The sequence below is a fragment of the Somniosus microcephalus genome, chromosome 8 (assembly GCF_052327205.1).
Source record: "Somniosus microcephalus isolate GS21.2 chromosome 8, FLI_Smic_1.0, whole genome shotgun sequence".
In the NCBI taxonomy this organism is placed as follows: Eukaryota; Metazoa; Chordata; class Chondrichthyes; order Squaliformes; family Somniosidae; genus Somniosus; species Somniosus microcephalus.
The window spans coordinates 173,201,052-173,273,140 of record NC_140994.1 but is presented as its reverse complement, the minus strand read 5'-3'; the positions used below and the strand labels follow the sequence as shown (position 1 = coordinate 173,273,140).

The following is a 72,089-nucleotide window of genomic DNA, read 5'->3' as shown; positions in this document are numbered from 1 at the left end:
TTCCCAAGGTGATCTGCCCTTCCTGGAAATGTTGAATTTTTAAGTAAACTTTTGATGCCTTTTTCAGTATTTTGCAATGCATTGTGCTGTAGCATTCTAGCCAAACAAAACATTTTTTTCCTGGTTTTATATATTTAAAAATAAAAATAAAAGTAGGTGCTATGAGTCACAATTGATTCTTGAACCATTCGAATGTAATACTCAGTGACCATAACACAGCAGGTGTGCATGTATGCAGTTCCATAGCTGACTGAGATAATAACATAAATAATAATTGTCTGAAGGCTTACTTAACATTTTTTTAAAAGACATAATACAATTTTAACAGAAAAAGTAGTGATGTAAACAACATCACTTGTATTTCTATAGCTCTCCTCAAGTGTACGATGACATCAAGTTGCATTTTAAATTAAGCAGGAAGAAACATTATAATTAGTTAATAAATGATGGTATTACAGCACCAAGTAAACATTTACATTTTTCAACTCCCCATCACCCAGAGTTCAGGCTGGCACCTACCCTCCCCATTCAATTAGTGTTGGCACTCTCCTTCCTCCCTCACACCAAAGCACCACTGAGGGAGAGCTGTACTGTCAGAGGCTCCTGCCCCTTTCCTTCTATCCTTTGTATCATCAATTTCCTACAGCCCTCTATTGTCATCCATTTACCCCCATCCTTCATTATCATATATTTCCCCTATTCCTCCCTCTCTTTCACTGCCATCCACCCCTGCCCTTCTCTCTTCCCATTCTGATCCGACCCTGACCCCCATACTGAAACATATTGGCCTGGAAATTCACTGGCGCCCTGTTTGGGGCGCGAGTCTCGCCAGAGCGCCGGAAGTACCGCCCCGGAAGGAGTCACGAACACCCGCCGGAAATTCAGTTTCAGCACCCCAGACAGAAGCGCAGCGCTACTCGAGATGCCCCGTGTCCCTCTTGGGGCGCTGCAACTGAAAATCGCAGCGCAACGTGCCGCAGCACCACACGCTGCGGCACGGCGCGCTGCGGTACTGCAGGCCTTTCTCCCCTTCTTAAAGGGGAGGGGCCTGCTGCAGCGCGATCGGCGATCATGAGTGCCGGCAAAAGAGCCCGGCACCAAGGAGAAGTGCCGGGCTCGTGGGACACAGCCGGCACAACACGGCGGGGGGGGCTCAGGAGGCTGAGGACGGCGGCGCGAAGAGGTGCTGGCAGGCGGCCAGCAAAAAAAATGGCCGCCCCGCACCTCCGCATCTCTACCACCGCAGGTAGGCCCCCCTGAACCGGTCGCAAATTGCGACTGGCGTTAAAGCAGGGGGCGCTACCAAATTTTGCGATCGGGGCAGCAGCAGGGTGCTGCGCACACCGATGGCGTCATCGGTAGCAGCGCAGCGCTAATGGCTAGCACCGCCATTAGCGTCCAGCTAAATTTAGCGGGAGGCATGGCCAGTGGCGTAAAACCCACTAAGTGCCCTCTTTGGGTGCTAACGGGTGGCGCAGCCCACTGAATTTCTAGGCCATTGTGTTAAGAGTTCCAAAGCTATGCGTCACTTAAATGTGTTTTCTTCACTTGAGTGAGTTAGAACACTAACTGTATCCAAAGATTAAGATTAGATAATAGTTCTCCTACTGACTTGGAAATACAAAAATACAAATACAGTAATTTAAGAAGCCATTCTAAAAAAAAATGTACAACATAAATAATTTAAGAAAATACAATCCACACAAAAATAATGCAAATTTCATGACAGAAATTACAATGCCCATGTAAATGTTAGTTTCCAATTAGATAATAATCTCACTCAGACATTATAAATACAACACCATACTGTTCTCAGCTAATTATAGTGTACTGCTCTTCACTGAAGAGTACAAATAATTTAGTTTTAAAAATGTCAAGATGGAGGAGAACGTATTCTAGAGATGGCCTAAGTTACGATGCTAACCAGTGGGTCAACTTTTCCAGCCACTCTCCTGGCTTATTTGCATAACGTGTTGCAAGGTGTTATCCAATAAGGTGATTTGCAGTCTGGATAGCAACCATAAATTTCTAAAAGCTACAGTGAAAGTTGACAGCATCTGCCGCCTACATCCTCAAGAACTCTGTTGGTAATACATAAAGAAAGGAAGGACAGAAATAACCATAGAATCAAGCCCATCCCATCCAGACATGGCGCAGTCTATATGCACTATCTACCCATCTCCCAGCCATTCAGTCTCTTGAGAAAGTAAAAAACAAACAAAAAAATATAGGAAAAATGCTAAGAAATTTCCCGATTCCCAAAGGCAAACAAAGAAGGTCCAGGATACTACAGTAACTCATATCAATAATCCCAGGCAGCCGACACCTACTTTCTATAACTGGAGATGCCCTCCATTCTTAGCAACTCATCCAGCTCCCTCTTGAAGGACAGCAGTGAACCCATACGTCATGTCGTAGTAATCTTTGACTACAGTGCCTTTTTCTTATTCAGTTTGCTTCATAATTAGGTACCTGAACTTGCGTGCTTTTACCTCTGTGTTTGGCTCTAGTGCTGATTCTAACACTAACTGGTTGCAAAATCTAGCTCAAGTGTAGGTTTCTTGTTACAGAACATGATGCAATCAGATGGTGGAATATGCCACTTCTCAGCCTCGTGCACAACTACATTCTGGCTTCATCTGTATGGATTACAAATGCTGAATCCAGGGCATGTAATTTCCCATCACCATCAACAATCACTAGCTTTATTTTCAACTGGCAGTATTCTTTTTAACCAGTCTGGCCTAGTTTCTGATTTCTATTTGCGTAGCTCAAGCGGAGGTTCAGAAAGTAATTGGGCTGGTTGATAAAGAGTTAGGTAATACTGCCAAAATAGGATTGTGTGCATGCATTCCAACTGTTTCCAGCTCCCGTATGCGGTGGCCAGTAAAATAGCTGATTTTGGGCTGGATAAATTCACCTTATAATCCAGCACAGGTCATTTCTTCTGCACATGTGTGATATTTCAGTGATAAGGTGACTTCAATGCAAGGAAGAGTAATTCTAAACTCCAGTCCCCACCAGCTAAAGAGGGTGCAACAAAATTTGATAAAAGCAATCCCCAAATACGCTGTTTTCCTAGGCCCTGTGCAAACAGGGGCTGGAAAAGTTGGCTGTCCGTGCAAAATCAGATAGTTGGCAACTATGCAAAAGTGTTTCTCACTAATCTATTGCATACAGAGTTAATGTGAATTTTTTTTTGCCGAGGACCCATTTTGAGCACAAATTATGATTGTATGTTTTATGCAAAGCCCTCATTAAGGCACCAAAAGAATATTAAAATAGATGCAAAGCATCAGGCGTTAATATTTCCTGTTTTTTTAACCAGGAATATGCTGAAATCATTGAGCTGCTATTTAAAATGAGTGCTGGGGAAAAGTGCGGGTCAGCTAATTTGTTGACTTCACTCTTAGAGATGAGTGCCATTCGTACCTTCAGAAGTTAGTTTTCCAGTAGTACTCAGTTTCTAATCATTTTTTTTTCATATTTTAAAATACTGGTTTGGCTTCAGGTCTATTTTTTGCATTTATTCAATTTCTTGGGCTCTTGCATTTTGTATTTGTGGCTTGATGGGAGCTACAATTAAGAAGGATCTGAGGAGTGATAAAAGGGAGGTGCATTTACACCTGAGGTGGGCTGTCTTAACCCAATCAATCACCTGTACAGACCAAGGCACAGCTATCTCGATCTCGCTGAGAAAATCTACCTTTGCCACTTATAGAAAAGAAAGAAAGAATTGCATTTATTTAGCTCCTTTCATGACCACCGGACATCTCAAAGTGCTTTACAGCCAATTAAGTACTTTTGGAGTGTAGTCATTGTTGTAATGTGGGAAATGCAGCAGCCAATTTGCACACAGCAAGCTTCCACAAAGAGCAATGTGATAATGACCAGATAATCTGTTTTTTGATTGATGGATAAATATTTGTCAGGACACTGGGGATAACTCCATTGCTCTTCTTCGAACTAGTGCCTTGGGATCTTTTACGTTCACCTGAGAGAGCAGACAGGGCCTTGGATTAATGTCTCATCCGAAAGACGGCACCTGCGACAGTGCAGCACTCCCTCAGCATTGCACTGGAGTGTCAGCCTAGCTTTATGTGCTCAAGCCCTTGGAGGGGAACTTGAACCCACAACCTTCTGCCTCAGAGGCAAGTGTGCTACCCACTGAGGCACAGCTGGCACAGCTTATGCAGACTTATATATGTTCAATATTATTATTGAGGTTGTACTTGTAGATAAGCATGGTTAATCATATATATGCAATATAGCTATAGTCTACAGTATTAACATCTCAGCATTAGAGGATGAATTATTCCTAACAATATTTTCAGACTGTCTCTCATGCTTTTATTTGACTCTACTTGTAACAGATGAACAAATAACAAATCTAAATAAATGTAAAAGAATGATTCATATTTTAAATGACAGATTCCTATGGTAAAGGGGATAAATATCCAAATCTTTATGTTTGAGATGAAAACCTTTATATAATATTAATTTCTCTGTCACTATTTGAACTGTCTGTCATAGCTGAAGACATATCCTAGAGCTAATATAGGATGTGACCCCAGTGTACTATGTCATAATGTGGTGAAATCAAATCTTCATTGAAGTAGAATAGATGAGTAATTACAGCCTGGAATGAAGCATTCACAACTCAACTGTTTGTATGTGTTTTTGCCCCCAGCAATTAACTTACCCTTACACTGAATATATGTGTGCGTGTGTGTGTGTGTTTGTGTAAAATTTATGTCACATTTAAGAAATTTGTTAGAGAAATAAATCTCAGTTGAAAAGCTGCCCGAGGACAAATTCCATCCATAGTTTCCTTACTCAGGATGATTTAATCTTGAGTTAGTTAAGCCAGTACAGTTTTTATCATCAACTGATATGCAGTTGTTCCTATTTTAAAAACATTCTCTTTCCAGTGACTGCACTTCAATAATAGTAACAGTTCCCTGAGGCACAAACATATTATGGGTTTAAAATGTCCTTATCTGCTGAAACAAAGGACTGGATGATGCTTCTCCCTAACAGTTCGTACTAACAAGAGAAGTATTGCTGATGGATGGTGAGTTTCCCTACATACGAACAATCAGGGAACTGGGGGTTGACAAGATATGTAACAAAAAGGTTTTTTGAATTGTTTGTCATTCTTGATAAAAGTAGTCAAAGAGATGGCATGGCAAAATTGGACAAGAATCATGGTCAGAAAAATAATAAAGTCATTTTAGAGGAATATTACAGTGCAACACCACAGAAGAAAAAGATAGTGAATGAAAACTACCTCCATTGTTTTCACCATCCATGGAGAGGAGGTTATGATGGACTCTGTCTTTTATATTTGTTATTCGTAAATAACAGCATGAATCCAGACCCAGTTGCTAATATTTACTGTCATTTCTTTCTTTTCAACTGTAGTTTTATGAAAAACTGGAATGCTTTCATCAAATTATTTTGCAACCTCTTTAGCTGGTAGGGTCTGGAGTTTAAAACTACTCTTCCTTGCAGTTAAGTTGTGCGGATTGTGAGATAGCTATTTTCGGAACTAAAGTAATGTATTCATAAATTGTTGACAAATTACTGATCATATTCTGGAATTGATCACATTTTCTAAATCTTGTGGTTATCCGCAACATAGTGCTTATGTGCCATAGTTGAAGACTCTATGGGAGAAAAATATTAACATGTTAACCTCGTACCTTTCACATATACGTTTTTGCAGATGTTGGTGTTAGAAAGAGATTTTAACTATTTTTCTGCCCGTGCTTTTCTGCTTCTGTATCAAGTTAACTTACAACCACGTTTGAGTAACAGAGAGCACAGTTTTGCCTTTGCAGTGTGTTGTGTTTACAGTCTTTTTACAGACCATTCAGGGGTCATTTTTCTCTGCTTCTGCTGAATATATCCTTTATGTCAGTCCAGTGTATCGGCTTCTCTAAATTGGGTTGTTGAAGAAATCTATCACGGAGAAACTACTGTCGGGAAATCGCACTGCCTTTGTTGGAGTTTCTGATCTACACAAGAGCATATGAAATAGAAGCAGGAGTGGGCCATTTGGCCCTTCGAGCCTGCTCTGCCATTCAGTAAGATCATGGCTGATCTTCTACCTCATCTCCACTTTCCTGCACTATCCCCATATCCCTTGATTCCCTTAATATCCAAAAATCTATTGATCTCTGTCTGTCTTGAATATGCTCAATGACTGAGCCTCCACAGCCCTCTGAGGTAGAGAATTCCAAAGATTCACCACCCACTGAGTGAAAAATTTTTTCCTCATCTCAGTCCTAAATGGCTGACCCCTCATTCTGAGACTGTGACCCCTGGTTCTAGACTCCCCAGCCAGGGGAAACATCCTCCCTGCAGCTACCCTGTCAAGCCCTGTAAGAATTTTATATCTTTCAATGAGATCATCTCTTATTCTTCTAAATTCTAGAGAATATAGGCCTAGTCTACTCAATATCTCCTCATAGGACAATCCCCCCATCAATACTCCAGGTGTGGTCTCACCAGGGCCCTATAAAATTGCCGTAAGACGTCTTTACTCTTATACTCAAATCCTCATGTAATAAAGGCCAAAATACCATTTGCTTTCCTAATTGCTTGCTGTACCTGCATGTTAACTTTCAGTGATTCGTGTACAAGGACACCGAGGTCCCTCTGAACACCAACATTTCCCAATCTCTCACCTTTTAAAAAATACTTTGCTTTTCTATTTTTCCTACCAAAGTGGATAACTTCACATTTCTCCACCTTATATTCCATTTGCCATGTTCTTGCCCAATCACTTAGCCTGTTTATATCCCCTTGAAGCCTCCTTGCATCCTCCTCACAACTTACATTCCCACCCAGCTTTGTATCATCAGCAAATTTGGATATATTACATTTGCTGCCCTCATCCAAATCATTGATGTAGATTGTGAATAGCTGAAGCCCAAGCACTGATCCTTGCAGTATCCCACTAGTTACAGCCTGCCAACCCAAAAATGACCCATTTATTCCTACTCTTTGTTTTCTGTCCATTAACCAATCGTCAATCCATGCTAGTATATTACCACCAATCTCATGAACCCTAATTTTGTTTAATAACCTCTTGTGTGGCACCTTATCGATTGCCTTCTGAAAATCCAAATACACCACATCCACTGGTTCCCCCTTATCTATTCTGCTATTACAACCTCAAAAAATTCCAACAGATTTGTCAAACATGATTTCCCTTTCATAAATCTGTGTTGACTCTGCCCAATTCTATTATTATTTTCTAAGTGCCCTGTTACCACATCCATAATAATAGATTCTAGCATTTTTCCTATTACTGATGTCAGGCTAACTAGTCTGTAGTTTCCCCATTTTCTCGCTCCCTCGTTTCTTAAATAGTGGGGTTACATTTGCTACCTACCAATCCGCAGGAACTGTTCTCGAATCTATGGAGTTTAGGAAAATGACACCCATGCATCCACTATTTCTATAGCTACCTCTTTCAAAACCCTAGGATGTAAGCCATCAAGTCATGGGGATTTATTGGCTTTCAGTCCCATTAATTTCTCCAGTACTATTTTTTCACTAATACTAATTTCTTTAAGTTCCTCATTCTCGCTAGACCCTTGGTTCTCCAATATTTCCGGGAAGTTTGTTGCATCTTCTTCCATGAAGACAGACACAGTATCTGTTTAATTTCACTGCCATTTCCTTATTTCCCATTATAATTTCTCCTGTCACAGCCTGTAAGGGACCCACATTTACTTTCAATAATCTTTTCCTTTTTACATACCTAAAGAAACATAGAAACTTAGAAACATAGAAGATAGGAGCAGGAGTAGGCCATTCGGCCCCTCGAGCCTGCTCCGCCATTCAATGAGATCATGGCTGATCATCCAAATTCAGTACCCTGTTCCTGCCTTCCCTCCATATCCCTTGATCCCTTTAGCCTTAAGAAATATATCCAACTCCTTCTTGAATATATTTAATGAATTGGCCTCTACTGCCTTCTTTGGCAGAGAATTCCACAGGTTCACCACTCTCTGGGTGAAGAAATTCCTCCTCATCTCTGTCCTAAATGGCTTACCCCTTATCCTTAGACTGTGACCCCTGGTTCTGGACTCCCTGACCATCGGGAACATCCTTCCAGCATCTAGTCTGTCTAGTCCTGTTAGAATTTTATAAGTATCGATGAGATCCCCTCTCATTCTTCTAAACTCCAGCGAGTACAAGCCCAATCGACCCAATCTCTCCTCATACATCATTCCTGCCATCCCAGGTATCAGCCTGGTGAATCTTCGCTGCACTCCTTCCATGACAAGTACATCCTTCCTCAGATAAGGCAACAAAAACTGCACACAATACTCAAGATGTGGCCTCACCAAGGCCCTGTACAACTGCAGCAAGACATCCTTGTTCCTGTACTCAAACCCTCTCGCTACGAAGGCCAACATACCATTTGCCTTCTTAACCGCCTGCTGCACCTGCATGCTTACTTTCAGCGACTGGTGCACAAGGACGCCCAGGTTTCGTTGCACTTCCCCTTCTCCCAATCTATTGCCATTTAGATAATAATCTACCTTCCTGTTTTTGACACCAAAGTGGACAACCTCGCATTTATCCACGTTATATTGCATCTGCCATGCTTCTGCCCAATCACCCAACCTGTCCAAATTATACTGGAGTTTCTCGGCATCCTCCTCACAGCGCACACGCCCACCCAGCTTTGTGTCATCCGCAAACTTGGAGATATTACATCTAGTTCCCTCGTCTAGATCATTAATATATATTGTGAATAGCTGCAGTCCAAGGACCGATCCCTGCGGTACCCCACTAGTCACTGCCTGCCACTCGGAAAAAGAACCGTTAATTCCTACTCTGCTTTCTGTCCGCCAACCAGTTCTCTATCCAAGTCAATACCTTGCCCCAATCCCATGTGCCTTAATTTTACATGCTAATCTCTTATGCAGGACGTTATCAAAAGCATTTTGAAAATCCAAATACACCACATCCACTGGTTCTCCCTTATCTATTTTAGCAGTTACATCCTCAAAAAATTCCAGTAGATTAGTCAAGCACGATTTACCTTTAGTGAATCCATGTTGACTTTGTCCGATCCGGTCACTGTTTTCCAAGTGCTCTGCTATTACATCCTTTATAATGGACCCTAGCATTTTCCCCACTACCGATGTCAGGCTTACCGGTCTGTAATTCCCCGTTTTCTCTCTACCACCCTTTTTGAACAGTGGGGTAACATTAGCTACCCTCCAATCCATGGGTATTGTTCCAGAGTCTATCGAATTTTGGAAGATGACCAGCAATGCATCTACTATTTCTAGGGCCACTTCCTTAAGTACCCTGGGATGTAGATTATGAGGCCCTGGGGATTTATCGGCCCTCAATCCCATCAATTCCTCTAACACCATTTCCCTACAAATACTGATTTCTATCAGTTCCTCCCTTTCATTAGACCCTATGTTCCCTGACATCTTTGGGAGGTTATTTGTGTCCTCCTTTGTGAAGACAGAACCAAAGTATGTATTTAATTGGTCAGCCATTTCTTTGTTCCCCATTATAAATTCCCCTGATTCTGACTGCAAGGGACCTATGCTTGACTTCACCAATCCTTTTCTCTTCACATATCTATAAAAGCTTTCACAGTCAGTTTTTATGTTCCCTGAAAGCTTACTCTCATATTCTATTTCCCCCTCTTAATTAATCCCTTTGTCCTCCTTTGTTGGATCCTAAACTGCTCCCAATCCTCAGGTTTACTGCTTTTTCTGGCCAATTTATATGTCCTCTCCTTGGATCTTATGCTATCCCTAATTTTCCTTGTTAGCCACGGTTGAGCCACCTTTTTTGTTTTATTTTTATGCCAAACTGGGATGATGGGATGAACAAATTCTATAGTTCATCCACTGTCAACCCTTTGAGTGACATTCCTCAATCAATCCTACCCAACTCGCACCTCATACCATCGTAGTCTCCTTTATTTAAATTCTGGACCCTAGTCTCTGAGTCAACTATTTCACTCTCCATCTTAATGAAGAATTCTATCATATTATAATCGCTCCAACCCAAGGGGCCTTGCACAACAAGATTGCAAATTAATTCTTTCTCATTACATAATACCCAGTCTAAGATGGCCTGATCTCTAGCTGGTTCCTCGACATATTGGTCCAGGAAACCATCCCGTATACACTCCAGGAATTTCTCCTCCACAGTATTGTTACTAATTTGTTTAGCCCAATCTATATGTAGATTAAAGTCACCCATGATAACTGCTGTGCCCTTATTGCACGCTTCCCTAATTTCCCATTTAATGCCATCCCCGACCTCCGCATTACTGTTTGTTGGTCTATATACCACTCCCACTAACGTTTTCTGCCCCTTGGTATTTCTCAGTTCTACCCATACTGATTCCACATCATCAGAGCTAATATCCTTCCTTACAATTGTGTTAATCCCCCCTTTAACCAGCAATACTACCCCACCTCCTTTTCCTTTCTGCCTATCTTTCCTGAATATTGAACACCCCTGGATGTTGAGTTCCCAGCCTTGGCCACCCTGGAGCCATGTTTCCGTAATCCGAATCATATCATATTTGTTTACCTCTATTTGCGCAGCTAATTCAGTCACCTTATTACGAATGCTCCTCAGATTAAGATACAAAGAAGCTTTTACAGTCTGTTTTTAAGTCTCCCGCTAGTTTACTCTCATTCTATTTTCCCTTTCTTAATCAATTTTTTGGTCCTCTTTTGCTGAATTCTAAAACCCTCCCAATCCTCAAGCTTAGTATTCTTTTTGGCAGCATTATAAGTCTCTTCCTTTGATCTAATACTATCTTTAACGTCTCTTGTTAGCCACGGTTGGACCACTTTGCCTGTGGGGTTTTTGTGCCTTAAAGGAATGTATATTTGTTGTAAATTATGTATTAATTCTTTAAATGCTAGCCATTGCTTGTCTACCATCATACCTTTTAATGTAGTTTCCCAATCTATCTTAGCCAACTTGCCCCTCATACCTACGTAGTTTGCTTTGTTTAGATTTAAGACCCTAGTTTTGGATTTAACTAAATCACTTTCAAACTCAATATAAAATTTTATCGTATTATGGCCACTCTTCCCTAAAGGCCCCTTTGCTACAAGGTTATTAATTAACCCTTTCTCATTGCACAATACTAGATCTAAAATAGCCTGTTACCTAGTTGGTTCCTCAACATACTGATCTAGAAAACTATCTTGCATACATTCCATGAATTCATCGTCCACACTATTACTGCAAATTTGGTTTGCCCAATCTATATGTAGATTAAAGTCCCCCATGATTACTGTATTACCCTTGTAACATGCGCCTCTAATTTCTTGATTTATACTCTGCCCTACATTACAACTATTGTTTGGGGGCCTATAAACAACTCTCACCAATGTTTTCTGTCCCTTGCTGTTTCTTAGCTCCACCCAAACTGATTCTACTTCTTGATTTTCAGAGCTAAGATCCTTTCTTTCGACTGTCTTTATCCCATCCTTTATTATCAGGGCTACCACTCCTCCTTTTACATTTTGCCTACCTCTTCTAAAAGTTAAGTATCCTGGTATATTTAGTTCCCAACCTTGGCCACTTTGCAACCGCGAATCCCTTATGGTTATTAGATCAAACCTGTTAATTTCTATCTGCACTATTAATTCATCTATTTTGTTGTGAATGCTTTGCGCATTCATATATATAGCTTTGACTTGTTTCTATTTTTCCCTGATGTCACCTTAGTCACTGATGCCTTAATAACTTTGTTACTCTCTCTGTCCCTACCTGACCCAACAGGAAGGGCCAGCAGGGGACAATATGTTTCCCTTCAGAGAGGTCCGAAAAATTACTGGATGATTTAACTTGAGATGCTCTTGTACACATTATGGACCTGGTAGTGGTCAGTTATGAAGCAACATTTTGTAAGGTCTTGGGATGAAGCTTACCTCTCTGTCTCACTGATTCAGGAATAGTGTTATATTTTAAGAGGCAGGAATGTAACTTCCAAAAACAGGGGGAACTTTTTAAAAATGATGCAGCATTTTCAACATCAAACATAAAATGAACAACAACAACTTGCGTTTAAACAGTGCCTTTAATGTAGAAAAATGTCCCAAGGTGCTTCACAGTGTCTAGTCATGATGCTCCAGGTACCATGAATATGGGGCAGGCTTGATGGACCAACTGGTCTTTTCCTGCCCATCATTTTAGTATGTTCGTACAGAGCCATAATTAGAAATAAAATATGGATGCCGGGCCAAAGAAGGTGATATTAAAAGAGGCTTGGTCAAAGAGATGGGCTTTAAGGACTGACTTAAAGGGGGTGACAGAATTCCAGAGTGTGGGGCCTATACACTGAAGGCATGGCCGCCAATGATGAGGCTAAAGGAGGAGGGGATACACAAGAGGCCAGGTCAGAGGAACATAGAGAGACTGCCATGCACCCACTCCCTGTGGTTGCATTGCTAAAACTCTTATTCTGATGGAAGAATTACCAATCCACGAAAATGGGAAGTGGTGGGGAGATGATGAATTGAGATCACCCTTTCTCAATCTGAACGACAGAAGTGCCAAACACAAAAGTGCCATTTATTTAACAACAACTTAATTGGCTGTAAAGCACTTTGGGACGCCCTGAGAACTAGAAAGGTATAATTTAAATGCAGGTTCTATCTTTCTCAAACCATTTTGCAGAACTTTTTTTTTCCAGATCCCATTTAATTAAAGTTTTGAGAAAGCCTGGAAATAGAATCATTAAGATAGCAAATCTTACCCTGACAAGTGCTACTATTTGAACTGCCTTTGCAAAAAAAAACAATTACTTGAAATAATGTTTACTCCTGTGGAAACTTGGTTACTGCTTACTGTTTCAGAATATAGAATTTATTTGGAGAACTGTGGAGTGATTAAACGACAGGAATCCTATTGAGGATATTAGATTACATCATAAACCAAGTGCAATTCAAAACTTTTATTCTAACAAAATTGGGCATATTTTCTCTATCTCCACGCTTTCAAAAGAAGCCGTTAATAATTGTTGCGTTACTAGCACAGTCCATAAGACACAATAGAAACAAAGGATTTGAAATAGAAGACCAAATGGTAACAAGAACATTGTGTAACATAAATAAGTCACTTGGTATAGGAAAATAAATAGCTGTTGCTGAGTCACAAGGCAGTAATTCAACTGAATGATTTGAATGCTGCCAAACGAATGAGGCTTCAGCAGCCTGTGAATGTCACCACAATTACAAGATTGATTTAATGGTGAATGCACTGCCAGACATTTGTTACTGTTTATATTAAAGAACACTGTTTATTTAAAATATTTGTTTAATTGGCTAGGACATACACCGAGTGTGAAAGTGATAAACCAACATTCGTGCATAGCATTAGCAAAATTATACTAAGAGCAGTTTTTTGGTAACATTGACAAGAAATATTTCGCAAATAAAAGCAAATTAACATATCTAACAAAGCAAAATTATTTTCATGTGTTTGCAAACGCTTGTAGCTGTATCACTCCAGAGATGTTATAAAATCATTTATTGAAAGTATTCTATTGCATAGTCCCACAGTAATGTTACTACAGTGGTTCCAAAAAGTGCCATGAGCTTAAATAACAACAAGCTTTTAGATTGGCATGGAGAGACTTAAGCCTAGGAATGCTTGTTGCTGATAATAGCATTCATATGACATTTCTCTGGCTGCTATTTTAACAAAGGGGTGAACATAAAGCATTTTATAATAAATGGGTTAATGCATCTATTAAAACAGTGGAAATACAGCAGACAATAGAGAAATTTTATGCAAATGCTTTAGCATTCGGCTGCTATAATCAGCAACAACACATGTGTAGGGTGAGGTGGGTGTGGCGCGTGTGTCCAGACAGTTATGACCCTGACTGTTTGTGAGCGGTTCGAATCACTCCCATGTCCCTGGGTTCTAGACACCAGACTTAGGTACAGGCAGCGATACAGAAAACTCGAGTAGACAGGTGGTTTGGATGCAAGCAAAAACCAAGATTTTATTGAACAGGAAAAATTAATACAGTTTTAAAAGAAGTTACCACTATAACATTACAGGCAAATGCACTCATACAGGGAATGGGGAACACACGGCACATCGAGGGAAAACAACTATCTTAACAATCCCCTTATTCTTATCCAACCCCCTATACCAAACTAGATTAAGCTATGAGGGGTCAGAATCTATGCTCACCAATCAAAAACAGGGTTTACTCAATTCAAAACAGTGGTGGGGTTCGGGGTTCGCTCTTGTTGTACTCTGGAGCATGCCGTCATCACGTGGTCTCCGGGTGCTGCAAGGGCGTTGTCCAGGTTCGAGTACCCCAAAGTCAAAGTCTCTGTCTGGGTACTTTACCTTGCAGGTGTAATGTATATACCTTTAAGGGGAGAACTATCATTTACAGCTCATGTATACTGCAGTACCGGCAGTGACCACACCTGTATATAACACTGAGTAGTAATCTGTACAGATCAGTTCCAGTGTGAGCCACGTTGAGTAAACACCTGTTGTACCGTTCTCCTGCAGTCTGTGTCTTATTATACACAGGCACAACATTGATGACAAGGCAAGTTCGAACCTACCTGCAACTCTGCATCACCTCCCGGGGATTCGTTCCTGGAGATCAGTGGATTGGAGGTCAAGGCCAGAGACTCAGGTGTCGACCACGGGCAACCACCCAGTCATCCAGCAGAGACTCGAGAATTGCGGGGGTGGCTGTCGAGAGCCAGGCTTGGCTTTCCAGTCGAGGTGGTCCAGCGAAACGGGCTGGCAACAGGTAGTGCGCAGACCCTTCCCGGACAGCGGCGGGCTAGAGCCCGACCGAGCGGCACAGCAAAGGGCCAAGCAGCGTCGACGGGGGAGAGAGAGAGAGGGCAGAGTGCACAGGGCGCAGCCGGTGTTCAGGGGCCGAGCAGCGTCGAAGAGAGGGAGAGAGAGACGCGCAGAAACCCGCGAGGCGCCGCCATTGCCACGAGGACCGCCGAGAACGGCGTTGGCAGCAGCACAGGAGAAGCACGCGAAACCTACAGGGTGCTGCCATTGCCATGAGAACCGCCGGGAGTGGCGTTGGCAGCAGCGGGGGAGGAAGGAAAGCACGGGAGACGCCATTTTAAGCCATTGGGAGACGCCATATTAAACTACACCCAAAATGCCGAAGAATGGCAGTATCACCGCATTTGACAATGAAGTCGAAGATTGGACTACATATGTCGAACGAATAGAGGTATACTGCAAGGCAAATGAGGTGTCAGATGACAAGAAAGCTTCGGTATTGTTAAATTTAATGGGTGCAAAGACGTATGGTTTATTACGAAATTTAGTAACCCCAACGAAGCCAATGGAAAAGAGTTTTGAAGACATAGTAACGATACTACAGGAACATTTAAACCCCACACCGCTGCTGATAGCCGAATGATTCAAGTTTCACAAACGGAACCAGCATAAGGATGAAAGCAATGCTGATTATTTAACAGAACTGCGCAAACTATCGAAACACTACCGGTTTGGAGCGAGACTGGCAGATACCTTAAGGGACAAGTTTGTGTGTGGGCTTCAAAGTGAAGGAACCCAGAAACGGCTTTTATCTGAAAAGGACCTTATGCTGAAAAAGGCTTTCAGCATTGCAGTATCATATGAAGCAGCAGCACGGGGCACTGCAGAGATACAACAGAGACCGCAAGAATATGGCACAAACGAAATGTCATATAGAACAGAGAAGTGCTATCGCTGCGGCAGAACAACACACGACCAGAATGATTGCTGGTTCAAAGTCAAAATGTGCAGACAGTGTGGAAAAGTAGGACACATAGCACGAGTCTGCAGGTCGGGAAACAAAACCAACAATAAGAAACCTACCAAAGAAAAGTACAAGAAGGTACATAAGATGATGGAGAATAGTTCAGACGAACAAAAGAGTGATAACGACTCCGAAAGCAGGGAACTGAGTTGTCTGAAACTACATAAGGTGATCACAATGGAGGATCACTGAACCATTTGGGTCACTCTCAAGATAGCAGGAGTCCAGGTAAAGATGGAATTGGACACAGGATCAGCCCTAACAGTCATAAACCAATGGGACTACGAGCGGCTATTCTCACACATACCCTTGAAAGACACAAAAATTATTTTGAAGACGTACACGGGGCAAAAAGTCTACCCCAAAGGAAAAATAAGGGTGACCGTTATATACAACGGTAAGGAAACACCAAAACTAGACCTGCATGTATTGCAAGATGGAGGACCACCATTACTGGGACGTGAATGGATCCGGAAAATACAACTGGATTGGCATTCCATACAGGCACTAACTGTGGCTGACAAAAAGGATGACGACGTCACACCTGGGCGACTGTCAAAGATCCTAACTAACGCGAAAGAAGTGTTCCAGCAAGGACTCGGAACACTAAAAGGCATGACAGCGATGATTATAATTGAAGAAAATGCAAGCCCAAAATTTTTTACGGCCAGACTGGTACCTTATGCGATCTGCCCAGCCGTCGAAGCAGAGCTGGAGAGTCTGGAACGTTCAGGTGTACTGTCCAAGGTAGACTGGAGTGAGTGGGCTACACCCATCGTCCCTGTGATGAAAAAGTCATTGAGCAGCACGCCTGGGGAACCAAGGAAGGTTCGCATCTGTTGGGACTTTAAGGCAACAGTGAACCCGGTCCTTCACACCGTACAATATCCACTTCCGCGGATTGAAGATATTTTCGCCTCGCTATCTGGAGGGAAATGCTTCACTAAGATTGATCTGGGCCAGGCGTATCTGCAAATGGAGGTAGAAGAAGCATCAAAAAAATACCTCACAATCAACACCCATAAAGGTCTCTACCAATACAACCGGCTGGTATTCGGGGTAGCATCAGCTCCGGCTATTTGGCAGAGGGCAATGGAACAAGTCCTGCAAGGGATCCCAGGGACCCAGTGATATTTGGACGACATCCTGGTCACGGGCGAAAATGATGGTGATCACCTTGCCAACCTGGAGCAGGTGCTCACTAGATTGCAGGAATATGGGCTCCGAGCTAACCGCCCCAAATGTGAGTTTTTTAGAAAACAGATCTCGTATTGTGGCCACGTTATCGATAAAGAGGGGTTACATAAGTCCCCAGAGAAGATTGAGGCAGTAGTCAAGGCTCCAGCACCGGAAAATGTGTCACAACTGAGGTCGTTCCTCGTGGTAAACTACTACCATAAGTTCTTGCCAAATTTGTCCACAATACTACACCCACTGAACACCCTACTGCAAACTGGGGTGCCATGGAAGTGGATTGGCGAATGTAGATGAGCTTTCCAGAAGAGCAAAACACTAACCACATCGAAAGAGGTATTGGCCCATTACAACCCAGCATTACCAATTCAATTGGCATGTGATGCGTCACCCTACGGCATTGGAGCGGTGCTGTCGCACAAATTCGCGGACAGCTCAGTGAGGCCAATAGCCTTTGCGTCACGATCACTAACCTCAGCCGAGCGTAACTATGCCCAGATTGACAGGGAGGCCCTCAGCCTAGTTTGGGGAGTGAAAAAGTTCAATCACTATCTGCACGGGCACAAATTCACCTTGCTGACTGATCACCAGCCTCTTGTCTCCATTTTAAATCCGAAGAAGGGCGTTCCGGTGATGACTGCGCAACGACTACAAAGATGGTCACTTTTTCTAGGGGCGCACCACTATGAGATTGAATATAAGGGCACGAAACGGCATGGAAACGCTGATGGGCTATCACGCCTGCCACTGCCTACTGCGGAGGAAGCACCAGCAGTGGATCCTGTCGAAATATTCCATTCGACTATAGTTGAATACCTACCAGTAACTAACGCTTGTATCAAAAAGGAGACCCGAAATGACCCGACACTGTCTCAGGTATATGATTTGACGGTGAAAGGATGGCCAGCACATGGCGACTCACTGTTGCCAGCATTCTCGGCAAGGAGAGAACAGCTGTCAGTGTGCCGGGGGACCTTGATGTGTGGATTCCGAGTGGTAATTCCACCCAAGTTAAGGGATAGAGTGCTCAATGAGCTTCATGAGGGTCATCTGGGAGGAGTAAAAATGAAAAGCCTAGCCAGGGCTTATGTGTGGTGGCCGGGAATCGATAAACAAATTGAGGACCTGACCAAGAGCTGCTCAGGATGCCAGAAAGTCCAAAATGCACCACCACAGGCCCCTCTACACCCGTGGGAGTGGCCCTCATCTCCATGGCAACGGGTGCATATTGATTTTGCTGGTCCATTCATGGACTCAATGTTTTTAATAGACGTGGATGCGCACTCGAAATGGCCTGAGGTCATCAAAATGTCCTCCACCACCACGGAGAAAACGATTGCAGTCCTACGGACCATTTTTGCCAGGAATGGCTTGCCAGAACATATTTGCTCCGACAACGGACCACAGTTTGTGTCCGAAGAGTTCCGGAGGTTCTTGAAAAAGAATGGGGTAAGGCATTACACATCTGCCCCGTATCACCCAGCCACAAATGGATTGGCTGAGAGGTTCGTACAAACCTTTAAGAAGGCAATAAAGGCTATGTACAATGACAACCTTCCGCTGCAGCACAAGGTGGACAATTTCCTGTTCGCCTACCGGAATGCGACACATGCAGTCACCAACCAGGCCCCAGCCATGATGTTCTTTAACCGAAGGTTAAGATCTCGCCTGGATTTGCTCAGACCAAACGTACGAAGAGATGTTGAGAGTAAGCAATTCTCGCACATTCAGGAGAAGCCAACAAGGAGCTTCATTGTAGGGCAACCAGTTTTGGCCCGCGACTACCGAACAGAAAAATGGCAGCCAGGAACGATATGCACACGGCAGGGCCCTCTAATGTACACAATGGACGTTGGGGAGAGCATCGTGAGACGCCATGCTGACCAGATCCTAGAGTCACAGGAACAAGTCAACCCCACGCCTCGCCCATCCGTACCTGGTGATGAACCCGACGTACAGGTCGCATCTACCCCAGAAACAGTAGCATCGGAAGCTGATGAACCAACCGACGACAGGGGCCCAGAATCGCCTCCGCACCAAGAGCAAGACACTCGGGAAGGGCGCTATCCAGAAAGAATCAGGAAGCCTCCCCAAAGACTGAATTTATAAATAGACTATTTTCAGCTAATGTTGCATGTTAAAAGTGTTAATTGTAATTAGTTTGATATTTAATTGTTAAATGAGTGTTATGGTACTGTTAATCTAAAAGGGGATGAATTGCAATGTATATACCTTTAAGGGGGGGGAACTATGTTTTACAGCTCATGTATACTGCAGTACCGGCAGTGACCACACCTGTATATAACACTGAGTAGTAATCTGTACAGATCAGTTCCAGTGTGAGCCACGTTGAGTAAACACCTGTTCTACTGTCCTCCTGCAGTCTGTGTCTTATTATACACAGACACAACAGCAGGGATGATTCTTTGTCGACAGCTGCAAGTTTGAGTTAATGTGCAGATATTCGAAGGTCGGCCGAGGCTGAAGGCCCAATGATTCGAAGCCTCCCCTTGTTTTGTCTCCTCCAGCCAGCCTGCCCCTCGGTGGTTTTCCCTTCTCTCCTCGTCGTGTCCCGCCTGGCCTGGCCTGAATCTGTCCATGTCCGCCCGACCCAGTGCTGGGGCAGTTCCAGATGGAGTGGGAAAAGGGCTCGGGGGAAGGCCAGGAGGTAAGCGCGGGGCGGGGAAAAAGCGGCATCCACGAGGGTGAGCGGCCTGAGGAGCAGCACCAGCACACCAACCAACGAAATCTACGGACCTCTGAACGAACGAACGAACTAGCTGCCCTACCTCAATGCTACCCGGGGCCTTCAATTATACCTTCGTCGAAAACCCTTATCTTCGCGCCAAATCAGGTTAGTTCTTTGTCTTAAACTTGGCGGGCTAGTTTAAACAATGGTAGCAATCTATACCGACGGTTTTTAGATGGCCGGTAATCGCATCTACCGGCCCGATAATCGACTTGTATTGTCCTGAAAGTTCCTTGATGGGCTTGTCCAACCTCGATGGCTGTGTTAATCTGTTTCCGATAATGTATGCAGACTGTTTGATGGCCTTAACTATAGGCCTAAACTGCAATTAGATCCGTCTCCAATTCAGTCTAATGCATAGTTCAGAGCCCTGTCTCATTCCAAAACACAAAGTTTCTCTTCACCGAAAAACCTGCAGCCTTAGTTTTGATTTCTCCCAAGCTGTCTGCGCTGCAGTATCCATTTTGGAAATGCACAGGCTTTCTGCCACGAGGCACCGATGCCACCTTGGGTACCCTTTTTAATTTAAAATGTCCATGCAGGGTCCCTTTTATTAAGAAATAGCTGGGGGGGCCCGGCGTTGCCAGGGCAATTTTGGGCCGTGCGGTTTACGGCCGGACACTGCCGCTCCCCCGCTCTGTGTCACTCTTTCCCTCCATGACCCTCTCTCTCTCCCTCCCCCTCTCTCTCCATGCCCTTCTCTGTCCCTGCCCCTCTGTGTGTCCCCTCTGTCTCTCCCCCCCAGTCTCTGCCCCTGCCCCTCTCTGTCCCCTCTCTCCCTCCCTCTCTCTCACTCTTCCGCTCTCCTCTCCCTCTCTCCCCTTCCTCCCCCTCTCTCTCTCCCTCCCCCTGTCTCTCCCTGCTTTGCTCTCTGTCCCTCCCTCCCCTCTCCCTCCCTAGCGCCTCAGGCCCAGTGCCGTTGTGATAATTTGGGACCAGGGGAAGGGCTTTGAAAACTGAGCCCGGCCGTGGTGGACATGTGGGGCCTAGCGGTTGAGGCCCGTCCGGGCTCTGGGGCCGAGATGGACCCCAGCTGAGCTCCTGGTGCGTCAGGGCGCCGTGGCACGGTTAACGGCTGGCCGCTGACGCTCCCCCGGCCGCTGACACTCCCCCGACTGCTCTGTGTCTCGGGCCGAGCGGTTGTGAGGCACGGCCCGAGTGACTCCAACTCACCTCCCGCTCCCGGAGCCGCAATGTGGGGGTTTGTTTGGCTGGTGCTGTCGCTGTGGGGATGAAAAAAATGGTGGCGAAGTTTCGGGAGGCTGCAGGATTAGGCCCGCCCACAGATGGCGGATTGGTCAACTATCAGGTCACTGAACTGTAGGATTGGTCAACCATCACGTCACTCAACGCTGATGAGCGGTAGGATTGGTCAACCGCTAATGAGCGGATTATGTCCTTTTTTTGAACGTTTTTTGTATGCTGTCCGAACAATTTTTGTCTGACCAAAAAGTAAATATGCCTATGAGACTCCCCTAATGATAAGCTTTCTTTTGATATAACATGCGTGTAGGTACGCTCTATAACTTTTGAGTGTATAGCGGACAGACAGACAGACAGACAAACAGACAGACAGACAAACCAACCGCTTTATTATTTACTAGCTGAAGTGCCCGGCGGTGCCGAGGCTTTTTCGAGGGCATGTTGTTGTTGGAAGAGAGAGAGAGCGACTGGGGGGGGGAGAGGAGGGAGGGCGGGGGGAGGGCGGGGGGAGAAGGGAGGGTGGGGGGGGTGGGGGGGAGGGAAGGGAAGGGGGGAGGGGGGGAAGGGGGGGAGGGGGAAGGGAAGGGGGGAAGGGGGGAAGGGAAGGGGGGAAGGGAAGGGGGTAGAGGGGGGGAAGGGAAGGGGGGGAGGGGAGGGGGGGGGCGGGGGGGGCACGGGGGGGGGAGGGAGGGGAGGGAGGGTGGGGGGCCCCCCGAGGGTCGCGGCCCCCCAAGGGTCGCGGCCCCCCCCGAGGGTCGCAGCCCCCCCGAGGGTCGCGGCCCCCCCGAGGGTCGCGCCCCCCCCCATGGGTCGCGGGCCCCCCTGAGGGTTGCGCCCCCCCCTGAGGGTCGCGGTCCCCGCAGAGGGTCGCGGCCCCCCCCCCGAGGGTCGCGCCCCCCCCCCCCGAGGTGAAGACCGCTGATTGCGGCTGTGCGAGACGGCCGGGGGGCCGGTTGCCAGGGTGACGCTTGGCGGCACCCCCCCCGAGGGTCGCGGCCCCCGCAGAGGGTCGTGGCCCCCCCCCGAGGGTCGCGGCCCCCACCCGAGGGTCGCGGCCCCCCAAGGGTCGCGACCCCCCCCCCCCCCGAGGTGAAGACCGCCGATTGCGGCTGTGCGAGACGGCCGGGGGGCCGGTTGCCAGGGTGACGCTTGACGCTCAGCAAGCCCCGCCCCCCGGCCAAGCCAGAGAGAGATGCCGCGTCTCAGCTCCTGCTGCGCGCGCACCCTAGCGGCGCTGGGCTGAGGCTCGGCCCTCCAGCCTTCGAGTGGGGCCGGGAGGTGCCTAGCTCGGGCGTGGGTGCGAAGGAGAAGCCGAGGCTTCGAGGCCTACCTGGAAAAACGGGGAAAGGTAGGAAAATTAATGAGATTAGAAAAGTTAATTCGTTTCTAAATCATTTTTTTTTAAAACAATATGGCCTAGAAATTCAGTTGGCGCCGCGCCAGGGCTTTAGCACGGAAAGTTAGCGCCGGCGCTAAGTCCCCCTGCGCGCGCCAAAAATTCAGTAGCGCCGCGCCCAAACGGCTGCCGGCGCTACTGAAGGGTGTTTGCGCCTGAAAATGGGCGCTACCTGCCGCTTTGCGGCGCTATTCCGGCGCTGCGGCGCCCGATGCGGCGCGGCAGGCTCGGGAAGTGCAGGCCTCCTCCTTCAGTTAAGGAGGAGCTGCCTGCACCCGCCCGCTGGCCGGTAAACTCATCAGAAAAATGAGCCCGGCACCTCGGGGAAGTGCCGGGCTCGCAGCCCGGAAGCATCTGTTCCGCGGGGGGGGGGTGGAGGAGTCCGGGGAGGGAGGTGCGGGCAGGCGGCCGGCGGGAAAGTGGCCGGCCGCCGCGCGACCTTAAGGCGCAGGCGCTAACTGATGTAAGACTCTGTTGCCAGAGTCTTAGTTGCGGCTGCCACGGGCGAGGCGGCCGCAACTGAATTTCGGCGCTGGGGCCCGTCGGCATGGCAACCGGGACGCTGCGCACACCGATGACGCCATCAGTGCCGGCGCAGCGCAACCGGTCTACCGCCGATTCTAGGGCCCCAGGGAATTTCTAAACTGGCCATAACTCCGGCGCTAGGCCCTCTAGCGCCTCAAATGCGGCGCTAAGGCTACTCAATTTCTAGGCCTATGGCCTAGAAATTGGGTTTTGGCTTAGCCAGGGCTTTAGCGCCGGAAATTAGTGCCGGCGCTAAGTCCCCGGCGCGCGCCAAAAATTCAGTGGCGCCGCGCCCAAACGGCTGCCGGCGCTACTGAAGGGTCTTAGCGCCTGGAAAAGGGCACTAACTGCTGTTTCGCGCCGCAATTCCGGCGCTGCGGCACCCGATGCGGTGCGGCAGGCTGGCGAAGTGCAGGCCTCCTCCTTCCGTTAAGGAGGAGCTGCCTGCACCCGGCCGCAGCCCGCGCAAATCTGCTTAAAAATGAGCCCGGCACCTCGGACAAGTGCCGGGCTTGCATCTGTTCCGGGGGGGGGGTGGAGAAGTCCGGGGAGGGAGCTGCGGGCAGGCGGCCGGCGGGAAAGCGGCCGGCCGCCGCGGTGCCTTTAATGCGCCGGCGCTAACTGCAGTAAGGCACCTCTGACAAAACGCTGGTTGCGGCTGCCACGGGCGAGGCGGCCGCAACTCAATTTCGGAGTTCGGGCGGGTTACCACGGCAACTGGGACGCTGCGCACACCGATGACGTCATCGGTGCCGGCGCAGCGCTACTGGAGCAACGCCGATTTAGGGCCCCAGGGAATTTCACTACTGGCCATAACTCCGGCGCAAGGCCCTCTTGCGCCTCAAATGAGGCGCTAAGGCTACTGAATTTTCAGCCGAATGTGTTTTAAAAGCAACGTTTTTTTTAAAGACGCAGAAAGCGGGAAAAAGAAAGGAAAAGTTTGGAATCAAGATGGCGGCGACTCACCTCGGTTCAGAACGATAAGGCCCGGCCACACACGCACCGATTGGCCCGGCGGCACACGCCAGCAACCTGGCATAAGATTGGTCGAGCTCGAGGTCACTCTGTCGCTAATGAGCGGATAATGAGATGCTAATGAGCGGAACGTTGAAGGTTTTTGGGATACCGCGGGCGCGATTTTAGCCCGGCCGAAACGTAAATACGCTTAAAACTGTCTCGGAAGCGTAAGCTTTCTTTGGAGGTAACGCGCGCGTAGGTACGCACTGTAACTTTTGAGCGCATACCCGACAGACGCACATGTGATGACAGACAGACAGACAGACAGAAGTACCGATTTATATATATAGCTAGCAGGGGAGCCCCGCATTGCAGGGCAATTTTGGGGCTGGTGGATGTGTGGGCCGGGAGCCTGGGACTGGATTTGGGTTGTCGGCAGTTTCCAGGGCTTTTTTGGGCCTGGTGGATGTGTGGGCCGGGAGCCTGGGACTGGAGTTGGGCTGTCGGCAGTTGGAGAAGCCTAGGCCCATTTTGCACTGTTTTTTAACCTAAACATTTCTAGCTTTTAATACCTTCAAAGATGAAAGTTAAAGTACTTATAAAACATTTTTGGTGAATCTTATTTTTTTTATAAAGAAACTGACCTGGATTACCAAAGTTTTTAGCTGCCCTGGCTGCTGTATAATGGCTGACAGATCCCTGAGATGAAAACGATTAGTCCCACCCACACACACACCAATTGGTCAACCATCAGGTGACTGATCTGTAGGATTGGTCAATCATGACGGCACAGGATTGGTCGACCTTGACGTCAGTCAATGCTAATGAGTGGATAATGAGTGGAATTTTGAAGGTTTTTTGTATAATATGCGAACAATTTTTGTCCGACCAAAAAGTAAATATGCCTACAAGAGTCCCCTAATAATGAGCTTTCTTTTGATATAACACATGTGTAGGTACGCTCTATAAATTTTGATTGTATAGCCGGACAGACAGACAGACAGAGAGACAGAGAGACATAGGCCTAGAAATTCAGTATAGCCACGTTTGGGGCGGTAAAGTCGGGCGGGCGCTAAAGTTTGCGCCCGGCGCAAAGTCGATGGCACTTCGCCGATATTCAGTAGCTTCGCCCTAAGAGGTTGCTTGAGCGCTAAAACTGGCGATGCACGCCTATCTTTAGGCGCTAAGCCGGCGGTGCTGAGGGATAGCGCCAAGGCCGGGCGCAGCGCAGGTGCGGTCATTTCTTGATTGACAGCAGACACCGTGGCGCCGGCCAGCTCTTAAAGGGGGAAGGGTCGACTTGCTCTGCTGCAACGGCCTGCACACTGCAGCCTTCCAGCTAGGCCTGAACACTGCTGGTGATCAGAAGGAGCCATGGCAACGGTACAGAAGGCCCGTGAGCGTGCCCTGCGCTTCTCAGCCCATGGCTTGAAGGTGATGGTGAGGGCCTTGGAGAAGAGACAGCACATCTTGTTCCCGGACACTGGCAGGAAGCCTCCCACCAGCGTCTATAGGAAAGCCTGGAGGGAGGTCGCCCGCTGGGTGTCGGCCACCGGCGATGCCCCCAGGGACAATGTCCAATGCCGGAAGAAGTTTAATGACCTGACCAGGATTGTCAGGGTGAGTAGCCTTTCCAGTCTCCTCCTCATCCTTGCATGTACACCTGACATGATGGGCAAAGGGACCTGAAAGCTCTAATGGCCAGCCCTCAGCCAGCAGCTATGGGACAGTCATAAACATCAATTGCACATTCTGCACTTTACACCATGGGAGGCAGTGCACACCACATCAGGGCTACACACTGGCCAAGCTATTCCACCATGGGAGGCAGTGCACACCACATCAGGGCTACACACTGGCCAAGCTATTCCACCATGGGAGGCAGCGCACACCACATCAGGGCTACACACTGGCCAAGCTATTCCACCATGGGAGGCAGTGCACACCACATCATGGCTACACACCGTACTTACAGGCCGTCCTTTCTCTTGCAGGCAAAACTTGCCAACAACCGAAGGCACCAGGAGCAGACCGGGAGAGGCCGCCCCCAGATCCAGGAGCTCACTCCCCTGGAGGAGCGCGTGAGTCGCCTCATGGGACCCCGGGTGATTGGGCCCGTCGCCTGTGGAGATGCCGACCCTCTTCTGGGCCACAATGGTATGGACATCACCTTTTGGACCTCTCTCGTCGCACTTGCGCATCCGATCTACCTCCTTAGCCATTGTCCGACCAATGCGCTGAATGCCACCAGTCATGCCTCCTTCGCTGACGCCCTCTCCTCACCCTAAAGCTACTCTTGTGCCTTCCTGCTTTCAGCTGGTGATGAGGAGCTCCCTGAAGCTGCCAGTGACAGCCCCCCCGAGGAGGAGGAGGAGGAGGAACAGGAAGGCGGACCATCAGGGCAGCAGTCAGGTGCGGCTGCCGATGCCGAAGTAGTGGACACGTCTTCCCTGGAGGAGAGCCTGGAGGAAGTGTCGGAGGGGAGTGCAGCTGTTGGGACCAGTGGCGTCCAGCAACCCAGGACGGCTGCGGTTGGTCCGCGGCCTTCCCCCCAGAGGGGGGAAGGATCGGAGGGGAGTGCAGTTGCTGGGCCCAGTCGCCGCCGGCAACGTGGCAAGGGTTGGGCAGCTCTGCCCCCTGCTCCCCAGCGGGAGAGTCCGGGCTCCAGTCCGGCAACGTTCAACTCAGAGGAGGCGCGCCACCTCGATCAAATGGCCCAGGATTCGGATCGCCAGCACACCGAGCTGATGGGGGTAGTGGCACGGATGCCTGAGGCCATCGAGTCCCTGGCTAGTAGTGTGCGCGAGTTCGGGGCCTCACATGCCGTGAGTGGCCAGCTGATCAGTGATGCCGTCCAGACAGTGGCTGCTCTGTTGCGGTCGCAGACCAGGGCAACAGGGGCACTGACTGCTGCCACACACGCTGCGTCAGCCAGGCATCGCCTGGACACCCGCCGCGCTGCAGCAGCACAGCGGGCTGCCCTTCGGCAGATTGGTGCGCATGCTGCAGTGCGGGCCCATGCGAGTGCCAGAGTGCCACATCACCAGCCAGGGCCGACCATCCGCCAGATTGCACACATTCCTCCAGCCGTCACCGCCACTCCCCCAGTGGCGCCTCAACGGCAAGCGGCTGCGAATGATGTTGGCCAGGCACAGCTGTGCCAATCACCAGCCGGCCCCTCGAGGGGCAAACCCCGTCTAGGCCGCCCCCCAAGGGCATCTGCCGGAAGGACATCTGACCCTCAGGAGCCTTTCCCCAGCCTCGCAGCAGCCACTGGGCAGAGCTTGCAGAGGAGCAGCAGGCCGGGCAGGGGCCCCAAAAGGCTCGACAAGGCCTCGCCCTCGCGGCCCAATAAGTAGACGGTGTGGCCAAGTGTTATTTTATATGGCGATGCCTATGTTTCTTTTGGGGATGGTTGTTTTGTTTCTCGGGATGTTTTTTGGGTTAAGGCCGAGGATGAAGGCCATTTTTGAACAAATGTTCAGTTATTCCTCCCCAGGTTGTGGGAGTGAGTCATTTGATGTACTGTTTTTTGGGGCCGTTGAATGTTTCTGGGTTTCATGTGGGAAGGGGTTTCATTGGTCTAAAATAAAGATTTCTCTTTATTCAGAGAGTGTCCATGTTTGTTGCTGTAAGTGTTTGTTGCCTTCGCCGGCTGAGGGCTTGCGGAGCGGCTGCGTTCATGTTCCTTCATGGCCACAAGGCATTCCCTGACAGGGGGCTTAGAAGTGACATTCAATAAGCCGCCGACGGACGGCCCTTGGACCTTCTCGCTCCCTCCTGAGATGGTACTCCTCCTCCTCCTGCTCCTCCTCCTCATGCTCCTCCTGCTCCTCCTCCTGAGGTGGTGGTCCAACGTGAGGTGGCTGTGCCTGAGTCCTGCGGAGAGCCAGGTTGTGCAGCGTGCAGCAAACAACGACGAATTGGGACACTCGGTCCGGGGAATACTGCAGAGATCCGCCGGAATTATCCAGGCAGCGGAACCGCTGCTTGAGGACGCCAATTGTTTGCTCGATTATGTTCCTGCTCGCTTGATGACTCTCGTTGTATGCTTCTTCAGCAGGGGTCCTGGGCGCGCGGAGCGGGGTCATGAGCCAGGTACACAAAGGATAGCCTTTGTCCCCGAGAAGCCATCCTCTTGGGGGAGGCTGTGCCTCGAACATGTCACGCACAGTTGTCTGCCGCAGGATAAAGGCATCGTGGCTGCTGCCTGGAAAGCGGGCATTGACAGCTAGGATGCGCTGCTTGTGGTCACACACCAGCTGCACATTGAGGGAATGGTAGCCCTTCCGGTTGCGGTAATCCTCGGCATGCTCCACAGGTGCCCGCAAGGCCACATGCGTACAGTCAATGACGCCCTGCACCAAGGGGAAGGCCGCGAATCTTGCAAATCCCAGTGCATGCTGATGCTGCCTCTCCAGGGCCATGGGGAAGGAGATGAATTGGCGTCTCCTTCTGAAAAGGGCATCGGTCACCTGGCGGATGCAGCAATGCACGGCGAACTGGGATATGTTAGCCAATGTCCCCAGCAGCGGATTGGAAGGAGCCGGTGGCATAGAAGTTCAAGGCCACCGTCACCTTCGCCTCCACCGACAGAGACGTCCTGCTCCTGAGCTTTGGATGCAGATCTCTGTGAAGCAGATGGCAGATCTCTCCAACCACCTCCTTTCGGAATCTCAGCCTTTTTACACATCGCGCACCACTCATGTTGAGGTAGGTGCACTGCTGCCGGTATGCCCTGACTGGGTAAGGCCTATGTTGCCGACGCCTGTTGCCCCCTCTGTGTCTAGCCAGGGCTGCCCCTCTCACACCGCGTCTGCGAGCCCTACGGACATGACGCGGAAACTCAGCGTTGGCACCCCATGCAGCCCCCATAATATGCTGCCAAACAGTCAAATATCCAAGAGGCCACTTGCAACGCTTTGGCCTGAAGCCAAAAATACCTGAGCAAGTGTTGGCCCAAACCAGAAAGCTGTCTTCCTTGGTCTCTCTCCAGAAATCCGTTGCACAAGAGTGTTTGCTGCAAAATGCCTGCCCTTTATAGTGCAGGATAAGTGCCCTTTAATTTACGCTACCCGGGGCCCGCGTCGGCTCTGTTGCGTTCCACTAAACAAGCGTGCGGGCCGCCGGCCGCACAATGGGGCGGTCCCACTGAAGTTCTGGATCGGGGCGTTGCACAAGGATATGACGTCATTTTCTGCGCGCGCAGGTGAGCGCGCGCTAAACTTTGCACCGGCGCTAAATGTCAACTTAATTTGGGGCGAGGCGCAGATCGCGCTGCGCCCGGACGCTACACGCATAGCGCCCGAAATTCACTTCTCTTAAGGCGCTAATGGCTGGCGCAAGCAACTGAATTTCTAGGCCATACTGTTTTATATATATAGATATAGATAGATAGATAACCTTCGGGGAGATGCAGAAATTTTGCAAATCTTACAGTCCCCCCTGTGATACTAAAACTTGCTTGAAGTATCATACTTTAAAGTGAGCAAAATTTTCCTGACCCTCCATAGTCAACCGTCCCCTGTAATTATCTATCTAACATACCCACGACACATGGACTTCCCATTCTGCGAAAATGTAGTGTACATCAGCATACAGAGAGTAAAATTACAGACTTTACACACACATCCAAGCATGGAGGGGGTCTAACACCCCTGCACCACTTGGTACACATATCTTTATTAAACCGCGTTGCAACACAGACAATAAAAGAAAACCTTTAATTAAAAAAACAAACACAAAGAAACAACAATTCTTTAATCGAAAATACAGGGAAAAAGACTTAAACTGGCGTATCTGCCTCCACCTTTACATAATGTTCTTTCCAAAAGCTCTGGTTTCAGAATTCTGACCACCGACCTTTTCCCTTACACTGAATGCAAACTAAATACAGCACTATTCCTAACTGGCAAACCACGAGAATGTGGGAAGCCAGTCTGATCCACGAAGGGACCTCTATATTATTGAAAAGGTTCCACCAGGGTGGAGTCACAATATCCAATATCTTAGTTCCTATCTCTACTGTTTTGTGCTCGAGAGTGTAAAAATGTTTCTGTGAAACTATAACGGCTTTTAGAATTTTGGTCAAATGTTCAGGGAGAGGGGGAATTTCGTAGCCAAAGTGCGCTACGTACTTCTGCAAGTTCGTAAAATTCTCCTTCACAGTGAGGTGAACAATGGAGGGTTCAGGAATGGGGACAATTCGTTCCTGGGCCACTTGAACTTCTGCCTCAGGTTTAAAACAGAAACTGCTGTCACTGACCGGACACCAGCTATGCTGTCCGTGCTGGTAGTGGGACGCGCCGGTGGTGACACAATATGTCCCACCCCCTATATATGCTACCTGCGGGGGAACATGGCCTTGTGCCATTGCCTCCATGGTACAATTTATAGGCTTCGCGTCAGCAGCTCTGAACCCACACTGCAGTCTTGAAAAGGCATTCAAGTGCTGGGGACACAGGATTATGTGTGCTCCCTGGCTCCGGCACCCTGAGAGGTCAGTACCTGTCATAGCGTGCTCCCACTTAATGATGTAAGGCAGGACCGCTGTGAAACGAATGTCTGCACCCCCTTGAATGACTCCAATGTTCTCAACCCTGTATACTGGTGCGGGTCGGGCTGTCCTACCCATGACCAGCATCCTAACTACTACTCCCATGATTGTGTGGTTGGACCGCCCACAATCCACGGGGACTGGATAGGCTTCAGAGGCTAGCCAGAGTTGGCATGGGCTCAATGCATTCTCAAAAGGGTGGAGGGCTGTGTGGTGCTTGTTGCTAATCCAGGAGGGGACCAAACCTTGTTTTAAATCCTCCAGGTTACTGCGGCACTCGCCCAATAACCACGCCCCGTATAACACGCACACGTCATTCTGCGCAGCCTGGTCAGAAGCATTTCTGTCCTCCCTTATGAGTGCGTTTACTGTCTTTGCGTGCTTTTCCAACTCGGCTATGATCTCTTTTAAATGGACCGTCATGGCCTGGTCCTCATGCAACTCTGAGCCCACTACCTTGTTCTCATCCAGTAATATCCTTTTTAATTGTGTTTCTAAACCTTTTATCTGGGTCTGCAGCTCTATGTCATCCAAGCTGTTGATGACAGAGGAACCAGTATTAAACGCAGTAAAAACATCATTCCATACGCCCCTTCTTTGTCTCCCTGGGTTACCCAAAAATTCTTGGTGTGTGGTGTAGAGTTCGGTCTTGTCCACGTGGGCAAAATCGAACTCGTAAAATTTCTTGAACATGTCCTTTACTAGGGCCTGGTATAACTGCTCTGTTTCTTTGGGGCACCACTCCGGTAAATGTACCTCGGTGAGATTTAAAATCACGGAGGCTACCACGTAATGTACCCCCTGGTACAGCACCTGATTGGTGGGTACAATACCAACCCATTCCCTGGTCCCTTGGTGGCGGTGGGGCAATCTTCTCTGGATAACCTCGCCGCCTGTGCCGTGGGCGGGGACTTACGGGGGCGGGTTACCAGCTCAGTGGCATTGACCGGAATCGGGGAGAATGGGACTGCGCACGCCTTCAGGCTGGTATCCCACCTTATCCCCTTCCCGGTGTCGTGCCACTGCCGGTGGAACATGAAGGATATGCCTGCGGGGCAGACCGTCTCTGACCCCCACATACAGATATAAATCCCTTGGTCCGGTTCCCACCACTTGTCCCAACATACACTTAGTCCTCCATGAGTCCCGGTAATTGTCCGATGGGTGTTGTTTCCCAACCGCTCCCACTCGACTTCCCGGTTCCTCATATGCTTGCTCAACTTCCTGAGCCACCACCGCCTATCCAGTGGAATGTGTCCTTTACACGTCAAACATATTCGCTTTCCAACGGTGACACTGACCCTCGTAGTAACGACTCGTACCCGGGGGCACAGGAGGGAGGCTTCCCCATACGTGAATCCGGTTTGGCTGGAGTACTGAGACGAATTGGACCCCAACCATCCTGGCCACCTTCCCTCGTGGAAGTAGACGGCGGTCTCCTCCGCATCCCATTCGCCGTTCCCGTCGATTGCCAGAGGCGCCATGTCTCCCGAACACCCATAGATGTGGGAGTCCTGGACGTCGCCCCTCCTCTCCGCACTCATCCCGATCAGGGCGAATAGGATCACGATTATTCCATCCCGAAAATCTTTCTGCAAAAAGATGTAAAAACATGCAGCCAGGTCCCGAAGAGATTCTTTGGCTTGGTGAGGCATGGTCGGGTCCCGCGACTTCGACCCAAATATACACTCTTAACAGACTACTTACATAAACTACCCATCACCTTATTTAACCTAAGCTAATCACCCAGACTTAAGCTAAATAATTACACCTTACTCAAAACTTAAACTTAAAACTATAACTATATACATCCGCCGCCCGTCGCCGGGTGACCAGGCTAATCCCTGGTCGGACAGCGGCTCGCTGCTACCCCTGGCATGACCGCACCGTCCTTCACTGTTGGTCCCTCGCAGCCCGAGGTTGCTGGCTGAGGACCTCTGTCCTTGGATCTCTCCCTGGCTTGAGGGGCGGCCCTTGGGAAGTGGAGGGCTGCTGACCATGGCTTTCTCGGCTGGGGCGTCCATGGGTACCTTCTGGGGGATTTGGCGGGTGGGGCTGTCTTGGCCACTGGGTCTTTTACCCGAACCGCTGCTCCCCCAGGCTTGACCCCTCCCGAACCTGGGCTGGGGGCAGGTAACCTTTCGCAGCCTGCTGCCGCGAGCTGAGAGTCTCCGCCCCGGGTCCCATGGCTGGGTCCGGGGCGGGGTCTTCGACCTCAGGTCCCTCCCTCTCTACACCTGGGTTAGGGGGCGGTGTTTTCGCCCTCAAGTCCCTCCCCCTCGTCTGGATCCCAGAAGAGTTGGGGCGTGTCCCAATCGATGGGCTGGATGGCCCCTCCCTTCAAGCAAGCCACAGCGCCTGCTTGTGTAGTCTGTGAACTTGCTCGTGATGCAGGCTGAGGATCTTTATCCTCAGACCATGGCCCAACTGGCTGTTTTCCCCTTTCAGGCTGAAACAGCTTGCACTGGTTGATATAACCAGCGGCCTGTTTTAAAACCTGTGCTGAAGGCTCGCCCGCTGCCCCGGACGGACCTTCTAGGGGCTGTCTTTTATCCTTTCTCACCGGGACGGTCTTACCTCCAGCCCTTTCTCCGGCGCGCACGGTCAGACTGAGGAATTTCACCTCCTGCTGGCCGATCTGCGCCTTCTTGTGATTCACTTTGAAACCCTTCTGTCCTAACAGCTCCACAGTTCGGCCAATAGTGGGTCATGCTCCTCTTTCGAATCAGTGAACAGGATCAGGTCATCCACATATTGTACCAACTGTCCGGGCTGACTAAAGTCCTTTAAACTGTCTGCCATGCACTGATGGAAGATGCTGGGGCTATTATGGAAGCTCTGAAGCAAGCAGTTCCACGTGTACTGTTGCCCTTTAAATGTAAAGGCAAACTTGTACTGATCCTCCCTCCTTACAGGGATGGACCAAACCCATTGGAAATATCCAGCACCGTGAAAATGGTCGCGGATGCTGGAATACTCCCTATCAGGTCGGCAACTGCTGCCACTGTAGGTGCACAGGCTGGGATGTTACTATTGAGCACCCGATAGTCCACCGTGGCCCTCCAGGAATTGTCCGGTTTTCTCACCGGCCACAACAGAGAGTTTACATGGGTGGCTTTCGGCCTCAGAACTCCCTGCTGTACTAACGAGGACATGGCTGCTTCCATGTCCGGCTGTGCTTCTCTGGGGAAGTGATATTGTTTCTGTGGTCGGGCCATGGGGTCCCCGTCTACTCTGACCTCAAACCCTGTGACCCTCCCGCAGTCGTGTTTGTGCGTGGCAAATGTGGCCAAGTGGGCCTACACAAATGCCTAGAACTCCGGTGGGGTGTTGCTGACCATGAGTCTGAGGTTATAATCCTCTTTGGGCTTCATGGTGCAGAGGGTCCCCTTCCCTTCCTTACCCGGGATAACTATGATCTCACCGTTCTTTACTTTTCCTGCCCCCCAGAGGCAGTGATTCCTCAAATGCACCAGGATCCCGTGACCTACGATAAAGTCGGCCCCCAGGACATCTCTTCCATCCTCCACTTCCCAATTCATCAGGACACACGTCCACTTGGAGTGGAGCGCTCCTATCCGAATGGCGAGCGGGATGGAGACCGAGCCAGCCTGTTCCTTACCCGTGAACCCCGATAGACTGTACGGGACCCCGCTGGAGACAGGTGAGGTGGTGGGGTTAGCTGAGTAGATCACGGTGCGCGATGCCCCCGTGTCCAACAGATAGGTCCCCGCTACCTTCTCCACCTCCATCTCCAACATGGGTCTCCTCCACTCATCATATCGGAGCGAACACAGATACACAGGCTGCGCCGGCTCTGGTCACGGCTGTGGGTTGGATGGGGCTGATGGGGTCAGAGCACCGGTGGCGGCTGCTACTCTCCCCTGGCCAGTCAGCAAGGACCTCATGGCATCCAAAAGCGACTCGACCTCTGCGGAAGGGGTCCCTACCCCTGCCTTTTGGGCTGGGGCTGTGAGATGCTTACCCTTGTTATCCTTCCAAGGGTTCTTATACTCCTTCCGCCAGTGACCATCCTTCCCACACCCGTAACAATTGGTCTTTGTGCTGGGGGGGTTACTCCCTTCCTGGTGCCACTCTTTCCTACCCGGTCCGGGTTTTACCTCATGCAGCTTACCCTTGGGTGGGTGTGCATCGGCTCCCCTACCGTTTTTATAGGCTAGAGTGAGCTGCCTAATTACCGTGATCTCTGTGGTCTGGGGATCTTTGGGGTTGAACCAGGCTTCTGCCTTGGCCCAGATCTGTGGCAAGCTGTTCGCCACTAGACAACGGAGCCAATGCGTCAGAGAATCCCCGTTGAGGAATCCCCGGTCCCGTGTCCCCGGGCAAGCTTTCCGGTACACCGGCCACAGCCGGTCCACAAAAGCCTGCGGGGTCTCCCCTGAGAGCTGTACCATCTTCTCCACGCGGGAGAAAGGACTTCCCTCATCCATCCCCATGGCCTCCAGAACCGCGTCTCTAAGCTCCTCGTTCCCGCTCTGTCCCCTCTTACACTCTTCAGAGAGGGATTGGAGGAGATTACTCTCCAGGGAGAATAGCAGCATCTTGGCATTCTCAGCGTCATCGCAGTCGTTGACGCTGGCGGTCTGCTCTATTTCCCTGAAGTGGATCGAGGAGTCTCCCTTGGCAGAAAGCTTCATGATATGGTTGACCATAACCCTAAGCTGTTGGGTGTTAAAGGTTAATACGAACTGGTTTTGGAGGAGTCCCTCATGTTCGCCATTGGCAGGTGGGCCGAACCTCCGATGCCGTGCTGGGCACATCGGTTCCGGTTCTGACTTTTCGGGCGGGGGTTGCTCTACCTCCGCCTCCACCTCTGGCTCCACTCTGGGTTCCACCCACCCTTGCTGCCAAACCTCGCTGAAACTTGGCGCTATGGGTGGTGGTCATGAGCTCTCCTCTCTCTCAACCGGGTCATCCCTAGGCACTACCGGTGACATTGGAACTGTTCTCCCCTCGTTCCCCATAAAATCTGCCTGACCTGCCTTGGGCTTATGAGGCATACCATGCCTTTTGCCTTACGGAGGGCCCAACTCAGATTTTCTATCTTCTCTTTACAGGGGCCGTGATCTGCCTCCTCAAACCCCAGTTCATTCATTAGCTTTTAAGTGGCTTTTACCACCTGCACTTTCTCTTCCTGTTCCCTAACCTGCCTTGCCATATGGGCGTTTTTCTCCCGCAACCGTGACTCATTTCCCTTGGCCTTGGTGACTTGGCACTGTAGGTATTCCAACTGGGTCTTGTGTGCTTTCACTTGATGCACTCTTACTTGGTTCAATGCCTGCAAAGCTACTAACAACTATTCCCCTGCGAGAGCTTTATCCTGGATCTCCAGGGCTGACTCCCTTAACTCGATTGCCTGTGTGGCAACGAGCCCGTCCAGAAGCTGGATCTGCTTTTTAAAGCACATCAGCCAAACTGCCTTCTCTAAGGACTTCTTGTGTTCCTTTCCCTCTGTCCACTTGGCTGCTGCATCTATCGGATGCCCAGCCTTTAACAGAGTGGTGATCCACTTCTTAGTGATATTCACCTTGCTAAACACATAATCAGAAATCCTTTCCTCCATAACGGTTCGCTCATCTGAACCATTGTCTACCATATCGCAACCCTGATGCCGGTGTCCTGCCGCGGTCGCCATTTCTGTAGGGGGTGGCGGGTGTGGCGCGTGCGCCCGGTCAGTTATGCCCCTGACTGTTTGTGAGCGGTTCGAGTCGCTCCCACGCCCCTGGGTTCTAGACACCGGACTTAGGTACAGGCAGCGATACAGAAAACTCGAGTAGACAGGTGGTTTGGATGCAAGCAAAAACCAAGATTTTATTGAACAGGAAAAATTAATACAGTCTTAAAAGAAGTTACCACTATAACATTACAGGCAAATGCACTTATACAGGGAATGGGGAACACATGGCACATCGAGCGAAAACAACTATCTTAACAATCCCCTTATCCTTATCCCACCCCCTATACCTAACTAGATTAAGCTATGAGGGGTCAGAATCTATGCTCACCAATCAAATACGGGGTTTGCTCAATTCAAAACAGCGGTGGTGTTCGGGATTTGCTCTTGGTGCTCTCTGGAGCCTGCCGTCGTCACGTGGTCTCCGGGTGCTGCAAGGGCGTTGTCCAGGTTCGAGTACCCCAAAGTCAAAGGCTCTGTTTGGGTACTTTACCTTGCAGGGATGATTCTTCATCGACAGCTGCCAGTTTGAGTTAGTGTGCCGATATTCAAAGGTCAGCCGAGGCAGAAGGCCCGATGATTCGAAGCCTCCCCTCGTTTTGTCTCCTCCAGTCGGCCTGCCCCTCGGTGGTTTTCCCTTCTCCCCTCGTCGCGTCCCGCCTTGCTTGGCCTGAATCTGTCCGTGTCCGCCCGACCCGGTGCCGGGGCAATTCCAGATGGAGTGGGAAAAGGGCACGGGCAAAGGCCAGGAGGTAGGCGCGGGACGGGGAAAAAGCGGCAGGCACAAGGGCGAGGGGCCCGAGGAGCAGCACCAGCACACCAACTAACGAACTCTATGGACCTCCTCCAAACGAACAAACTAGCTGCCCTACCTCAATGCTACCCAGGGCCTTCAATTATACCTTCGTCGAAAACCCTTATCTTCGCACCAAATCAGGTTAGTTCTTTGTCTTAAACTTGGCGGGCTAGTTTAAACAATGGTAGCAATTTATACTGACGGTTTTAAATGGCCGGTAATCACATCTACCGGCCCGATAATTGACTTGTATTGTCCTGAAAGTTCCTTGATGGGCTTGTCCAACCTCAATGGCTGTGTTAATCTGTTTCCGATAATGTATGCAGACTGTTTGATGGCCTTAACTATAGGCCTAAACTGCAATTAGATCCGTCTCCAATTCAGTCTAATGCATAATTCAGAGCCCTGTCTCATTCCAAAACATAAAGTTTCTCTTCACAGAAAAACCTGCAGCCTTAGTTTTGATTTCTCCCAAGCTGTCTGCGCTGCAGAATCCATTTTGGAATCCCACAGGCTTTCTGCCACGAGGCACGGATGCCATCTTGGGTACCTTTTTAATTTAAAATGTCCATGCAGGGTCCCTTTTATTAATAATAACCTTCGGGGAGATGCAGAAATTTTGCAAATCTTACACATGCCAACCCTTAGAATACATCAGGAATAAAACATACATAATCACACGTGCATGCACATGCACACATGCACATGTACATCTAAACACACACATACACACACACATCAACCAGAAATATTAAGAGTATTTAATTGTGCCCACTTGAACTGCAGACTGGTGAGTTTGCCTTAAGTGAAAAAGTTTATTTGTAAAACACCAAACCAGTGATGCAAAATATAAGAGTTCATCTTATGCAAATTTAACTAAAATTAAGCATCATTAAATCCATGGAAAATAGTCTTATCCAACTTCAAGTTGAATCGAATAATGTTACAAACTGCAGACAATTTTCTTATTCCTGTTGTACCATAAATTTAAATTACAGATATTATACTTTAAGAATGTACAATTTAAGCTATGTTAATCCACTTTAATGAAGTTACCATAAGATAATTCAATGGATAAATTTAATCATATAGGCCCGGAATTTGCGGTGGGTAATAACAGCGAATGAATAGCATTCAGTGTTATTGCCCATTTGAAACTGACCGCAACTTCATGTTTTAGCGCATGCACATCCTAACGCGGAAATCCTGAAGTTGTGGGCAGTCATTCTCTGCTCTGACACTGGCTGTGCTGTGCACCCACCCCACCACCGCCAACCCCCCACTCCGCCCCGGTCCCCCCCCACCCCGACCATAGCCGGCAATCAGAGTAATCAGGGAACTTCGGCTTTTCCGCGGTAATATCGCTGTTAAATACCCCATTAAAAGTTAGACCTTGTTGGATTTTAACAATGTATTGACTGCTAAACAAATGTTATGGCCCTGAAAAGCTCATTTTAATTTTGTGGAGTGTCAAATTTATCCATTTGAGTAAAAATTACATTTTTTAAAGAAACTTTAAAAAACATTTTTAAGTTTGTTCAACTTTATTTCAGGTTTATCTTTTCCCCATGTAAGAGCCCCAATCTTGGTTTTGCTCTCTGTAACATTTTTAAAAAGCCAGAATAAAAGAAGCTTACTCACTTCCTGGTTCTCGGTCTGTGAGAATTCTGCATTGCGATTGGTTAAGACAGCTTGTTGACATCACAGCAGTTCGCCCTATGGAATTCCCACTACACTTCATTGATCTCAATCAAACATCGGCAAAGCTGAACTTCTTGCCACAGAGATCGCGAGATCTTTGCGGGAAGCTTTCCTCAGGCCCAGTGGTGAACACCTTTGCTTCACCGCTGACCATAAATTATGGACCATTATTGTGAAATATGTACTTTTTAACTTTTGTAGAAAGCCTTATTTTGGATATAAGAAATTTCAGTTATTGAGAAGAATGGCAGCTGAAAATAATTTCAGAAAGCATTATGAGTGATTTGTGGGAATCTGATGACCAGATTGTGGGAAGTCTCAGGATGATACACACTGGCTATATAATAACAACTAGGGTGTGTCATGCAGTGTGACACCTTTCAAATATTGAAAATACCTATTGCAGCACCACCCACAGGACTAACAGGTATTGCAGCTACTTATCATGAATTGTTAGAGACATGTACGACCCACATATGGAAAATATACATAAGATAGCTGTGCAATAGTTCACACTTGTCCATATTAAATTTCATTATAATGTGTGCTGCGCTGGTTAATTGCACAACCCTAAAAAAATCTTCTAATCTTCTTGGCCTAATGAATCCAGAGTGAGGCACTGCCAGTGCTTGGGCCTGCCTGCCCAATTCTGCCTACCTGCAAAGAGCCAGTCCCTGAGCACAACATTAAGGTATAGGTTCTTATAAACCTTTTTCCATTGACTCCTCCAAATAATAATGGGGGCAGTGAATTACATCACCAACAGTCATTTTAATTAATTGCTTTCAAGCAGTTAATACTTCCAGGACGTTTTGTTGAAATTTTCCCACAAAATTTTTGTTCAAATGCTATTTTTATCTCTCAACTCTTTGATGAGGGTACGTGTTAGTGCAAAAGTATACATCCTCCTGATTAATTTAGAACCACTATCATTTACAATTTACATCACCTCCCTACTGGTGAAAATTAGAGCAAAATAAAGGCAGACAGCAACACAAAAACAGAATGTGCTACTGAGAGCTTCACTGTGATTCTGCTGGAAGCTCCGAGGTCTATGGGCTGAGCTTTCAGCCCTTCTGCCTGGCAGAAACAGGGTGGTAGCACCTTGAAAATGATGGGCAATGACCTACTGCCCTGTTGCTGCCATCACTGTGGCCTCGGCAATGTTCACTGGGTGAGACCACCCCCCGCCCTCAACCCCCGAGTCAAGCAATAGGTCCATTAAAATGGAAACCAGGATCCTTTGATGTCAATAGGACCCCTTTAATCTGGCCAGAGAATGCATCTTGCATGCTCCGACTTGCGTGCCGGAGAAGACCTGAAAGGTGAATTTTTCCTCATTTTGTGGGGCCATGAGAAGCACTCCTCCCGAGTCCGGGCCACTGCCGCTCCCACTCCATCTCCTGCCCCATTGAGAGTGGGCTCCCCACCCAAGAACCTACCTTCCGGATCCCGGCTGAGCGGCCCAATATTGCTGTGGACTGGACACCGGCGGGCTGCTCCAGTGCGCTCAGTTCCAGCCGCAACTCACTGGCCCGATGCAAATGGGCAAGGCATGCCGGTGGGGCTACCTGGCAGCCAGCCAGTGAATTCCCCCAGCCAGTCACTCAGGCAATGCTCTGGGAGGAAATTCCACCCCTATGTTCCAGCCTTAATGAAACTTTTTAATACCATTGGAAAAGTACGATGTTTACTCTCGGTCCAAATGTGCACACTCTTATAGATCGATGTGATGGATTGTAGCCAGATTTAGGATGTGCGTCAGATGTTCGTACAACCTTGGCAGCGGCAGTCAGGTTGACAGTTGTATTTGACTTATTCGTAACTATTCCATAGAGGTGGTGGCCTGAATTTTAATAGTTTGGCGGGTTGGGATTGGAGGGGGGCTCGGAAGCGGTGGGGAAACCTGGGAGAACAGGTTTCCCGCAGGCCCTGCCGAATTTAACGGCAGGGCCTGGTTTGCATTGGAAATCTCTGTTTCTCACCCGCAGCCAGCCAGATTGTCTGCGGGTGGGTAGGCCTGCGGCACTAGGACGCAGAGAGGAGGGAGGGAGGGACCGCGTGAGGTTTGGGGGGGGTGGGGGGGTGGGGGCAGCAGGCCGGAGAAGCACAGGGAGGGCAGGCGGAGCAAAGGGTTGTCAGGACCGATTGGAGGGCCAGAGGAGCAGAAGCTGGGGGGTCCGGAGCAGATCCAGTTGAGGAAGCTGGCTTCAGTGAAATAAATGCAGGTACCCTCTTCTAGAACAACAGGCTCTTCCATAGCAGAGACCAGGATGAGCGGCACCCGATTTAAAAGATTGTTACTCTCCCTAGACAAGCAGGAAACAGCTAGGCAAATGTGTAAAAGTCATTCTGTATGCTTGCCTCTCATGTCCTTTCACATTTCAGCTCTGCTTTGAATGACAGCCCAGACTTCAGCGCTGAATCATCGGAGCCGAGAAGGGATGTTCGTCTCCTCCCCCAGGCTCTACCACACTTTTGGAGGCTACATTGACTCGATTTAAAATGTTGCCCGGCACCAGATTCACAGAGGGACACAGAGAGGCCCCAAAGCCTGGCACTCGATTTAAACCGCCCGGCCCAAAACAGCCCTGCCAAAGCCAGGCTCCCCCCAGCTAGTTGTAATATAAATGAGGCAAACTACTTTAAAAGTAAAATCTATTTTAAAACTACATTTATTCCCTTCCTCAGGAGGCAAACTGCTACCAGAAGCAAAAATAAATGCCTGCACTGGTTGCCCTCAGGTCCACTGTTTAGCAGAGCTCTCAGTGCTGATCTGTGCAAACATCAGACATTTTTGGCTGGAGGAGCACGGGGGGGTGGGGGGTGCAGTGGGGTGAGGGGAGGCAAACCACACCAGTGGGCTCGTGGAGCATGGGATGGGGGGTGGCCTTTTAGGGGGGTATGAGAGGTCTGGGGGGGAAATCGGAGGCCACGTGGGGGGCTCTCCGATCACGGGGGGTGGGTTAGGCACAGACGCTGGATCCAGGAGGTATGTGTAAAGGCACTTACCTCCCGGATCCAGCAGTCCTCGCCTAACTTTAGCTGGTGGGTTTCACGAGGCCTGCAAAATCCGACCAGCTATTTAAATTTAAAATGGAGGTAAAATCTGACGCGCGGCAGCCTCATTATAATTAAATGGACAACCCGCTTTGTGGGAGCGCCTGGGAGTTAAAACCGGAAGTGGGCTGGTTGGAGGCGGGTTCAGATTTTTTAATATTTTAACTTCCCAAATGACCCCAACTCACCCGTACTTTTGTGTTAAAATTCCTCCCAACGTGTCAGGCTTCAGTCTGTCATGTATCATTTTTTTTTATTCGCTCCTGGGATGTGGGTGTCACTGGCAAGGCCAGCATTTATTGCCCATCCCTAATTGCCCTTGAGAAGGTGGTGGTGAGCCTCCTTCTTGAACAACTGCAGTCCGTGTGGTGAAGGTACTCCCACAGTGCTGTTAAGGGGGGAGTTCCAGGATTTTGACCCAGCGACGATGAAGGAACAGCGATATATTTCCAAGTCAGGATAGTGTGGGACTTGGAGGTGATGGAGTTCCCATGTGCCTGTTGCCCTTGTCCTTTTAGATGGTAGAGGTCAAGGGTTTTGGAGGTGACTGTGTCACCACACATATGTCAGGATACTGTGAGTTGACCAATAAAGCAGATCGTTATATTTGTTTCCCTGTGTACTAGGAAGAGCAAAGCAAACGTAGTCAAGATTTTTTTAATTGTATTGCTGGTTTCCTAGGCCAGTTTATAATTTATTCCATACATGTAAATTACCAGCTCTTTTGTTTACTGCAAAAAAGAGTCCTACTCATGTATAAATACAAGCAAAAATGTAGGTGGTTATCTCTTGCTGTAATGTTCTGACATACTGTTCAAGCTTTTGGAAGGTATGTCACTTAACAAAGGAGATTTATATGAATTTAAAATGTGCATAGATTATGATTGACATTTTTATCTTGCATGTTTTTTTAACTAATGTATTTTTCATTTTATTTCAATCCTCCCTTTATATGAGGTATGTCTATTCACAGGCAATGGCTGATGGATAATAATGGATACAGATTCAAACCTTGCCTATTCTTGGCACTCATAATTGATAAAATAGGGCACACTGGTCTACATGCAGCATAACCAAAAATCTTTTTGCATATTGGAAGTATTTAAGTGCCCGTGATTTTTCGGTTTGAGGCGGCTTGGGAGCAGGACAGCTGCCTTCTGGGTTCTAGTCCTGCCCCCAATGACATCAGATGCACAAACATGATTTTGCATCAATTGGCCTTGTTACGCACACCCTGTGGGCTTGCTGGCCAATTAAGAGGAAGCCAGTGTCAAATGACATCAGTTGATGACGCGTCATCTGCTGGTTTTCTTAAAGGGGCCACGCACATTTTTTTTGACAGCTGATTTCTCAGTGTTTGACAGCATTGAGGTGCTGAAAACACTGACAATCACTGTACAAAGGTGAGCTCTTGCACCCAGACTCTCCAGTGACTTCCTGCTTAGGCTAGAACAGATGGCAACTGGAGGTGAGGTTACAGAAGCGATCTGTCACTTGTGAGAGAGGTTCTCCCAATGAGGTGGGACTACACATACAAATCCAAACTTGTCACCTACAGAAAAGTGTAAATGCATTAAAAATGATTTTCCTTACATTTTCTTACCTCCGAAACTCACCAGTGCACCACTGGATCCTTCACATCACTTCTGCAGCTGTCATCAATGCAGAAACATTACAGTAGACCCACAGCACACCACACTTACCTGGCATGGTGTCCAGATGTCAGGAAACCTGCAGTAGAACTGTCAAAATTGCAAAAAGCCTCTTAATTGCCTGTTAACAAGTTGTTAACAAGCAGTTAAGTGGCTATAATCCTCTTCCTGCTGCTAGGTGTCGGGTCCATGCACAAATCGGGGATCCGACACTTGGGAAGATTGATTGGAGGTGGGTTGACAACGGGTTTCTGACCCGCTGTCAATCTTTGCGATTTTGTCAGATGTTCCACCTCCAAACCCGTCCCCTGAGCGCCGGCAAAATTCCTGCCAGTGCTTCACAATAAATTGTTTACAGAATGTTACAGATCTTTATGGTGGTATTGTGGGCTATAATGTTCTTTTTCACCAGGGAACTATAGTATTCATTACAAAGTTTGGCTGCTGAATACCTCTAGTTAAATGTTATACACAAGATCCAACTTTTTAAAGACATATAAGGGGTAATGTTCCAACACTGTGCAGCAGGGAGCTTCGCCCATTGAGAGCACAGATCAGAAACTAGGCGCTCATGGTGCGTGATCTTTTGACGTTTACGTTAATACTATGTGTCCTTTTGGCCTAAATTTGCACCAGAATTCTATAAATATTTGAAAAAAGAATAATGTAAAAAGGTATGAAGAAATGTAGGATAATGGCATTAGGTGGAAAGTTCTTTCAGAGAGCTGGCACAAGCACGATTGGCCTCCTATGAATGCCATAAAATTATATGATTCTATAAATGCTGGAAATCTGAAATAAAAACAGAAATTGCTGTAAATAGCCAGCAGGCTCATCAGCACCTGTAAAGAGAAAAGACAAGTCCATGTTTTGAGTGTAGATTCTCATTTGTCAGAACAGAAATCTGAAATAGTTCAGATGAAGGATCTACATCCAAAATGTTATCCTGTCATTTACAGCAGCTGATGGACCTACTGTGTAGTCCCAGTGTTTTCTGGTAAAATATCAGAACATCTATAAATAGGCTAGAATAAGGATTGTGACTATTTTGACAACTAGATTGAAACTGATGGTGTAAGAATTCACAATAATTTACAGTTCTGAAGATTAATTTTTTTGATTAAAGAATCCCTGGGTGTTGTGCTTTTAAATTTCCAGGGATAAAAATGGCTGTCACCACATGGCCGAAGACAAAGGACAATGCTTTGTTTACAAAGCAATTGAATGCTATTAGCATTTGTTTGAATATCGAGTGGATACATCTAAACTGCAGAAGAGACATTTGGATCTTCAATGGGAGCCGTTTAAGAACAGAATGGGCTTAAATCACCTAGCATCTGGACAATAGAGCAGTTGTATTTCCCTTTTGTTTCAGCCCAGGGAGCTCCGGAAGACACATGAACCCAGTCCAACCACTCTGAGTTAGCCAATCACAGCTTTCTCTTGTGTATTGGAACCTTTGGGTGGGAATTTTGCACACAGCCCTGGCAGGGCAGAACAGCAGGAGCTTGCCAGGTATATAAGATAGCTGCTGAGAAGCTATCTCTCTCTTTACTTCGCTGGACCACAGGTGAGCGGGGTGTTCTGACTCCTCGGCAAGGCAACCTAGCAGGAGTTTGGGGTGGTGATTTAAGGGTAATTGCTAAGATTGTTTAAATAACATTGTAGTCATTTTATCCCTCGTTTTCGCCGTCTGCAACCCCCTGTTATATAGTTTTACTGTAATTACTGTGTTCGTGTGGTATAGTTTATTCTTTTGATTGTAGTTTATTTAGTTAATAAAACTTGATTTTTCTCTCATCCAAACCACTTGTCCGTTTTAATATCATTAATTATAAGTTCCTCCACTCAGAACTGAAGGAGGGGTAGCGATTCAAAACCGCTGTTTGTAAATTGGTTTAGCGTGCAGCAGCAAAAGGCTGCTGACCAGATGAATTACCGTAAACCAGGTAAAAGGTTGGAATTGGTCATAGCTCAGGGGCAAAGGCTGCTGGCCAGGTAAATTACCATAAACCAGTTAAAAGATGCCCCCCTTACAAATGGCGAGCCAGGTAGGAGTGGAGGCAGTTTTTGATTTAATAAGTGGTCTGGATCTGGAGAAAGCATCAGCTCTTGTTTCTCTCATTGTTTTCAGTATGTTGGTAGCCCTGCGGATGTTAGCAGCAGTGTGTAGGCTGACCTATCATGGTATAGGTGGCTGGGTTAAGAAGGGTGAGAAGAGGGTGCAGGAGGAGATTGAAGAGGCCAAGAATCGGGAGTCCCAGCTTGAAAAATGCCAGGCGGAGGTAGAACGCCTCAGAGAGGTATATGAGGCCAGAGCTAGTGGAATGAGGGTGCGGGAAGAGAATGCACGCCTCACACTAGAGGTCACAAAATGCCAGGCATTTATAGAGCGCCTTGTGCAGGAAGTCACAGAGGCAAGGGACTGTGAGATGAGGCTACAGGAGGAAATCGCACACCTCACCCAAGAAGCTAGCGAGGGAAAAAGCCATGCAAGGAACAAGAAAGAATTCCTAAAGTACCAAATTATAGGAGTAAAGAGGAGCAAGATGAGACTGTGGGAAGAGAATGCCCGCCTCACCTCAGAAGTAACAGAGCAGGAGGAGAAGTTTAGGAAAGTAAAGGCAGCTTATACGCTGGCCTGCGCCCTAAGGTTTGAGGAAGCAGATCATGGCCTCTGTAGGGCAGAGATAGAAAGCCTTAACATGGCTTTAAAGGTAGCAAGGGGGATGATTTGCATGATCAGCCCGAAGGCAGGTCAGCTGGACTTTACTGGCAGCCCAAGTAGAACCATCCCACAGGCAGCACACAGAACGGTGCTGGATTGGGAATTAGAGACCCCAAGACCGCAGCCCACAGCTCCGAGTCTTGAGGAGCTCTGGCAGCGTGGAGGGGTAGACAATGGGGTGGTAGGAGAACACCAGCAGGTCCCGCTAGGCAGGCAGGGACCAGGATCAGTGTACCCCCTCCAACAACAGAGGTACGGTCCGCCCGTGAGGAGTGAGCCTGAGAATAGGAATCCTCAGCCCACAGCAAGTTCGAGTTCACAGGCAAGCACTGTGGCTTGTGTGGGGTAGGAGCCATTCATGTTCAGAGTAAGCTGCTTAAGCCAGGGAACAGGGAAGGAGAGTTCTGGGACCCCTGTAGAGCAGGTCCGGCAGCTCAGCAGGTCCGCAAGCCCGAGACAAGATGGTCACCCACTTTACAGTGGAATAAGGCGGTCTCCCGAGCCAGGGAGAAGCCAGAGAACAGAGGCCCCCACTCAACAGCCATAAGCTGCGAGGGACCAGAGACAGGAGGCAGTCCAGCTTCGCTGCAGCCAGCAGCAATCTGCGACATTGCCAGAGATTAACCTGGCCATCCGGAGACGGGCGGCATTTGTATTATAGCTTTGATGTGCATATAGCATGCTTTTAAGGTGTATTTTAAGTTTTGCAGGGAGTTTTATTTAAGAACTTTACATGTGTGCCAAATGTTTGTATTTTGGTCTGAGGTCAAGGGACCCGACCATGTCTCCACCTAAGGCAGCAGGTCAGTGAGACCTGGCTGCATGCCCTTTTAAGTTTTTGCAGGAGATTGGAAAATGAAGCAGACATGTTCGCCCAGCCCGAGCTGGGCATCGAATGAAGATATGGAGACAGAATGTTGGGGATCACCTCGCCACTGGACGAATCCAGGAGACCCCGCAGTGACCTTTGGGAAAAACCGGACAGGGTCCGGAGGAACTTGCCTACTCCTACTACGGGGAGGAGATGGCCCCAGCTGGGTGGGGCACGGCCCCCAACCCAGCACTATCCTGACCAAAGTTCACTTGCGGGAGGCCTCCCTGTTGAGGAGTCATGATGCGGAAGCGCGGGCGCCTTGTCAGATAGGGACGCGTTCCCCGGGGGTGGGTGGTGATGGCCCGGGAAAGATTGCATAGAGGAGGGGGAGACCCAAGAGTCACGTGGGTGCGTTCGGGGAAGGGAGGAACTCACCCGGGGGCCCACGGGCAAAGTTAGTGTAAGTGTAGCTTGGGAGGATGAGTGGGTGGCTGGATCTGGGATCCAAGCTTGTGTGGGGCCAGGGAGAGCCACCACACAGACACCCACCATTTTCTGCAGCCAGTCGAGGGAAGACGGGAGGGGGAGGGACTGGGAGTCATGATCCCATACTCCCCGGTCTCGGTCTATGCCAAGGTAATTTTAACATGAGGGGTACCCCGCCTCCAGAAAGGGACAAGGGAACGGCTCGGGGCTGGCGGAGCAGGCTGGTCTGTAACTCCATTCTGCCTGTTTTAAAGTTTAAGATGATTAAAGGGGGGTGGAAGGCACTTTTACTGCCCGGGTGGGAGGAGCAATACCCACTCGAATTTCGTGACCCATCATCGGCACATGATGGTCAGGGTTTTATTTAAGCATGTTGTTTCAAATGTTTAATGTTTTTTTGTATTTTGTATTACAGCCCCAAGTTGAGCAGAGGCGTAGGATCCTCTCCGTACTTGGGATCATATTGTGACAACTCCAAGTTGAGCAGAGGCGTAGGACCCTCTCCGTGCTTGGGATCATTTTGATTACATTTTGTAATAAGTTATAATGTAAATGGTGTTTGTAAATTTGGTTTACATTGTATAATTTTACAAGCGTGTAGGGGTATGAGACCCCTTATTGAAAACTGAAGTATCTGTAAGATGCCTACCGTACCATGGTTTTTTTTTCTTGAATTTAAGGGCAATAGATGGCATGGGGATCAGTGGCAGATAGCTATTAGGTAAATACAGGGGATGGTTGTTTGTGAGGGGTCAGAAATTATTGCTCATTTCTTCAAGAGGATACTACAAGCAAGCTGGAAGTATCCAAGGGCGGACTGTAAGAATTCGCAATAATTTACAGTTCTGAAGATTAATTATTTTGATTAAAGAATCCCTGGCCGTTGTGCTTTTAAATTTCCAGGGATAAAAATGGCTGTCACCACATGGCCGAAGACAAAGGACAATGCTTTGTTTACAAAGCAATTGAATGCTATAAGCATTTGTTTGAATATCGAGTGGATACATTTAAACTGCAGAAGAGACTTTTGGATCTTGAATGGGAACCGTTTAAGAACTGAATGGGCTTAAATCACCTAGCATCTGGACAATAGACCAGTTGTATTTCCCTTTTGTTTCTGCCCAGGGAGATCCGGAAGACACATTAACCCAGTCCAACCACTCTGGGTTAGCCAATCACAGCTTTCTCTTCTGTATTGGAACCTTTGGGTGGGAATTTTGCACACAGCCCTGGCAGGGCAGAACAGCAGGAGCTCGCCAGGTATATAAGATAGCTGCTGAGAAGCTATCACTCTCTTTACTTCGCTGGACCACAGGTGAGCAGGGTGTTCTGACTCCTCGGCAAGGCAACCTAGCAGGAGTTTGGGGTGGTGATTTAAGGGAATTGCTAAGATTGTTTAAATAACATTGTAGTCATTTTATCCCTCGTTTTCGCCGTCTGCAACCCCCTGTTATATAGTTTTACTGTAATTACTGTGTTCGTGTGGTATAGTTTATTCTTTTGATTGTAGTTTATTTAGGTAATAAAACTTGATTTTTCTCTCATCCAAACCACTTGTCCGTTTTAATATCATTAATTATAAGTTCCTCCACTCAGAACTGAAGGAGGGTTAGCGACTTGAAACCACTGTTTGTAAATTGGTATAGAGCGCAGCAGCAAAAGGCTGCTGACCTGGTGAATTACCGTAAACCAGGTAAAAGGTTGGAATTGGTCAGAGCTCAGAGGCAAAGGCTGCTGGCCAGGTAAATTACCATAAACCAGTTAAAAGATGCCCCCCTTACAATGGACAAAAATAATGATTGCTTTCACGTAAGGAGGGCTAATGTTAAAACAGGTTGGGGGTAATCTTGACTTTGTGCGATAGTGTAAATCAATGGAAATAAAAAACGGGAGAGATGTAAAATGGGCTGCCAATTCACTATTGCCCATTTTACATTATCGCACAAACTTCCCTCATTAAATCAAAAATAAAAAGCTCTATTTTATGACATCCTATATTTGTGTTAGGTTTTCTGGTGAGATTATAAACAATAAGAATTCCATCCCCTTGTGATTCCTTTGATGAGAGTATTTGAAAAATAAGTCTATTGTACACTCGTGAAGATAAAGCAAGGTATTGTACTGCACATCTTATTTCTATTTCTCTGCTGGAATCGAGTATTTGAGAGAATTTAGTTTTCTTGGAATTGTGTTGCCCAGGACACTGATGTTATCTACAATTTCTCATTATTTGTGTCATAAGATCTTTATCAGTCTCCAAGATAGGGAGGCAAGATGCAAATTTAACATATTGGCCCAGATATTCTGAATCCTACGGGTGAGTACGCGCTGTGTACCCACCCATAGGGACATCGGAAATGCCGGTTTCAGGCATGCACAGCGCATGCGCTGAAAACCCGCATTTTCGATCTGTCAAGAATGGTCTTGACAGACCCTCCAGCTGCCCGGGAGAAGGGCCTCTGCGGGCGGATAGTTCCGCTTTTTGGAGACCCTCCGCCTGCAGAAAACCCTTACAATTCTTACGCCTGGTAAAAGCCTGCTTTTACCAGGATAAGAGTTGAAAAAAGTGAAAAAAAAAATTTCACTGATTTAACATTTAAAAATACTTTTATAAAAGCTAAGTTTATTTTTAGCTCCGTAAAAAACTTTAATTATTTTTTTCAAAAAGTTTAATTTTTGTTTAAAATACTTAATTTATTGTAATTTCAAGTCATTTTAAAAATATGATGTTTTTTTAATTTATTTAAAGTTTCACTATGTTTTTGGGGTGATCTCCATTCATATATTTGACAGGTCTTCCTGTCAAGTGTATGAAGGGAGATTCTCTTCTTTGATTGGCTCCCCATGGTCCACGTGATCCCAGGGATGCTGCGAACAACATGCGCCCCTGGGATATGTGGGCCCTGCACACTTGCAGTTTGGAGAGACCCAGGAGCGGAAGCGTGTGCGTCCCGGGAGCCCTCTTGTAAGGGCGTAGATTTTTCCAGGAGGCCTGCGATCGGAAAATACGGGCCATTGTTTGGAGGATGATACCACCAACAGCACAGCACAACAGGATGAATCTTCATACTGCATTATTGTGCCAGCCTTGGGTATGAGCTAAGACCCCTCAGGAGGGAGACTGCCTGCTGTTTTAGTTTTGGTCTTACATCTTCCACAATATGTCATGTACTGTTGTTTAAATAAAGCTTCTTTTAGATTCCCAATTACTTCTGCTGCTTTTGAATCAAATGCTCTTAACTCCCAGCTGAGAGGACCAGAACTGCAGATTCCTAGAAAACTGGGTTCTAGACATTCAACCTAAAGGCTCAGGTTTGTTTTCATTTTTCTGATTTCCACATATTTGAAATTTTATTTGTAATAGAGCAACTCAAAAAAAACAGACTAATTTGTCTTAAGTGAAGAAACAAGATTTGTTTCTTTAATTGTGAAACATAGAAACATAGAAACATAGAAGATAGGAGCAGGAGTAGGCCATTTGGCCCCTCGAGCCTGCTCTGCCATTTAATGAGATCATGGCTGATCATCCAAATTCAGTACCCTGTCCCTGCTTTCTCCCCATATCCCTTGATCCCTTTCGCCTCAAGAAATATATCCAACTCCTTCTTGAATATATTTAATGGATTGGCCTCAACTGCCTTGTGTGGCAGAGAATTCCACAGGTTCACCACTCTCTGGGTGACGAAATTCCTCCTCATCTCAGTCCTAAATGGCTTACCCCTTATCCCTAGACTGTGACCCTGGTTCTGGACTCCCCCGCCATCGGGAACACCCTTCCTGCATCTAATCGTTTGAAATTGTGCAATTTAAAAAAAAGCATAAACATTTGCTGGTAAAACAGAAAGAAGGCTGACTTTGGTCAACCTAATTGGGGGCCTGCTGTTAAGTGATATCCTAATAGAACCTTTATTAATAATATCATAGGGTTTCCTTTTCAATATTATGTGGCAGGAAACTAATATTATTCAAAGTGGCATTTTAGAAAGCATTATGCTGATGTAAAAATGCTCTCAAAATTTCAATTAGAATTTTTGTTCCTATTAAAGAGCACCAAGCCTGAGTCGTCATCAATAATGTGAAAAAAGACTTACACTTATGAAATGTCTTAGCGCATCTCTCAAAAACAGCTCAAAGTGCTTCAATTACAATAAATTATTTTGAAGTAACTATTGCATAGAAAAACGTGACAGATATTTTGCACACAGCAAGCTCCCACAAACAGCAATGAGATGAAAAAGCAGCTAATCTCTTTTTGGTAGTGTTGATTGAGAGAAGATTGTTGGCCACTGTGAAAACTCTCCAGCTTTCTTTGAAAAGTGTCATGAGATCTTTAGCATGACCTTGAACAGACAGACAGGGGGCGATTTTCCCAATGGAGGTGGGTTGAAGGTGGGTTTTGGTTTGGGTGGGTTCCAAACCCACCTCCACTGAGAGGTGGGAAAAATTTGCTATTTTCCCCTAATTGGCCAGTTGATTTCAGAGGTGTGGGTCCCCCTGGGCCAATTAGTGTTTTGGGATTGAAACTCGCCTCTGCTGATGTCACTTATCTGTAAAGTCTGTGGGTTGTACTGTTAATAACGACACAGACTTCAGGAGTAACGAACAAACGGGTCTTTACTATTCGAAGGTCAGGGCGAATCTGCCCCAGCAATCCTGCCACAACACTTATATACTGGTGTGGTCACTGTCGGTATTACAGTATACAGAAGCCAAACAAGTAGTGCCACACCTAAAGTAGTTCTCTTAAAGGTGAACGGTTACATACAATAGTTTCCTTAAAGGTAGACGGGTACATACACTACAATCCTCCCTTTTTAGCTTATTACTTACAGAGTCCCATTAACATACATATCTTCAACTTCATATAAAACACTTTACAGATATAATCTCGGTGGGAAACAGTCCACAAAGTCAGTCTCTGCGGGAACAGTTCACAGATTCAGTCTCCGATCTTGACTTGGTCCGAACAACATCTCTTTGGTGTAGCCAGTTCACATGGATAGTGTGACTCCTCCATAGCCTTTTCCTTGACGTAACAGCTTGAACTTTCGTCCTGTTGAACCGGCAGTGCCGACTTTTATAACCAACTGGCTGTCTTGATAATTTCCCACTTTTCAACTAATTTAGCTCCTTTCGTAGGTCCCCTCCTGAGCTGGTAGAAGTGATAATATTTTAGATAGTTATTGTCTTCTGCCTCTTCTTTTTCTTTTCTGCCTTTTTGAGACTCTCGGGGCTCCTTTCTCGGCTGCCAGCTGTAGCGCCACCAACTTTCTATGTTCCTTAGACCTTAAGTGTTTCATCCTGATTTCAGCACTTTGGGAGTTTTCCTCACAACTTGGGCAGACCACATCCTCGTAATATTCAGTGTCACTCAACAGGTCATGGTAATATTCGGGTTCGTCCTGAGTTAGGCCAGCGAGAGGGCCTTCTACTTCCTCCTTACCCATCTGGACATTAGCTGACTGTGGTTCCTTCCCTAGACATCTTTCTTGAAAAGACTTCTTCATGCATTCATCTTCATCCCGTTCTTCCTGGGTTTCCTGCAAATCCTTCACTAATGACCTCATTTGTGATTTCAACACTTCCCCTTCCCTCGGGGATTGATTGATCGGGCTATTCAATCCTTCTACTGGAGCAGCTGTTTCAACATTCTGTTGTTCACATAGACGTGATTCAGCGTACTTTTGGCATCCCAGTAAAGTCTGTTTTGCAACCTCAGCTATTTCCCAAACTTTTGAGAGCTCCGAACTCCTTCCCGTTGAAGATTGAAGCTCGTGTTCAGATTGTTCCCATTGCAGAGTCTTTTCCCTCAGCATATGAAGGAGTTGGCTGACCGTTAACTCTTCCACGGGAACACTGTGGATCAGAGTCTTCTCCATTTCATCCACCTTTTCCTCCAATGCTTCCACCTTCTGTTCCTCTTGTACTTTGGCTTTCAGCGCTCGGAAAAGTTGCGCCCTGATGCTCTCTAGCTCATGTTCAGGGACCATTCTTACAGCCTCTGTGTTTCTTACAGTTTCCTTTTCTTCCACTGAAAGGATTCCCAGTTGAATCTGTTCTTCAAGTTGTTGAACCTCGGACATTGCCGCCTCATATTTGTCTTGGGTTTCCTTCAATATTTTTATGAGTTCTTGGACATCTTGTCTTTCATGTTCTGCCATGTCTTTCACCTCTAATTTCTCATCTACGGATGGAACTTCTACCGATGAGTCTGTCTTGGCCTTGAGCTCATCAAGAATTTCCTGCAGCCTTTGGACTTCTTGCTCATGTTCAACCTTTAGTTGTTCATATGCTTCTACTGAAACTAGCTTTTCGGAGGTTGCCGAGTTAACCCCCTCCAGAATTGTAGCCTGGGCCTGTTCATACTGTTCTTTCAACTTCTCACACTCTGCTTGTAAGGAGTCATAGAGAAGAACTGGAATAACATCCTGGCTTCCTGAAGATTCCTCTTCATTTGCTTCTTTCGCAATTTCCTGTTGGAGTTCAGCCAAGGCTGCTATGCTATCTGCCTCTCGAAGTCTCACTGCCATCAAATCTTCTTTATTCTTGCAGTCTATCTCAGCCATTTTCCGATTACTTTCATTTAACTGAGTGAGTAGTCCCTTATTCTGGGCTGAGAGATATTGCACCTTCTCATGTAGACCATAGCACTCCTTCTCTGCTCAACATAGCTGGTTACTGCTGATTTGGTTCTGTGTTTCAAGTTCCAACATCCTTTGCTTAGCTTCTTTCAGTTTCGCCCCTATAAGCTCCTCTTGCAACATGGCCACATTATTCACATCAGGTAAAGAAGCGTTTCTCTTTTCCATGTCCAAGATTTTTTTCTGCATATCTTTAAGTGCACACTGCGATTCAGCTTCTCTTAACCTTGCTTGCACTAGCTCCGTCTCCAATTGCAGAACAAAATCCTCAGTGTAGCGTGGTTTGCCTTTATGCTGTATCTCTAGATCATGCAAATATTCTAACTCCTGAACATCATAAGGGAGATGTGATCGGTAATTGGTCACGATGGCTCTATGGTCGCTCTTTGCTTGAGCTAGCTGCCTCTGCTGTCTTTCCAGGTTCTCCCATTCGGTGTCCCAGAACTTTTCCATTGTTTTCATCTCTTGTACGAGACGGTAACTCAACTGTTCTAATTGTTGTCGTACTTTGAAATAAGTTTGAGTCCGAGTTCGGTGTTCTTCCGTCGTGGATAAGTCCTTAACTTGAACAGGCTCAGAATTCTCTGTCAAACTGGAGTTCTGCTCTGAAGCTTTATTCTTCTCGGTAGCATAAGCCTTTATGCATGTCTTCGTTTCCTCCACCATAGTCGGCAAGTTCATTTTAGCCTTGTCTTCCATATTTGAGTTGGTCTTATCGCCATCCGTTTCAGAATCTGAGCTGATAGCTTGCACCGAGTCCTCACTCATTATGGCTTTTAGATAGTGCCATTCCATGTCTATTTTCTTGATCCACTCTCGTCCTAGAAGTGGTGGTCCTCCCTCAGATAATACGTACAAGTTCATTCTTGGGTGTTCTTTACCCCTATCTCTCACCTTGACTCTTATCTTCCCCATGGGGTATACCTTATGCCCCGTGTATGTCTGCAATACGAACTTGGTATTTCTTAAGGGTATGTGAGAGAATAGCCGGTGGTAGTCCCTTCGATTGATGACTGATAGAGCTGATCCAGTGTCCAACTCCATTCTTACTTGGACTCCAGCTATTCTTAGCATGACCCAGATAGTTTGTAGATCAGCTTCCCTCCCCACATTGTGAATTCTCAGACTACCCAGCTCCTGGTTGTTTGGGTCTGAGTCTGAATTCTGTTCGTCTGAACTCTTCTCAGCCACCTTGTGTACCTTGCTGTACTTTTCTTGTGGTGGCTTCCTTTGGTTGTTGGTCTTCTTCCCTGACCGGCATACCTTTGCGATGTGACCCAGTTTGCCACATTTCCTACATTCTTGGTTCTTAAACCAGCATTGATTCTGGTCGTGCGTTGTCTTCCCACAACGATAGCATTTTGTTGTATTCGAGGTAATTTGGTCCACCCCGAGTGCCGCCGCCTTCAGCTGCATTTCTGCCATTCCTTTCGCTGCGGCTTCGTGCGATGCAGCTATAAGAACAGCCCTGTCTAGTGTGAGGTCGTTCTCTTCCAGTAGTCGCTTTTGCGTCCCTTCTTTGGACAATCCACATACGAACTTGTCTCGCAGTGCCTCTGTCAGATTCCCTCCGAACTGGCAGCATTTCGCTAGCCTATGCAGTTCGACCAAATATTCCGCGTTGCTTTCGTCTTTCCGTTGCGTTCTTGCATAGAATTTGAATCGTTCAGCCAACATCAACGGTGTGGGGTTCAAGTGGTCCTTCAGAACAGCCACAATCCCTTCGAAAGTCTGATCCGCCGGTTTAGCTGGTGCTAGTAGATGCTTCAAGAGCCCGTATGTCTTTGCACCCATCGAGTTTAGCAATGTTATCGCTTTGTCGTCTTCCTCTATTTTGTTGGCTTCACAATAGATCTCGATGCGTTCCACGTACGTGGCCCAGTCTTCTATCTCAGAATTAAAATCGTTAATATTCCCTCGCTTAGGCATCTTCCTTTCCTTGGGAGCAGCACAAGTATTTCTTTAAATTCTTATTTATTATTTATTTATTTCTAAGATGGCGGTTTTTCCCGCGAAAATGGCGGTTTCCCGCTCTTTCCTTCTCTCCCCGCCCCTTCAATGGCGGTCTCCCGCGTCTGTCGTCTTCTCCGCCTAATGGTGGCTTCCCGCGTTTCTTCCCTGGTGGGAGGGGTACGCTTTCCCCACAGCGGACAGGTTCAGCCGCTGGGCTGGCTTCCGCACAGCTCCCCTTACTCGGCTCTGTCTTTCTCTCCCGCTCGCACGGCTCTACCGGCGCTGGGTACCCCGTTGGTGGAGAACAGTTCAGCCGCTGGACTGGCTCTCGCGCAGCCTCCTTTGGTCGGCACTGCCTCTCCCACACGCCCGGCTCCCGTTCGCCTCCCAGCCCTCACGCAGTCCAGTGCTTCCCTCCCCGGCTGCGGCTGAGTTTCTCTCTTCCCGCACCTGCTCCCGGTCTCAGCGCTTCGTGGCTTCGGTCGCTGCCCGGCTTTTCCCGCCGATCGCGGTCCGGCTATCTCACAACGCCGTTGGACCCGCCTTCCTGACCAGCTCTGCTCCCCCTCGACCGTGGTCGAGTGCACAGCCCTTATCCTCCGGATTTCGCTACACTTTCCCCTCACAGTCTCCACGGCTGCCTTGTTTCCTGCTGATCGGCTCACTCCGCACCGTGGTAGAAGGGTAGTCAGTGCCTGTTGCTGATGGAAGCTTTTGTTGCTAAGTCTTCTTCCTTTCTATTGCTGCAGCCTCGTGTTTTCTCCCAGCATAACGACGAGGGCGGTTGCCTCTCTTCGACGCTCTTTAGTTGCTTTGGTAGTCTTGCCGCAGGGTACGATCGGACTCGTCGCCACTGTAAAGTCTGGGGTTGTACTGTTAATAACGACACAGACTTCAGGAGTAACAAACAAACGGGTCTTTACTATTCGAAGGTCAGGGCGAATCTGCCCCAGCAATCCTGCCACAGCACTTATATACTGGTGTGGTCACTGTCGGTATTACAGTATGCAGAAGCCAAACAAGTAGTGCCACACCTAAAGTAGTTCTCTTAAAGGTGAACGGTTACATACAATAGTTTCCTTAAAGGTAGACGGGTACATACACTAGATTATCCAGCTTCATTTAAGAGTTGCTTGCTGCCTTGGCTCGTTCCACTGGTGTTTGGTCGATGTTGCACCATCTCCAAGCTGTTATCTCCTTGAAGAATGGTCAGCTCCAAGGCAAGGGCCTCCCCAAGTTCTCGGATGAGGCGCTGGGAATGCTGGTTGAGGGGGCGAGAGCTAGCAGGGAGGTGCTATTCCCCTCATCTGGGAGGAAGAAGCCTCCCAAAGAAACCAAGGCTGTGTGGGTCCAGCTGGCAAGGGATAAAACCTCCAGATCTGTGTGCAGATTGGGTGATTGTTTCTATTTATTGATGAAATGCCATCCCTCTGGGAATGTATTAAAATTAGGTGATAGCAAACTGTTGGCGTGATGGCATCTGTTAGTTCGACTTAGGCAGCTCCACATTGCGGGCTCCGCGACACTTGCATGGTCAGGTTGGTGGTCAGAGTGAAAGGAGGCCAGAGAGTCATGTCCATTGTCTATCATGTGTTAAGAAGGAGCCAAGCACATGTGCCATAATGGGCAACCTATGCAGATCTGGCCAGGATGAGTGCATTCCTTGCACAATGTGCTTCCATGTGCTAGTGCCTTCTGCCCTGTGCAGCATCAGGTGGGAGAGCAGGAGGTTGGGGCTCCTGCTGCTGTTACTGCTGATCTGCCTGGTTTTGCTGCTGCCGCAGCTGCTCCTCATCCAAATCTGAATTCTATGGTGAAAGGAAATAAATGGTTCCCAAGCTGCTGGCATATACCTCCGTTGGGGAAGCGCTCAGTCCAAGCGGGGAGAAGGTTTTCCAAGGAGGTCCCACAGCGGCAGTACCTCCAACTTCAGTAGACCTGCTAAAAGTGCTGAAAGACCTTTGGAACAAAAGTTCTGCCACCTGCAACTGCTCCCTGATGAAAGCTCCATTTTAATGGTGGAGCTGCAGCTGTGAGGAGGCCACCTACTTGTCAACCTGCCAGGATTAACTGGCGTGGTTTAGGAGGGTCGTTCAACACGCTGAAAATATGGTAAAATAACAAAGGCCTGTCAAGATAGGATTATAGAGGCCCTATTTAAGGGTCTTAACTACCTCACCCGACTGATGGAGGCAATGTAGGATTCGCAAAATTGGACTTTTTATTAATAAGGGTCAAATGGCAGAAGAGGCCATGATTTTAAAGACTGTTTTAAAAGAAGCCCAGAAAAATGGGCGTACAAAATGGCCGCCATACCACGTGACCGGCTTATTGGGACATTTTAAAATGGTTCCTGCGAAACCTCAGACAGCGTTGTGGATTCAACCCACAGTAAGTTCTGGAAGCCGTTTCTGAGAGAACGAAACCAGACCCCCACATATACATATGGATTAGATGCAGATCCAGTCAAGGTCGGCCTGGAGACAGAGGCCATCTAAATGTCGACCCAGACAAAAGGGGACAATTTCATATTCATGAGAACAACACCAAGGATTAGATAACGAGATCAGCAGGACATTAAAACAATGAAGGTCATTCCAGACCAGAGATGTGCCTTTACCGGCCATCTAAAACATAAAAAAATATAATAACTACCCCGCTGTGCACCCAGCCCGCCAAAAGTTAAACAAAGACTAACCTGATTTTGGGCGGGAAGTGGAGGCTCCTGAAGGAAAAGTATAATTGGAGGAGTTGGAGTTGGACACACGCAGACACACACGACCGAGTGGCAGTGGAACAAGAGGAGTTGGTTTGGGAGAAGATCAACAAACTCCTCTCCACCATCGGAGGAGGAAGAAGATTAAGCCAACAACAAGAAGGTCGTTCGAAGCCGGCGTCCCACCCCGGGGAAACCATCGGGAGATCATCGACCATCCCCGGGCCATTGTCGAAACGAGAGGCCATCGAGCCAACTTGGGAGAAGAGACAAAAAAATAAAACCCCAGAGAAGAAGCCTTCCAGCCACTCCGGCTCGGGAAGAGATGAAAATTAAACTGAAGAAACCTATATGAAGACCAGCCCAAGGCTCCTCTGACCAGGGTCCAGCCGACGATCCTCGACCCCGCCGATGTCCAGGCCCACCGGTGTCCAGCCGCCCCGACCCCCACCTCAGGAGAGAGGTGTGGCGCAGCTCACAGGGGTTCCACAATCCACGAGGAGACGGGGCGCCTGAAGGAATCAAAACACAGATTGTTTTCAAAACCTGGTACTTCCTAGTTGGATTGGTGAGCATGTTTCTGGCCCTTCACAATCAGATCGAGTTAGGTTTAATAAGGGGGTGGATTTAAGGGTACAATTAACATGAGTTGTTGTCCCTCGATGTTCCGTGTGTTTCCTTATTTCATGATGATCTTTGTAGAGTATAGGATGCCTGTATTTGCCTTAGTTAGTATTGTGTCGTTATGATTTGTTTGTGTTTTTCCCTCCCATGTACTCTCTTATCTGCTTGCATTTGATTTATTTTTCCTTATGCAATAAAATTTCATTTCGTTTCATCAAACTTGGTCTACAAGAGTTTTCTCTACATTGTAGTTCCTGCCCCAAAGTCCAGAATACAGAATCTAAGGGGCGAGTGGGTCGAACCACTCAAGGTTTTACTGTGCAAGAGAGAGAGGCCGCTAGAGAGAGAAACCTCTGCGATCTAAAACCCCATACAGAAAATGGCGACCGCGGCAGGACTCTGGCAGCAGGATTGCATTGTAGTAGATCCAAGTTTGAATGGTTGAAATGCAATGGATGAGAGGATAACGGATTATATCTTTGGCAAGGTAAATCTCACTAAACAGTGGATTTCCGATCTCTTACTGGATGGGCGTCCGGTGGACGCAGCCATCAGGTGGACAGAGAGCAAAGAGCATAAGAAGTCAGTGGAGAGGGCAGTGTGGCTGAAGTGTTACAAGAAGCAGGTCCAGATCTTGGACCGGGTCGTTGCAGCACAGGCAGCCGAGATCACAACCCAGGCAGCAGAGATAGAGGAAAAGGCCATGGGAGGGGAAAAACTCATCATAGCGCTTCACGCGCTGAATCAGGAATGCCAAGTGGTAGCTAGTCAACATCAGGCTAGGATAGAGTACCTGGAGTGCCTGGTTACTGAGGCAAAGATTAATGAAACGAAGATACGGGAGAGAAACCCCCGCCTCGCACAACAGCTAAGAACGCAGGAGGAGAGAGTAGTGGAGGTTAAGGCAGCTTACAAGCTAACCCTCGAGCACGGGTTTGAGAGCAGAGACCACGGCCCCTGCCAAAAGACCATAGAGGACCTAAGAACGGCCCTGGTAAAGGCAAAAGGCATGGTGTGTCTCGTCAGCCCGAAAGCTAGTCACATGGACTTTTTAAAGGAATCAAAACAGCCGATTCCAGCTGAGGTAATTGTGGTACCAACCACCGAGCCCTCAGCACCGCTGAGCTATAGTGAGACTTGGCCGGAAAAGGAGGGGGTAGTGAGAGAGGAGGTAGCCGAGGTGGAGTGTGAGGAAGAACCACTGGTAGCAAAGCCAGGACCAGCACCAATGTGTCCCGCTCAGCACCAGAGGTTCGGTCCCAATGCTGCCGATGTTGGTATCGGACCCCACCAGAACCAGCTTGTGGTGCCCTACGCTGGCCCGCAATTAAGGTCCATGGTGAGCCACCTCGCATGACTCACAGTAAAGGGAGATCCCTCGATTCATTTCAGGGAGATAGAGGAAACAGCAGCCATCAATGACTGTGATGATCAGGAACAGGTGAAACTGTTGCTTTTCTCCCTGGATTGCACAATCCTTCAGTGCCTCTCAGAGGATAGTAAGAGGGGACGGAAAGGGTATACGGATCTCAGAGAGGAAGTTTTAGAAGTAATGGGAGTGGACGACGGTAGTCCGTTCGACCGTGTGGAAGGGATCGTGCAGCTATCTGGAGAACCCCCACGGGTTTTGCAGAAAGGCTGTGGCCAGTGTATCGACGCAGCTGTCCGGGTGTGCCTGAACGGGCTGCAATGAGCAACGAACAGCGGGTTCATTGGCTCCGTTGCTTGGTTACCAACAGCTTGCCAGAGATACAGGCCCTAGCCAGATCTTGGTTTGATCCCCAAGGTCCCGGCGTCACGGAGGAGACGGTGCTCCATCAGCTCAATGTTGCGTACAAGATTTGTAGAGGTCAGGAATCCCCTCCCCAGAAGGGAAAGGTGCATGAGGCAAAACCCGCAGCGCCAAGCAAGAAGGAGTGGCTTCAGGGGGGGAATCGCCCTGTCCAAGCCAAGCTCAATTGCTACGGGTGTGGGAAGGATGGACATTGGCGCAAGGACTGTAGAAATCCGTGGAAGGATAATAAAGGGAGATTTCCCGCAGCCCAAGCCCAAGCCCAGACCGCCGCCCCAGCACCAGCCCAAACCCAAGCCGTAGCTCCTGCCCCAGCACAAGGAGCTGGTGCAGTTATGGGTCCCGCTGCGATTGAATCAATTTTAGAGACAATGCGGTCTCTGATGATTTCACAGGGGAAAATAGCTGTCACCACCGGTCTTGTCATGCCCGAAACCCCGACCGTTTTGCCCAAATGATTAGAGCCAGCGCAGCCTGTCGACCTGTGTCCCCCAGAAAGACACGCACAGGAAGAGACCTCCTGTAAAATGGAGGAATACCTGCGGTGCCAGGTTGGGGAGGCTAAGTTAGTTGAGCAGGCTTTAAGGGAGGAGAACGCTAGGTTAACAGCGAGGGCTGGCAGTTTAGAGGGTCAGCTAAGGGCTTGTAAATGGTTTCACATCAATCAGTGCAAACTGTTTAAACTGAGTGCAAGAGCATCAGTAACTGAAGCCAGGTCTGAGGATAAAGATCCTCAGCCTGAGGTGCATGATGAGTCACAGACTACACAAGCTGGAACAGCAGCCTGCTTGGAAGGAGAAGCTGCCCCGCCCACCTGGGGGAAGGCTTCCCTTGTGGCCTGGGACTCGGACGAGGAGGGACCCGAACAACAAGGTCCCGCCCTCGACACGATTCTGGAGGAGGTGGAGTCGGAGGACGGAGGTCCCGCCCTCGGCTCGAGCGTGGGGAAGGTAGAAATTGGGGGCGGAGATCCTCCACCTGTAGGGACAGGTGAGGAGGAGTCGTCTGCCACAGACCCAAATCCCGAAGGGGCGGAGCCTGAGAGGATGGAGCCGAAGCCCACAGTCGTGGAAGAGCCACGGGCTGTGAGAGCTAAAGTCCCACCCGAAGGTTCACTCGCCAAGGGAGCCTGCCTGAATCCCAAAGGGGCGGAGCCTGAGGGAAGGGAGCCGAAGCCCACAGTCGTGGAAGAGCCACGGACTGTGAGAGCTAATGTCCCACCCGAAGGTCCACTCGCTAAGGGAGCCACGCCCAAAGTACCTTTTCGCAGGTCGACTCGAACGCCTCAGCCAGTAAAACCTTGGCCCGAGTCCCCCGCTTCCAGTAAACGCCGACTTGAGAAATCCTTGACAAAACGCAGTCCCCGATTAACAGCAAAAGGCTGCGGGGAACCCAAGCCACAGGTCACTGCAGCCCCGCCACAGGGAGCGGCGAGCTGCAGTTCAATCAGGGATTAGGCAAGCAGCCCGGGGACGGGCGGCGCTGTACATAAGTTAAGTTTAAGTTTAAGTTTAAGGTGTGTAAATATTAAAATGATTAGAGTTTAAGTAGTTTTAAATCTGCCCAGTGTGTGTGTATTTTTGGATCGAGGTCGAAAGACCCGATCACGCCGTCACCTAAGCCAGAATCTCTCGGGAGCCTGGCTATATTGTGTGATTTGTTGCAGGAACCAGGAGAAAGATGAGAGGGATCCTCGTCAGGTTCGTGACGATCGGGTGGAGCTGGGCCTATCGGGGCCGCACTAAGGACTCCAACATTTACGGGTACTCTGGCAACAGAGGCCCCGTCGCGACTGATGGAACCGGCCCACGGGACGCTGAAGAGACTGCCACTTACTTCCATGAAGGAAGATGGCCAGGCTGGCTGGGGTCGAACTCTACTGAATACTCCAGCCAGACGGGGTTTGCGTACAGAGAGACATCTCTGATGTGCCCCAGGGTGCGGATCATTGCACCCAGAATAAGCGTTACCGTAGGAAGGAGGATTTGCCTGGAGTGCAGTGGACATGTACCTTTGGATTGTTGGTGGTGGCTGCGCAAGTTGAGCAGCACCATGAAGAACTCCACTGTGGAGTGGGAGAGACTGGGTAACAACACCCATCGGACTATTACGGGGACTCAAGGGGGGTTGAGTGTCTGTTGGGACAAATGGTGGGAACCAGATGAGGGGATCTACATCTGTATGTGGGGTTCAGAACGCGCTTGCCCCACAGGCGTCTCCATCTTTTTCCAAAGACAGTGGCAGGATGCTGGACAGGGAATGAGGTGGGACGTCAGCACACGGGCGTGCGGAGTCCCATACTCTCAGATCCCAGTTAACACCACTGAGCTCATCACCCGACCCCGCAAGCCCCTGCCCACAATTCCAGTAGCTAAAGCCCTCAAGGAAGGGTGCCCCACCACGAAAAAGGGACCCGGGAACGGATTAGTATTGGTACCCACAGGTCAGGTACTGTACCAAGGGGTCCACTACGCGGTGGCTTCGGTGATTTTAAACCTCACCGAGGTACGATTGCCAGAGTGGTGCCCCAGGGAAACAGCGCAATTATACCAGGTCCTGTTAACAAACATGTTTAACCAGTTTTACGAATTCGACTTTGCCGATGTCGACAGAGCTGAATTGTACACCACACCACATGAGGTCTTGGACAGAGTAGGGAGACAAAAAGGGGTGCAGTAAATGATATTTTCACAGCTTTTAACACAGGAACTTCCGTCATCAACACACTGGATGACGTGGAGCTGCAAACCCAAATCAATGGTTTCAAAACACAGCTAAGAAAGATATTGACTGATGAGAATAAGGTAGTGGGTTCTGAGTTACATGAGGACCAGGCCATGACACTACACTTAAAAGAGATTATAGCTGAGCTGGAGAAACACGCCAGGACGGTAAATGCTCTCGTCAGGGAGGATTGGAATTCGTCCGATCAGGCGGCGCAGAACGAAGCTTGTGTGCTATACGGGGCGTGGTTACTGGGCGAGGGCCGCAGTAATCTGGAGGATTTAAAGCAAGGTTTAGTCCCCTCCTGGATCAGCAACAAGCACCTCGCAGCCCTCCACCCTTTTGAGAATACATTGAGTCCGTGCCAGCTCAGACTAGCTTCAGAGACCTACCCAGTCCCAGTGGATGGTGGATGGTCTAATCACACCATTATGTCTATAGTGGTAAGAATGCCGGTGATGGGAAAGACAGCAAAACCCGCCCCGGTATACAGGGTGGAGAACATTGGAGTCATTCAGGGGGGTGCGCACATTCGCTACACAGGGGTCCCACCTTACGTCATTCGATGGGAGCATGAAATGACGGGTACCGACCTCTCGGGGTGCTGGAGCCGGGGAGCACACATCATCCTGTGTCCCCAGCACTTGAATGCCCATTCAAAACCACAGTGCGGGTTCAGTACTGCTGGCGCGAAGCCTATAAATTGCACCATGGAGGCAATGGCACAAGGCCATGTGCCCCCGCAGGTGGCATATATAGGAAGTGGGACATACTGTGTCACCACTGCAGTGCCCCACTACCAGCATGGACAGCACGGTTGGTGTCCGGTTAGTGACAGCAGCTTCTGTTTCAAGCCCAGGGCAGAAGTTCAAGTGGCCCAAGAGCGAATTGTCCCCATTCCTGAACCTTCCACTGTTCACATCACTGTGAAAGAGAATTTCACTGGTCTGCAGCGATTCATTGCACAATTTGGATATATCATTCCCCCTCTCCCTGAACAACTCACCAAGATATTAAAAGCCGTTGTTGTTTCACAGAAACACTTCTACACACTGGAGCATAAGACTTTAGAGATAGGGGCAGACATATTGGACATAGTAACCCCACCGTGGTGGGACCTGTTCACTAATATAGAAGTCCCTTCTTGGATTAGGATAACCTCCCACATTCTTGTAATGTGCCAGGTTGTCATTGTAGTTTATTTACTGTTTGTACACTGTAAAAAGGTCAAACATTCGCAAAAGTATGAGAATAGAGGGGAATGGAGGGAGCATTATGTGCGGGTAGGAGAAGAGACACCCGTTTAGATTTTGCTGCTTTGTATAAAGTTAAAGTTTTCCCTCCCTCCTCTGTATTATTTTTGATATGCCTTCATGTGCATTGTGATTTTCGTGTGTATTTTATTTTATTATTGAAGTCTTATTAGATGTGATGTTATGAAAAGTGTAATGTGTATGCACTAGGTGATGTAGGGGTATGAGGACCCCCTCCACGCCTGGAAGTAAGTTGTTGGATTTTTAACTCCAAGGTATTGCCATCTATAGATTCTTAATGTACACTAGATTTTTCTGAAATGGGAAATGCATGTGTCGTGAGGTCATAGATAGGTAAATACCGGGGATGGTTAGATTGTGGAAAGTCAGAAAACTTTGCTCGCCCAGAATTATGATACTTCAAGCAAGTTACAATATCATCAGGGGGGAGTGTAGGATTCGCAAAATTGGACTTTGTATTAATAAGGGTCAAATGGCAGAAGAGGCCATGATTTTAAAGACTGTTTTAAAAGAAGCCCAGAAAAAGTGGCATACAAAATGTCTGCAATACCACGTGACCGGCTTATTGGGACATTTTAAAATGGTTCCTGCGAAACCTCAGACAGCATTGTGGATTCAACCCACAGTAAGTTCTGGAAGCCGTTTCTGAGAGAACGAAACCAGACCCACACATATACATATGGGTTAGATGCAGATCTAGTCAAGATCGGCCTGGAGACAGAGGCCATCTAAATGTCGACCCAGACAAAAGGGGACAATTTCATATTCATGAGAACAACACCAAGGACTAGATAACGAGATCAGCAGGACATTAAAACAATGAAGGTCATTCCAGACCAGAGATGGGCCTTTACCGGCCATCTAAAACATAAAAAATTATAATAACTACCCCGCTGTGCTCCCAGCCCGCCAAAAGTTAAACAAAGACTAACCTGATTTTGGGCGGGAAGTGGAGGCTCCTGAAGGAAAAGTATAATTGGAGGAGTTGGAGTTGGACACACGCAGACACACACGACCGAGTGACAGTGGAACAAGAGGAGTTGGTTTGGGAGAAGATCAACAAACTCCTCTCCACCATCGGAGGAGGAAGAAGATTAAGCCAACATCAAGAAGGTCGTTCGAAGCCGGCGTCCCACCCTGGGGAAACCATCGGGAGATCATCAACCATCCCCGGGCCGTTGCCGAAATGAGATGCCATTGAGCCAACTTGGGAGAAGAGACAAAAAAATAAAACCCCGAGAGAAGAAGCCTTCCAGCCACTCCGGCTCGGGAAGAGACGAAAATTAAACTGAAGAAACCTATATGAAGACCAGCCCAAGGCTCCTCTGACCAGGGTCGAGCTGACAATCCTCGACCCCGCCGACGTCCAGGCCCGCTGGTGTCCAGCCGCCCCGACCCCCACCTCAGGAGAGAGGTGTGGCTCAGCTCACAGGGGTTCCACGATCCACGAGGAGACGGGGCGCCTGAAGGAATCAAAACACAGACTTGCTTTCAAAACCTGTTACTTCCTAGTTGGATTGGTGAGCATGTTTCTGGCCCTTCACAATCAGATCTAGTTAGGTTTAATAAGGGGGTGGATTTAAGGGTACAATTAACATGAGTTGTTGTCCCTCGATGTTCCGTGTGTTTCCTTATTTCATGATGATTTTTGTAGAGTATAGGATGCCTGTATTTGCCTTAGTTAGTATTGTGTCGTTATGATTTGTTTGTGTTTTTCCCTCCCATGTACTCTCTTATCTGCTTGCATTTGATTTATTTTTCCTTATGCAATAAAATTTCATTTCGTTTCATCAAACTTGGTCTACGAGAGTTTTCTCTACATTGTAGTTCCTGCCCCAAAGTCCAGAGTATAGAATCTAAGGGGCGAGTGGGTCGAACCACTCAAGGTTTTACTGTGCAAGAGAGAGAGGCCTCTAGAGAGAGAAACCTCTGCGATCTAAAACCCCTTACAGCAGGACCGTATTGCACCCATCAAACCCACCTCCGGCAAATTTACGTGGAGGTGGGTTGGAGGCGGGTTCTGAACCCGCCCTCAGTTTTTGCCATTTTGCCAACTGTCTTGCCTCCAAACCTGCCTCCTCGGGGCTGGGAAAATCGCTCCCATAGTATTTCAGTTTAATGCCTCATCCAAAGGATAGTACCTCTGACAAAGCAACAATCCCTTAGAATTATACTGGAGTATCAGCTTAAGATGTAAATTTGAGTATCATCTCAGTCTACTTTTGATCAGCATAATCATGCATATACTGTACGGGAAACCCGGAAGTTCGGGTTTGTCGCATGCCTTCGAGTTTTGACTCCACAGCATGCGTAGTTTTGCTTTGACGGTTTCCCCGCCTGGAAGTCAGCCTGATTGACAGGCTTGGCTTCCATTCGGACGGGGAGCACTCCAAAGGACACCGCAGCCGCAGGTAAGTCCCTTGCTGCCGTTAGTGGAAGTGACGGGGCCGGAGGGAAGCACTTACCTTCTGCCCAAAGCTGTCCTCTCCTCCTTTCAACTGCTGGGTTTCCCGAGGCCTGAGAAACCCAGTCGATTAGGGTTAAACCTGCAAAGCTGGTTACATCGGAGGCTGCCAGCCTCACTAAAATATTTAAATAGCCAATCTGCCTCCTGAGAGCAAGTTGGCTGCCCGCCCCTGGTCCCGCCTCCGTTAAACCCGGATGTGGGTGGGTTGGAGGCGGTTTGGGGTCGGGTTTGAGATTTTCAAAGTTTTAACAACTCACCTGTCCCCAACCCACCTGTTTTTGGGAGTTAAGATTAAGCCCGTACATGTCTCATCTGTCCAACCCTTGGATCTTTAGCAGGTGATAATCACAGTGATGGAGCTATTTAACTGCTGTGGTGACACAGAAAATATTGATGGCTGTTTAATAAAACATCTTTTTTGGCTTTTGCAAATCTCAACATTGCAAGAAACCTTGAAGGTAATGAAAGTTTATGAGACTGAATAACTGACTGATGACACTTGACAATACCACACACTCTATCCTGCACACACAGACACATACAGATATTTGTGGTAAGAATGATGTGAAAAATAATCACAGTCCTGTAAGGGAGACAATGCTCCCTTTAATTGTCAATGTGAAAAAGGTAATGAATGAAAATAAAAGGTGCTTCTCCATGAAGGATGGGATCTAGTTAACAGGGATAATTGGGTGACTGGGTATGGTGCAGCATGTTTCGGCCCTGAAAAAAAAGGCCAGGGAACGGAAAGAACCACAGCTAGAATGTGACCCAATCTACAGACTGAGCAGGTATAGCAGCTGTTTCTGACATAACATAACCTTCAAAAAAATGCATTCTCTCTCTCTCTACCCCAAGAAATACTTGTCAAGTGAGATACTAAATTTTAACCAAGAATTGTTTGCTAGCCTGCAGATTTGCTAGATAAATCTGAATTTTCTCTCCCTCATTACGTGACAAAGTCTTCAGAAGACATCACCTTATGCACTCTCAGAGTAGAAAAATGGTGTGTGGGTGGGGTGTGTACATGAAGAGCAAATGGAAAAAATGGGAATGGTAAAGTGGCAACTACCTACTGACTCACACAAAATCTGATAGACTTATCACAAGGGCAGCTCACAGATTTTAGTGATACGCAGCTCTGAAAAATGAATGCTCCTACAGGCAAAATACAATGCAGTCTTTCAGAATTCAAAGCAGGAGCAATTCTGACTGCCTCACATTGCAATTATGTAATTGTAAAATACTTAGACCACTATTTTGCTGTCACACTGCACATAACTATAATTATCTATAAGGAAGATGATATACTCATTTCATTTTTCCTATGGTGTAATAAGTTCAGGATACATCTGACCACATGCTGGTCCACATTTTGGTATACAAAGCATTACACCTGGAAACTGTCAGAAAACATTTGACAATGGCTATTTTGTCATTTGTAAGAAGTCACACAACACCAGGTTGTAGTCCAACAGTTTTATTTGAAATCACAAGCTTTCGGAGCGCTGTTCCTTCATCAGGTGAAGTGGAGAGATGCCTATAGACACAGATTATATAGTCAGAGAATAATGCCAGATGATTATAGGTAATCTTTCTAACTGCCATTTATCGCACCTCGGCAGAGAGATAATCACAGCAATCAAAGGTGTGAATGGTGTCCAAACAGGTCAGTCAGGAAAACATTATATCAAAGAACAATGAGGTGGGGTCACAAGGGGTAAAATGTTGCAGATGCTGGGGTCTGTATGAAAAACAAAAAACAGATAAAAAACATTTTCTTTGCTGGAAATCACAACGGGTCTGGCCGCATCTGTGTAGAGAGACTTGAAGAAGGAAGATGGCTCATACTCCTGCTTTCCTCAAGCCCCTGTTGTTAATGCTAAATTACACTTGTTTTATGCCATTTTTTATGTTCTGGCATTTGCTAATGAGATTGTCAGGAACTTTCAGCATAATTTGCCATTGGCAAGATCGGCATAGAAGCCAGTGTAAATGTCAGTGTATGATGGCGTAACTTGGATCGAGGAAAATTCCAACCCATTACATCTGATTTAAACACTAATACAAAAGCAAAATACTGCAGGTGCTGGAAATCTGAAATAAAAACAGAAAATGCTGGAAATACTCAGCAGGTAAGGCAGAATCTGTGGGGAGAGAAACAGAGTTAACAGCCGCGATTTTGTCATCGGTGTCGGGATGGGTGCGAGACAGCTGGTTTCCGGCTTCCAGTCCCGTCTCCAGTTGCCTCCGCTCCACAGACATGATTTTACCATGATTGACCTTGTTAAGCCCACCCTGCGGGCTTGCCGGCCAATTAACAAGAAGCAGGTCTGATGATGTCATTTGATGACGCGTCATCTGCCGGTTTCCTTAAAGGGACCATGCACAATTTTATATTGACTGTTGATTTCTCAGTGTTTGACAGCATTGAGGTGCTGAAAACACTGACAATCACTGCACAAAGGTGACCTCTTGGACCCAGGCTCTCCAATGACTCCCTCCATGTGCTGGAATAGAGGCAGCTGCAGGTGAGGTGACAGAAGCGATCTGTCACTAGTGAGAGAGGTTCTCCCAATGAGGTGGCATTGGACATATAGTTGGGTTTAAAAACTTGTAAGCTAAAGAAATCTGTAACTGTTTAAAAATTGCAGTAACCAAGATTTTCTTTGCTCTGAAACTCAACATGTGCAACACTGGATCCTTCACATCACTTCTGTAGCTGTCATCAATCCAGAAACATTACACCAGACTCACAACATGTCACACTTACCTGGCGTGGTGTCCGGATGATGGGAAACCCGACCCAGAAGCGGGAAAATCCAAAAACAGGCTGGAAACTACTGACAAGTACCTGTTAATAGGCAGGTTGTTACCTTTAATCTGCTTCCTGCCGCTAGGTGTCAGGTTCATTCACAAATCGGGGACCTGACACTTGGGAAAGCTGTTTGGAGGTGGGTTGATGGTAGGATCGTAACCCGCCGTCAATCAAATCGAATTTAACCTCTGACCTGCCTCCAAACCTGCCCTCTGAGCACCAGCAAAATCGTGGCCAACATTTCAGGTTGATGAACCTCATCTTACCTGCTGAGTAAATCCTGCATTTTCTGTTTTTATTTTACCTCTGATTTAAAGCCATTTTAAGATTTAAAGCCATTTTAAATTTAAAACATCAACCTTTTCAAATGCTTACATTTATTTTTGTAACTTTTGCACTGTTAATTCTGTTTCCATTATTGCTACATTTGAATAAAATGGCACATGTGAAAATGTGCTTTAAAAATACTTCGGAATGAAGCAAAACTCCAGGCACTGAAATGCTCACACCACTATAAGGACCTGGCTCTGGCTGCCTGTATACTGACAAATCACTGCACACAACTACAGTGCAGTCTACTTCTGATAATTCAAAGTTATTTTTTGCACCTAAAAAAAATTGAATCATCCAATAATTTGAATGAAGCAATGAAAATAAAACAGAAAAGTAGGAGTTTGTTGCTGACAACATTTGAATTAACAGATAATTTGAATTAAGCAACTTTGAATTAAGAATAGGCTATATTCCTTTGCCATGACATGTTATTTTATTTTTTATTTATAAAAAGTTTTCCAATTTTTTTCTCACCAATTTTCTTCCATCCTTAATGACTTTCACTCTTTAATGGAGTACAGTCCCACTGGGCCAATCACCTTCACCCAAGTGGCCATTATACCTGTGCATTAACAGTGAGCTATTCAATCGTGGGACGTCACAACCAAGCTCAATTTGTCCTCATCCCCACACATGCACTTTCCAACTGGGCTCATATAGTAATCAGGAGCAAGAATACTGACCATTATCCCCCTCCTTAACTCATGGGCCCTGAAGCTATTTGTAGAACCCCCACCAGTACCCTGGTTAGTACAGACCAGTGAATGAACATGGGACATTCCTGATGTATTGGTCAGGACTCAATGAATTAACTATCCATTAAAATTGTAATGACTATCAGTACTTAACCATGTGCAAATAGAATGCCACACGTTCCTCTTGTGAGCTGACATCTAAATAACTCATGGATCTAAGCAGTTATGAGAAAAACATTACTTTATTGGTGGCATCTTGTGCAGACAGATCACTTTGTTCTTTAAATGCCAAATCATGTCCAGACCTACATGTTATTCTCTATATAACATTTCACATGACTAATAAGAGGCTAGAGCTGATGGAATTTTTTGCTTTTTAAATCAAGCTCACACAAATATTGTAGGATTTGCAAAATTGAACTTTATATTATAAAGGGTCGAATGGCAGAAGAGGCCATGACTTTAAAGACTGTTTTAAAAGAAGCCTAGGAAAAAGGGGCATTTAAAATGACCGCCAGACCCCGTGACCAACTTATTGGAACACTTTAAAATGGTTCCTGCAGTCCTCAGACAGTTTTGTGGATTCAGCTCACAGTAAGTTCTGGAAGCCGTTTCTGAGAGAACGAAACTAGACACCCACATATACATATAGATTGGATGCAGATCCAGTCAAGATCGGCCTGTAGATAAAGGCCATCTAAATGTTTACCC

At 47.7% G+C, this 72,089-nt stretch overlaps 1 protein-coding gene across 1 annotated transcript; it reads left to right on the top strand.

The window, feature by feature from the left end:
- Nucleotides 1-19,372: 19,372 nt before the first annotated feature.
- Nucleotides 19,373-48,885, top strand: LOC147113935 (uncharacterized). The gene is made up of 2 exons (XM_085995371.1): nucleotides 19,373-19,877; nucleotides 44,472-48,885. Exon 2 carries the CDS (start codon nucleotides 45,338-45,340, stop codon nucleotides 46,388-46,390), a length of 1,053 nt encoding a protein of 350 aa, XP_085851497.1. The 5' UTR covers nucleotides 19,373-19,877; nucleotides 44,472-45,337; the 3' UTR covers nucleotides 46,391-48,885.
- Nucleotides 48,886-72,089: the final 23,204 nt, after the last annotated feature.

Coding starts and splice junctions, on each gene's coding strand:
- LOC147113935 (XM_085995371.1), top strand. CDS start 45,338: ATGCCCCCCTTACAAATGGCGAGCCAGGTAGGAGTGGAGGCAGTTTTT.